We start from the raw sequence: 72,089 nt of genomic DNA, 5'->3' as shown, positions 1-72,089 counted from the left end.
CACACCCTGTTGAATAAAGGTCAGTAAAGTTACTTGGTAGTCTACATGGGTGATACGGAACAAAACGCCGTAGTTACCAATCAACCATCAACACCGGGCCGAAGTATTTCTCCTGCTCCATCGCCAGCCCAAATGGCAAGTCCATCTTCAGAACGCTGGGGACGCATAGATGCATTTAGAAACTTGGTCAGCTTGGTCAGCTTATGCCAGGAGGCTCACACTACTTCAATGCCAATGAGGTACCATAAGACAAGAAAGTCCGACAGTGTATGGTGCATTAGAAAATTTGATATTTCTAGCATTGCCAACATCTAGCGATTTGAGGAAATTGTTGACATTCTTGAAAATCACTATGGACAGAAGCCATTGTTGGTGCATGAAAGAACTGTTGCTGATGAATGGGACATTTCGTCGGAAACTGCGATGAAACTCTGATGCTCCAGCTTGTCTTGTCCTCTGAAATACACCCACAATCGGATGAAGTGGAACACCTACTTGGTTCCAGTATGCACTTTGGACCTCATCAACTGCCTTGCAGGAGTAATTTTCTGCAAAGTCCATATGGACAATGACGTCATGCTGTCTTTCATCATTTGAGAAACAGATGCGGCATATTTGACATAACATCTCAATATCTACCATAAAACTTCCTAAAAATTGTCACGGTCGCGACGTGGCCGAAATCAGCTTTAAGCGCGATGCCTTCAACGACAATATTATGTTTTTTACGTGTATTTATGCTATCAAAACAGTAGAGGTCTAGTAACAACTTATAACACACAACGTTGTTGTTGCAGTGACGGGCGTTGTCAAACAGTATTATGGTTTATGCTGCAATATAACATCGATGCGACCAATATCTAATTAAAAGTAAACTATGGGAAGCTTGCTCTGTAAATATTAAAATTTGAACACTGCATTACAGAGTTCAATAAACTTAATGTAAAGGTACAGGATTAATCTGCAAGTGTTGTATGTTGTAGCACACTACACAGAGACTCTTTCTGGCTAGCTCGTTAGTTTAAGTTGACGGTTTGAAGGAAAAAGACTCAGAGGGCCAAGGGTTGCAGCACTTCCCTTCATCGTGTTTTTCACCTTAACGTTTGCACATGCATTTTTTTCAAAAAAAAACCCCCGGAAACATGGGTTGTTACTGAGACTTAGGCAGAACACGTACAAGAAGTTATTTATAAGTGCACTTGTAAAGAAGCAACATGTAGGTCTAGCTGAAACACAATCGGAAATCGTCGAGCGAAAAATAAATGCACCTGTTTTTGCATCTGTGTGAAAAATTGTGTGGTGCAATCTACTAACAAGAAAGAAAATATTTAACATTGACGGGAAAAATTGCCAGATAATACCCATCTTCTCTACCACCTCGGAAATAAAAAAGGTACTTTCCTAAATATTTTAATGGATCTTCATTCCTAGATTAAATGCTGCTCAGTGGAATTTCTGAGGAATTTAAAGAAAAACAGTACAGAGAATAAACCGACAAGGGCAACATGTGTTTGTTTATTTTCTGCTTTCTCTACTAGGATATTGTTACGAAATGTCTGCATCAGTTAGCGACCTAAGGGGCCCTATTTGGCCCAATCATACAACCTATTCGGCTGAGATATTAGGCAAATCCCTAATTTCCAAACGGGCTATCCCGTTCAGGACGGTTGCTTTTTGCCGAGCGGCTGCAATCGGATCACATGATGCATGGATTGCCAAAGTGAACGGGTTCTTCTCTTGGCTCCTACGTCCTGGTCAAGTAATGTTATCATTTTATCATTGTTTCTACTTTTCCCTGTGTTTGAATACTTCCTATATAAAGATTCAGTCCCCTGTCAGAATCTGTGAGGTAGCATTTTTAGCTTGGTTGCTTTATGATGGTATCGCGGGTTCCTTTGAATCGTATACATGGTCTCAGTCTATGATGTTTTTTGCTTGTTGTTGTTTATTTGTTTTTAACACAAACATGTAGTAAATAACAACAAAGCTGAAGTATGAAGATGTTTTTGAAATAGAGCAATAAAAATGAAAAATGTAAAATGAAAGTCAGAACAGCACGTACACTCTGCTTGATCTGAACGCTCTTCCTGGACAAAATACAGTAATTTTATATCGAGTTCCGTGATTGCTTCATTTGAAAATAATCTCAAGGTATTCCAGGAAAACGTACCCCACTTGAATTTTGGTTTAAAACTATGTAAGACAAGTCAAAAATCGCCGTTTTCCGGCGAAGTTGACGGGTGATAGGTAAATTAGGGCTCATAATCCATGACTGTATTTAATGATATCACAGTTCACAAGATATCAATTATTTTCTAGTCATTGATAAGCTTAGTCAACAGTGCGTTGTTTTCGTTGGTAGGAATTTGCGTGTTTGACCCACAAGGTAGCATAAATTGCTCCCTTTCAGAAAGTTGTAATTGAACGTATTTGTCCCGGTAGTGTGTTTGTTCGGGCGGGCTTTCATTTTTCTTTGTGTTTTATTTATTGCTTTCCAGGGCAGTACGACATATATCGCACATTCATACCATATCGGATATTTATCATCTGGTGTCGATGACAAGTGGCTTCAGTATCGTCTAGGGTTTGAAGTAGATGATATTTGCCGAATCCCGACAATGTCGCATCTCAAAATATCCGATAGTATCGGATTCTATTATCGTCTGTTATCGTCCAGGATATAGGTAATATTTCACTACAATTTTGGCTGGACCCTGACAATACATTCCGTACAATATCAGTACATTCCGGACAATATCGCAACCTATGAATATCCGACATTACCGTTTAGTATCGTGCAGGGATTAAAACCTGACCATGCTTTATCACATGTTTGGCAGGATCCCGACAATGTCGCACCTCAAAATTATCCCACAGTAACGGATACTATCGATAGTATCGGCTAGTATCGTGTAGAGTTTAAAACTAGCTAATGTTTCATCACAACTTTGAATGGATTCCGGTAATGTCGCTCTTTAAAATATCCAATAGTATCGGATATAACCGATGAAAATGTATCATCTAGCATCATCTATCATTTATAACTAGACGATAACAACCTTGGTTGGATCCCGACAATGTCGCACCTCAAGCAATCAGATATTATCGTCCAATATCGTATCACTTTCGTATTTGCAACCGACAGACAGACTGAACGAAACTATCGATAGTATCCGATACTAATTGTGTATCCTATTATTTATAGTTTCTATGCAGTCATTATTAGTCTATACAAGACAGTTATGTCGATATTTTCTGGTGTCGATACTTTATGATTTCTTGTTAGCGAGCCGTCATTATTTACGCCCTGGGGGATCGGAAAAATTTCTTCAGAAACTCCAAAATTTCGAGTAACCCCCCCTGCTAACCATGTTGAATTTAAATAAGCCCCCTTTTAACGTAGAAATTTTGACTGAACCCCAACATAGAAAAGTTAAAATATCAATACATGTATTTGTAAAATTAACAAAATAGAGTAATAGTAAAGACCTTTCAAATCCTGATGTGCCCTGCTAGATTATCATCGGTTTTCTCATGACGGTTGTAAAAGGTGAATGAATCAAAATGAAATTCAAAGTCACAACAAAAAAGCTGATGCTATAACCAGTATCCAACCATATAGTATTGTTTAATTTGTATGGGTATCATGACAGGGTTTTCACTAGGATATCTGACTGGGCAAAATTTGAAAGTACAGGGGGAAGCACACGCGAGAGGCTGAGGGGGAAGGTCTCAGAAGGGGCTGTCCCCTGTCTTCCGGTGCAGTAAGGTGCAATCCAAGAGGGGTTTTTAATTTGTTTTTTCACTTGGTAAAACTGTTAGGACACACCAAGGGGGAGAGAATGAGAGGGTGGTCCCCTCGCTTATCGAAAATTATGAGAAATTGATGTGTTTAGTCTAATAGTGCAATCTGAGGTGTTTCAATTTATTTTGCACTCGGTAAAACTGTTAAAAATGACATTGAACTCTGATATTTTATTACGTGTTTTGCATGATCAGTGTTTGAGTCACAATATGCAACGACCACAAAATGACAATACATTTTGTAAAAAACAGTTCTCAGTTTGCTAAAGATTGAAAACCAAAGAATATGCAGGAATGTGAAAATTCGTGACTTTCTTGTGTCATTTCTCCCACTGCCAGTTTCTAATTAAAAGCCTGAATACGGTGCGGTTAAATGTCAAAATGGTTATTGGTCAATTAAAATATATTATGTTTCTATGATAATAAAGGATGAATTCATAACAGTTCAGTTTTGTCCTAGATCCTGTTAAAAATTTGAGAAATTGATGTGTGCCATGGTGCACGTGCAGTGTAGTGCAATCTGAGATGTATTTTCGATTTGTCTTTTACTAGTAAGAGGGGAGAGCACGAGAGGGGTGTCCCCTCTCATATCGAAATTTTTTTAGAGAAATTGATGTGTGTAATGGTGCAATCTGAGAGGTGTTTCAATTTATTTCGAACAAAAAATTGAGCAACCCCGTTTCTTCCTCTCCACATTTTGAGCAAACCCCTTGAAGTTTTGAATTTTTGAGTGGCCCCCTCACATTCCTCCGGACCCCATGCCGAAAATAATGACTGCTACCTTATGTGCAATGTCACCTCTTCATGTTGCTTTCGGTATATTATCTATAGCATCTACAGGCCCAATGAAGGCGAGATCGGGATCGTTGTTATACTAGCGACCTCTAGCATGGCCATGTAAAACGCATGGCAGTTTGACCCATGACTTGGCGAGTTTTAAATACCAATTATTCTTACAACATGAAATTAAGTCATAATTGTCAAGATAACACACAATAACGTAACGATGCGTAACGTCTGCCTAACTGTATTTCCAACAGAAGGTTTACATGACGTGTGGGAGCGGATAACAACAACCTAAAAGACAGCGAAGTATGAATGAGACTGAGATCAAGCGGCTACGCCAGCAAAATGACGGACATAAAAGATGAACAGCCGGACTTCATGGTGATATGTCAGCGTCTGAAAGAGCATTTTCCACGATGAGTTACACCCTCTCTTAGATATGAAGCCGCTGGATCATGTTAGTGAAACGAAAACGTTGAAATGTTCTGACCCCCTTTAAATTCTTCAGATACGACAGAAAGCACATATCCCATTCCCCTACTAGAAATCTGGTACAGACTTTTCAACTTTCATATCCAACCATGCCTTAGTTATCTTTGAACTCTCATTTTAAAAGAAACCTCTTATTGACTCATAAACGACACCTCTCCTTTTTATACAATTGCCTGATTTTTCCGAATGTAGAGTTGCATGGACATTTACTGTGACCTGCCTCCATGAACTGATATTGGACCTCAACCTGCTTCCCGTTAGTGCAATTTTAAATTTCAGAATGTAGGTATTTTTATTTTGACCTTTACGTACAGTAATTAGCTCAAACTAAATGTCAAATTCCAGAGGTAATCAACAAGCATAGTGATGACGTCGACATTATTCGGCCATGGCGTTTCTTGTTATCTTCTTGAGTAGTTTGAGATTCATCATACAAATAATTTATTTGCTGGAGACAGGCTTCATTCTGAATACTAGAATCATTTGCTTCAATGTGATTAACCATTTGACAGCTGTAATTTTTCCCACCAAAATTTAATGCAATATTGTACCAATTTTTTGTGAACTTTTCTTTAACTTTTTACATAATTTTGGACCAAATGAATATCACATTTAATCGGCTACAGTTTATTATCAAAATTTTGCCAAAAATCATAAAAAAAATTACGGTAGTAGGCCTATATCATTTTATAAAGGTGACAAAAATTGTATGGATTTCCAGTGAGGATAATACTCTTTGCATGTAGATTTGATACTCTCATTGAAAAAGATTCTTTCAGACTGTGTACTCAATATATGTCCCGTGCACTGTGTGGTTGCAGAGAGTTTGTCACCTCCAGGTGCTGCATACTGAATTCTACGTCAATGTCCCGCACTTGTAAAATACATCTATTGTTTGTTCCATCCGTTGAATTTGTGGAACGCATCTATCCCATAACACTTCGGAATGTTGTTTTGCTCACAGTGATAGATTTCTTGCATTTTGAATTAACCTCCATAGTTTGTATCACTAAAGTCACTCAATGAATTCAAAGAGCATTGAGTAGAAAATATAATTTTCATCATTTACTCATGTGCCTACAATTATACGACGCGATATGCATGACGTCATCACCATCATTATGGTCATCAAAAGGATGAACACATTAGAAGTTGAGTCTGCGTTATGTACAGTTCTTAATATAAAAAATCAGTGTTCAAAGTTACATTTACTTTGAATATAAAAGCACTCAAAATACGGAAAATATCAATCTGAGGTTATAAATTTGCGGATTGACGATTGAAGAGCTGTGAATCTGTACTGAAAAAGCGAAAAGCACGAAATAGAAAATATTCTATTTTCTGGCAGTGCAAATAGAGAGAGAGAGAGAGAGAGAGAGAGAGAGAGAGAGAGAGAGAGAGAGAGAGAGAGAGAGAGTGTGTGTGTGTGTGTGTGGTGGTGGTGGTGGTGTGTGTGTGTGTGTGTGTGTGTGTGTGAGAGAGAGTTCAAAACCGATACAAAACTGGCGCCATTTTCATAACATTTTGTTTAGTGTTATACCGATCAATACTGATAAGCGGAACCATAAATTTAAACTACAAGACTGTCCTTACATGTATCTCCGTCGCATGTGAATTCCTAAATAACACTTACGGTAAAGGGCGACGAATTCGGACGCGCACACGCTTTAGAACGTTTCTGCGCAGATTTAACTCCAGCCTGCGGCAAATGGGTTATTTTGTAGCGCATGTATTTAACATCACCTGTCATTGTTGAAATTGCGCTTTTACCTAATTTTTTGACCCAGTGTCTTAGAAATAGATGTGACCTATAACCTTGTCATATTTTGACCCCCTAGGAAGCTGGTTATTATTCAATATGAGCGAAAAATTAACATTTCTCTCCCATTTATGTGGTGCAAATTACCCATTCACCTGGAGATATTGTAAAAAGTAGCGTGGTGACACCCTTTTATTAAAAGTGTAAACTAAATGGTATTATGTCAGGAGTTTATTCGCCAATTTTGGTCAAAATGACACCATTCAAAGCGACAGGAAGAAAGTTTGAAAATTATGTAGTGATATACTTTCGATATCGTCATTTTGTAATCGATACTTATGTTAAAATTTCTTCACAAACATCATGAAAACTATACATTCGATAGATATGGGGATTTATTAAAATTAACTTATTTGCTAAGCGTTTTATAATTGCTTTCTTTAGTTTAAGTGAATTAAATCATTTTTATTTATTTCTAACGACGCCATTTTAACGTCCGTTTCCATGGAAACGAGCGTGGTGACCCCCATTTTTTATTTCATTTTTGCACTTGCACAACTTCCAAGGATATTTATGCAAAGTTTCAAGAAAATGACACCACAACTTAATTTTGACGTAATTCGTAGTACTTCACCTTAACTTGATGTGTGTATGACACAATAGAATGACGTACGACTAAAAAGTGCAAGTACACTCACCAAAGTAGCGGTAACGATGTCGCCGGCTAACTGGTACTGAAAGTGGTAATATTCACTCTTGCCTTCTCTTCCTAGATGCCAACAATATTCCATCCGGTCTGATTCATCTAGATACAAAATTTCTCGTTGATCCTTTTAAAAACTCGACCATAATGATACAATAATAGAATAGCACATCTGGACTGACTTTACCGAAACATGGTCCTTGCAACAGCGTTCTGATCGCAGGGTATGTTCAACTTTGGTTCAGTCTAGTTTGTTGTTACAATACGAAGTCTGTCGCTTGCTATACAACCTCGATAAATCGTTCTTTGTTCCTTCATCATCACACGTCATCGTCGTTTCGTTGCAAGCTTTTCGACCTGGCTTTCCCCAGCTAAAAGTCGTCTGGGCCACGGGTACCAAAGATGTTTTAGGATCATACAACATTTTCCGGAGACTGATTTAAAGTGATTGTAAAGTTTTAAAGTGACTAAAAACGTCTTAACAGCACGCCTTCCACTTCGGCTTTGGCACAGTATGACTCTGTAATGTGTTGCTCAATTTACAAGATATTCTAAAAACGGGTTCTTTTTTATTCATTTTGAACCCGTTTGGATTGATTTTGGCCTTAAACTGCTTCAACCTAGGCCTTTTTGCACAGTATTCCCTGCCCCTACACTGTTTAGCCAAAGCGCCAATGACGTTTCAACACCATTGTATTACCTGGAGCACGGTCCCTCCACAATGTGGAGGAAACTGTGCCTGGAGTCTCTTTTAAAATGACCGTGACAGCTTTCTGACAGTTTGGCTCCATAATGCGTTGCTTTTGGCCGAGATATGAATAAAAATAAAGGCGGTTCCGTTTGTTGGCAATTTCGTTGTGTGCTTTGAATCGTCGCTTTGGGCCCGTTCAGGGCGGTTTGGCTTCGTTCAACTTTCGATGACACCCCGGCAGACAATCGTTCATGCTGTCCTACGATCAAAAGACTGAGATGCGATATAAAATGCCATGGTACATAGTTTTTAATATGTGAAATCGATTATCCGAAATGTCACTATTAATAATATACTAAATTAACATTATTTTCGCAGTTTAATTGATTGTACTATTTCAACTTTCACTACATATTTTCTGTGCCAGAGTATGCTAACGCTATATAGTTACAAAATAAGTAACAATATTCTGAGATATTTCCACTGTAAAAGTAAAAAAGGTAAAGCATTGTAAACGGGGTCGATAAACCTGTTAATCATCTCATACGAATTCGGTTACGGCTGGGATTAATTTGAGTCATTTTGACACTTTCAACACGAAATATTCCATGCCATATCGTTAATTACAATTACATTAAAATGAGTTCCTAACGAGTTGCTGATATGTATTAAACCAGTGAAATCATAACGATTATTTCTGTTTAAGTTGTTTTACGCACTCGTGATCAACTACAAATCAAGATTCTCCTTGGCTTTTGCTGCAGGTTCTTCACGAAGTAGCTTTCCAAGGTGGTAGCTTTTCTGCAGGGCGAAAAGCGTCAAAGAACAAGATATAAGCTTACCTCAGCATCATGTAAGGAGACCTGATACCTACAGCTCACCAATACAACCAAGTTGCACATAATGCACAGCTGCGTTGATTATCTGCAATTCAATCCACGGTATAACAAACTTTCTAAAGTTTTCCAGATTGTTATTTACGGTCATAAAACCGATTTCCGTTGTTTCCAATGTGGCTTAAAAGTTCGAGTTGACCTGGAGCCTCGCCTTTTCCAGCACATTTCGGTTGGAACCAGGTTTCTGGCCGTGATGAAGTTCTTCAAAGGAAATTAAATCATTCAAGCTCATGAAAATTTGGATAGTTTGGGAAGTCCAGTACGAATTTAAACATCAGAAAAGTTAATGTGACGAAGAATTCTTCATTGACTAAAGATGTGAGCGCTTCTCTGTCAGATTCGGCATCTGGCACAATGACTTGAAAACCATCACTTGCCCCCATCTCGGTTAACTCTCCTCTTGGTTTCATTGACTTTTAGAACGATTTGTTCTAGATGGTTTCCATATGTGTGAGCGCTCTCTATAATAAAACTATGCGACCTGGACAATTTTGGCGGGCCCGAACGTCCAGAAGTGAACAACATCATCATGTCACTGCTGGTCTCGTTCGAGAGTTTCCCGCAACTTGTATACTTCTTCCAGGGCTGTAGCGTCAATCTTCACAATCTTCATCACATCCTTATGGCAAGTCATCTTCGCCTTCAATGAAAATCACGGTTCGCCTTTGTTTTTCGCTCGTCGAGACCTACAATGCGAAAGAAAAATCGTTTTACACAGATCAAAATGAAAGCAAACCATCTTTCCAAAATACTCTGGCTTTATTCATTATAGATAGACTATTGGCGACCGTTCATTTTACTGAGTGTTGGTCTGCGTTATCAAGAACACGGTGGAGAAATTGGAATGAAATATTTTTTCCCATGGAATGTGACATCAACATTTCAAATGATTCATGGTAATGAGCAGTTTTGAAAACCTCACTGACGTAGCAATACACCCATTGCCGTGACCTTTCAGGTGCCCTCAACTGGTAAATTCGTTCAAAATCATTTTTGACCTCGATCTTAAAATTTGGACGGGAAAGCGGAGCTGTTCGTAACTGCCCTAACCCCAGCAGGCATATGTGGAATATATGCCCGATCACTGCCACTGCATTATGATGCCCTCCAGTATCTATAGGTCTGCCCACTCCCCACCATAATCCAAGCTCCCCACTACCCTCTCCCTACCACTCCCATTGCCCATCAGATATACATATTCCCACATGTACATTTCATTTGTGCAACTGTTCATCTATCACCCTGTGTACTTTTGTTCAGTGCATGGATGTAACATACCAGTACATCTGTGTTCAGTGTAAAGTTATCAAACTGTTATACTAAGGGGTGGACCATTTGATATCCTGGGGGTCTGAATTTTTTTTTTTTTTTTTGGGGGGGGGCATTATTTTTTTTTCCACATGTTCCACTGGATGTATTTTTTTCCCTTGTGAATCCTGGCAATCATTTTTGCATTATTCAAAGTATTTTTTTAATGCAGCAATGTTTCGAACTTTCAAAAACAGGGTGACCCCCTATGCGCGACAAAGGTAAAGCAAAAAGTGGAATACTGGAATACAAATTATATATATATATATATATATATATATATATATATATATATATATATATATATAAAATTTTGGGGGTATATTTTAAAACATTCAGTCATTCTGTGTTTTAATGAAATTGTTGTCATGTCAGTTGTAAGATAGGAACTTAACAGTGTCATTTCTAAAGTTTGAACACTGTATTTTGAATGAGCTGTGAATGTACACTCGTTTTATGCATAACCAAATGTCAAGAACTGTTTAAGAAAAATGTGATTGTGAAATATTAGTGCATGTTGCTTTCTAATACTGAATTCTCATAGAGGAAACAGAAAAGTATCAGTAACTTGTCATGCTTTTACTGCAGATTTTACAATGATTAGTACACTTTGCAAAACAGACTTTCAATTTACAGACATCAAGATATTTCTGACATACCGGTATATTTCTGATTATGATTAATTTAATGCCCCCAAAGGGCACACCAAAAAATATTAAACATCAAGATATCTGTGATATATATATATATATATATATATATATATATATATATATATATATATCTGATATATGAAAGTCATGCAGCTGAAGGGCATGCTGAAAAATATTGTTTTAAATTTTTAAAAATGCGCCCGAAGGGCGCGTCGTAAAATTTTAATCATACAGATATCTCAGATATATGTATGTCTGATATTGCACTGGGACGGGGCTCTGAAAAATATGTCTTATTATCATTGAAGTTACGCGCCCAAAGGTCGCGCCGAAAAATGCAACTGAATAATGAAATTTGTGGCTGGCACAATGCATTTTATGTATGTATGAGCCGTGTCGAAATTCAAAAACACACTGACCCCTCATATTTAAAGGCATTTCAAAAACATGGTGACCCCCAAAGTCAAAAACAGGGTATGAAACTGACTGATGAAATTCATGGCTAGCATGATGCATTTGATGCATTTTAGGCAAATATGAGCCCGCGTCGAAATTTAAAAACTCACTGACCCCCAATTTGGCATTTCAAAATAGGTGAACCCATCACCAAAGTATAAAAGAGGGTAACTCCATGAATCCACTGGCCTCCTAGGCTTAAGAAACTGACCAGTCCCTCATTCCCGCTAATTTTGAAAAGCATCTTGTGCAAATTATCATAACCAAGCCCTCCCCTAGTATATTTGGTCACACTGAGATAAATGTTACACCTTAATTCCAATTCGATACAGTTATTTCAGCCATAGTAATGAAAAGATACTGGGCCACGCCACTAATGAAATGGCAAAATTGGACATTTGGTATAATACTGGAAATTGAAAACACTGAAATGTGCATTGTGGGAAATATAGTTTGTCAGAGGGAAATTTGAATAGTCGCAAAGTGCCATCCTCAGTATACACACCTGTTTCCTACATTTCAATCTCAGCCCAAAGATTTTAAATTTAGAGATAGGAATAAAAGTTAATAATCAAGATGATAAAACCAATTGAAAATTGAAAATTAGTTCAATTTTGATTTTCTTTTTTGAAAATGCAAATCGGTTTATTAGTTGGCCAAAATGTGCCACAGATTATAATACTTGACGATAACAGTTTTGTTTTAAATTCTTCTGAAATGCTGTCATTTGACATGTCAGTCAATCTGTCCATGTCGCAACCATACCAGAGAACAATTATATTTATTGGTCAACACACAAGAGATGATATGCATGTATCTACAGAGTGTGTTCACTTATCTAGAATCAGTGAACAATTCTAAAAGCCAAATGTAACTGAAAATTAATTTCAAGAGGCTTTTGGAAAGTCAAAAAGGGTGCACAGAAATGAAAAAGTTACATCCCAAATGGTTCTTGCTGATACTGTGATAGATTTTTTTTTCTTCCACATTAGCTTGCCAGTCTTTTTTTTTCATAAGTCTAAGGCAGAATTTTTTTCCCTTGTATCTGCTGGGAATTTTTTTTTCGAAATCATCCAGACCCCCCAGGATATCAAACGGTCCACCCCTAATCATGTCAACCTGTGGACATTGTCCCCCCACCCCTTCTAGGTTAGGTGCTTTATCTTCCTGAATCAACTGTAGTATTCGATATTCCCTCCATCCAAAATAATACCAGCAATAAATTTCACCATATAGTTCTAGTTTTCAGCACGCCCTTTGGGCAAGTAACTTTGATATATCAGATATATATCTGGATGTTTGCAAATTGAAAGTCTGTTTTGCAAAGCACACTAATCATCTGCAGATCATACACAAGGCATGGCAAAAACCTGATCCTTTACTGTTTTCTCAATGAGAACTCTGTATGAGAAAGCAACATTCATGCACTAGCTTATTTTTGATGACCTTTTCTTTTATCACCCTGCCTCAGAGTCGAAGAATCTGACAAGTCCCTTAGCCTGACAGGTCCACTCCTGTATTGGTCACATTCAAAGATCATTCAAAATATTACTGTTTTCACTTTAAAATTATAGTAAATTTGAAATTTTTGTACTACAGGCATTTCAACAGTTTCATCAAGTAGGATGGCATAATGTTTAAAATATAACTTTCAAAACATACATTCAATACAAACACACAGTAGAAATCAAATTTCATGTCACTTTCATCAAAATTTATTTTTTATCATAAATACAAAGTTAAAAATCAACTTAATCTATGTGAAATATTTGACTTTTTTATTCCATAAATTTCAATGTGAAATTCAAGTTTGAAAAATCAAACAAAAGTGCCTCACTGAACAGAGTTCAGCTAAAATATGTTTCATTTTCATAAAATTTATTTTGATTTGTTAATATGTTTACCTTATAACAACAGAGTGTTTACATTGCAATAATGTGTTACTGATATGGGTTACACGCAAACTTCAAGTCTGATGAATTTCTCTGTGCCTCAGTTACATGTTTCCATAGCAACTATTTTTGAATGATTGATCATGTTCATGTTCATGATTGATCATATAAAGTCTTATTGATAGACTTTGCCTCTGTGAGAAAACTTTCTTCATCTGTATGAAAACTTTCCTTCAAAAGTTTGTAGACCATCAAATTCTATAAGCAATATTTTAAACAACAGTACTAGAGTTACAATATAAGAGGCTTACACACTTTATGTGAGATACACCACTTTCAAAAACTATCAAAGGCCAAGTGCATGTTTGCTGAGATTGGAGACAGCAAGATTTGAGCGCTGTAATTTTTTCCCGCCAAAATTTTAGTGCAACATTTTACCAATTTTTATGAATTTTTCTGTAATTTTTATGATAATTTTGGACCAAATGGACATTTCATTTCATTCGCTACAGTTTTTTAGTTTTTTCTCAAAATTTTGGCAAAAATCTGCAAAAAAAATTGGCTTGGGTTGATTTTTTAAAGGGGACAAAAATAGACTTTGGCGCTCAAAGAGCTAAGTTCGAAAGGCAACCTACATTTGGAATACAGCAAGACATGAGCTATCAGTATCAGTGCTATTTTTTCTTGATGAAAGGCCTTGCCAAATTGCAGTTAGTATTTTAAAGTATTAACAGTTCTAATCCGTGTGAATATTATTAGTCAAATGTAGCCAATACTGTTTAAAATGTTGTCAATATTGTGCAAAAGACTAGAGTCAAGATCTGCGTTTGCTCTTATGCCATTATGGATCCAGGGAATTATATAGGCAAAGTCATATCACACATTTGGCTAGCATAGACTGGTCTCTCAGGAAGAAATGGCATTAAATCTTCTATCTTCTGGGATCTATCTGTTGTACATGATGATCAGATGTTGTCTCTTTGTTGTGGATATATCATGTAGTTGACAGTATGCCTGAGGTACGCCACATATAATTGAGTTGACTGCCTGAAAGAAAATGAAATTAACAATTTCAATTGAAGGATTCATTTTCATTTATAATCATAAGAACAACTGATACTTGGACATATCAATTTGGCATTCTTTAGATATTTGGTGATAAGCTTGTGTACACAAATTAAAAGCAGTTCTATTATTTCTATCATATGTTTTCAAAAACTATGATGAAAAAGATGAGATACTTGCTATAAAATGTTTACAGTGAGCACATGTACCGGTAGTGTACTTGCACATGACTGATCAATAAAGTTGTAGGAATTTACAAGAGACAATAAGTAATCAAAGGCAAGATGCGCTGACATGTAGAGTATCAAATACATACTACTTACTGTTTGGTCTCTACTCCCAGTCTACATCCCAGCAAAGCAACTTGACTTCACAGCTTACACCGTTTTGCTGCCTGCAGGTCCTGATGTCACGGAATTGATGGATTCCAGTTAAAGTCTGAATACTTTGATATTAACACTTCTCTCCATTCAGAGATATCATTTTCCCCTGACAAGATAGTTGCATTACCATACAAAACAGCTATATCCAGCAGATCCGGCATGGTAAATATATCACTGACTCTCGGTAAGTATTGGCAATACCGGCACATACTCAGTCTGATATAAATTTGGTGTGACCTGTATCATGAAAGACGCCCCAGGCACTGAATCTTCACGTCATATATCTCCTGTAAGGTATTTATTTGTTTTTGTTGATGGCTGCATTGTCCATGAAAACTTGGATTTCTTTCACCCAGTCTGGTACATCGGCATTGATGTGTCTGGTAAGCAGTGACAGAGTGTGGTCTGCACTATTTTGGACCAAGTTTTTCATCGAAGAGGAAAATGTTGGCTTGTCCCGTACCATGATTGACGATACAACAAATGTCAACATTTAATTTCATTTTGTAGTACATGTAGGTGCTTACTGGTTGAGCTGATCTGCCCCAATATGGTATCTGTTTTGTCATGTGGTAATCAAGGGAGAGTACAGCTACAAAGTTCAGCCTTGGAACAGTTCTTTCACATCCGTACCGTGTTTGCATGATTGCTTGGCCTTCCAGCAAGTCCATGTTATGGTGTCTCTGCAACAACTTGGAATTCCTCAGAGTCATCCAATGTGGACCACCGCACTGATGGAAAGTGTTATGGAGCTGAAACTCTCCTTGGCACTATTCAGCACAGGACTAAATTGACTACATGGATATCTTTGAGTTTTGTCATTACTGTCAAGTTCTTGTAAGTGTTCGGAAAGCCGTGGTTTTAAAACATATGCCACTCTTGCAAAATCTTCGAGATAGTTTTCCAATTCTGTGTTTCTTCTTATTTCTATTGCAGATGGAGAGAAGTCTGAATCCTGTGAGCTTCATAGCTGGAGCACTGGGATTCTTCTTGAGACATACTCCGAGAATGAAGTTATATTTATCACATTACTTGGACATGTCAGGTTGAATAAAGTCACACTTACTGAGTGACAGTCAAACATGGCTCTCTGGCATGCAATTTTATTGACGATAATAACAGAGAAGGTCTTTTTTGTGCTAATGAAATAGAATTGAAATTACAGCTGTAAAACATTTTCATATACCCACAGGACATAACATCAATGAATTTTTGTAGGTTCGGTTAAGTTTTTGAGGCTTATTTTGATGTTAATTTCGCAATCAGACAGGTGAACACAGGACGTGTTATCAATACCCTGAACATTACAACTAATAGTAAGGTACGGTGTATATATTTGTTTTATGTACAAGAGACACTATCCGTTAAGACAATTTATTAATTCCATTGTGCACGTTACCTCTTCAGACAGTTGCCAGAGTAACCTTTGTCAATGGAAAAGCCCTGTCAAAAATCAGAAACAACCTTGATAGTGTATTTTCATGATTACAATACATGTAACTGTTTCTTAGTAATATACTGCAAAGCCTAACATTCATTTCAGTATGCAATTTGACCAGGATGAATTTCCCTGATCAATAGTTGCTCAAACTGGCTTAAAATTTAAGCATTCGGCTAATTCAGAGGCTAACAATTTTCTTCCCAAAAGTGAGCCCTGAAATGACTGTGATACCAGAGAATGTTCACAAAAATTTCAAATATTCTAAAGTCTACACATATTTAGATTTTATTGTCATTGGAATGAAGCTGAGTTTAGGTAACCCTAAGAATCCTTCTTCTAAATATCAGAAAAATTGGAGGATACTGAAATAGTGACACAGGATGAGTAATACAGTCAAATACCAATCTAATAAGTTCAGCACTGCATCATTGAGAATGAAACTGATAAAAATATTGATACTTACTTGAGGTGTAGCTATGACAGAATCTTCTGTATAAATATGGTTCACTGAATTTCACTAATAACAGCACAGCTATCAGAAGATATAGTCATACGGTTGGCAGGCTTTGCCTGAAATACAAAGGAAGGAAAAATTGTTAAATCAGTCTGAAAGTTGCGAAATAGTGCACAATTACAAACCATGCTGTAATATGCCTTTGATGGATAATTCTTTCTTCATCAAAATAACTTTCCTAGACTTTCAAACAAGTATGGAAAATGTCGTATGAAAGCAACAATTTATGAGATCTGATAAAGGTTTACATGCACTCACTGGCAGTTAAGGTAAAGGGCGACGAATTCGGACGCGCACACGCTTTAGAACGTTTCTGCGCAAATTTAACTCCAGCCTGTCGCAAATGGGTTACTTTGTAGCGCATGTATTTAACATCACCTGTCATTGTTGAAATTGCGCTTTTACCTAATTTTTTGACCCAGTCTCTTAGAAATACATGTGACCTATAACCTTGTCATATTTTGACCCCCTAGGAAGCTGGTTTTTATTCAATATGAGCGAAGAATTAACATTTCTCTCCCATTTACATGGCGCATATTACCCATTCACCTGGAGATATTGTAAAAAGTAGCGTGGTGACACCCTTTTATTAAAAGTGTAAACTAAATGGTATTACGTCAGGAGTTTATTCGCCAAGTTTGGTCAAAATGACACCATTCAAAGCAACAGGAAGAAAGTTCGAAAATTATGTAGTGATATAATTTCGATATCGTCATTTTGTAATCGATACTTATGTAAAAATTTCTTTACTAACATCATGAAAACTATACATTCGATAGATATGGATCTTAAAACTTGGTATTTATTAAAATTAACTCATTTGCTAAGCTTTTTATAATTGCTTTCTTTAGTTTAAGTGAATTATATCATTTTTATTTATTTCTAACGACGCCATTTTAACGTCCATTTCCATGGAAAGGAGCATGGTGACCCCCATTTTTTATTTTATTTTTGCACTTACACAACTTCCAAGAATATTTGTGCAAAGTTTCAAGAAAATGACATCACAACTTAATTTTGACATAATTCGTAGTACTTCACCTTAAACAATCTGTTGAAAAGAGTACAATGACGTCTTTACTTATGTGGTATTTTCTTGCTGTCACCTCTCAGCGGCCACAGCAGAGGTTTACATCTGATTTTAATCAGATTGGCAGTTAAACTGCTTTTTAATGAGTACGAATGTTTTACCTTTAGGCTTGAAAAAATTTCAAAAAAGGAATTAAGACAATCAACAGGTGTACCACAAAATTAAAATTCTCTAAAAGTAAAACTTTTATAGAAGAGGTGTTTTGGGTACTCTGTTCCAATATGATAATGATTTGTACATTTAAAGTGGGATCCATGCAAGCATTATCTGATATTCAAACAAAATTTCATAGCAAGTCGACAAGTTTCACAGAAATATACTTTTGACAAAAATGACTGTAACTGCCCCAGTGTAACCTTTTTTCACTATAAGGGGTGGTCAGCTTATAAGGGGCAAGATGGTGGTGACACTCAAATGCAAGATGCCTCTGAACAAGGGATATGGTGATAGGGCTCCAGAAAATCTTAGATTTTGGGGATTGTTTTGATAAAAAGATCACAAACACAAATGTTGTCATCTTTGTGAATACATGAACCCTCAATTATAGAATGATAGTTTTGAAATCTGCAAGGCTTTATACCTTTTTGTTGATGTAGTTTGAAAAGTTAGACATTGGTGCATTGAGCATCACTGTCAATCAAATGCTTAAGTAAACCACAGTGTGAATCTCCATCCTAAACCATGTTGGTTCTGTAAACAAATCCAAACAATGCATGGATCTTTTCTACTTACACCAAGATGTCGACTATAGTAGTAACTGTTACGGCTATGCTATGACCAAATTATGCAGAATCACAGAAAATATAATATACAAAAAGAATATTTGGTGTATTGTTTATGCCATAAAAATGGCTATATTCTTTCTGATCCAATACCATGATCATGAGATTCACAACCTCCTAATGGTACAAATCAACGCTATCATTTGGACTGCTAAAGTGTGGCAGAAAATAAAAAAACTACAGCGTTTTTGCTTTTTCTGGTTTCAATACTGTTCATATCACTGGATCTTTATCAATATTTTACTTTGAAAAGATACTTTTAGGTTAAATGATACAGACTTTCAGTGTGATAAACTAAGCTGAGTGCAATTCCAGTCATACAACAAGTCATCGCTGATGACACAGTCCCCACTTGCACCATTAATTGACATGCACATGCACACTACAATACAATGTCTGTGTGCCAAGTTTGAGCGAAATCTCTTCAGGATAGTTGAGTTGTGGTTCAGAAACACGAAAAAAATCACAAAAAAATAGCCGCCTGGTGGCTGTATTGGATTGTATCGCAAAATAAATTGACATGCATATATCTGCCATAGTACATTATCTGTGTACCAGCATTGAACACAATCGGTTCAGGGATACTTGAGCCACATGATTTCCCGGAAGTACTGAAAAGGGTGCTCGATAGTTACAATGTAGCTTGAATTGGTTGGTCATGTGTCTTGCAACTGCCAAACTCAAGGAGACCCTATATAAGGAATGCGGTCTATTTTTAGACTTGTTTATCCTATACTGCTCATGGGCAATTGATCTGGACGTGTTTTAGTGTTGGGGAGAAGTAAACAGCGAAAACGGCTTCAAATTTGACAAATTAGAAGGTAAATTACGATAATTCCAAAATTTTGATTTCAAAATTTGAATTTTTAGATATCATTTTACCAGTCAAAGTTGAATCCAGCTTGTTCCTTGTCAGATATTTTCCACATTGGCAAGCTTATTTTTCAATGGATGTAGAGGTCATCCACTGATATTTACAAGTGCTCCCAGCTGTGTACGCTGGCTAACCGTGCTGTATGCCATAGTCCCGTTAATCCAATATTATGTTTCTCGACTCCTCACTTTTGACAGGGATCCAGGGACCCATGCTGTTTACATGGAAGGTTCTCAAGTCTTACGCAAATACAATATTTTTCAATTTTTCCATGTGCTTGGGAATTGCTTTGAGTGATTGTGACGGTAGTGCCATCCCTGGATAGGCTATGTATGTAAAATTTGGAAACCCCATAGCATTGGTCACAATAGGATAACACATAGAAATTTACCAGACATGAGAGTAAATCGTACAGCAATCAGATAACATGCATCCTAGTTGTGTTTTCTTCGGTATTCCTTCAGTATACTTTTCTCTTCTCTAGATAAAGCTCTGAGATGTCTGATATTCACCTTTTAGTGTTGGCAAGACTGTGCCGCATCTGTGGTAAATTTGTTGGCGACAGGCACAGTCTTGTTAAAGACTACATAGAAGAATTTAAAGACCTGTACTGTTATAATGCTGGTGATGATGATTTACTGGTCAATCCCAAAAAACACTGCCACTCATGCATGAGTTGCCGTATGCGATGTGATCACAGTAAAACTGCTAAACTCAGTGGAAGACAGTTTAATCCCCAAATACTACATATTGTGGAATACTCAGTCCATACTGAAGAGGGAAGTGATATTTGTAATAAGAAACCAACACATGGAAGACAAAGAAAGTTCAACCTAGCTGTCAAGCCATCAGAAAACTCAGAACTTGTTGATCGATCACTTTCAGGCTTACAGTCAAGAGACTTTCATCAGAGTACTGAGCACACTCAAGGCAGGCCATCTACATCATCAGGACCACCACAAAATCCTGACACTGACATTTTTTCACACAAGAGGAAACTTTTTCAGGAAGGGGAATCATCTGAGGCCACATCCCTTTGTACAGATATTGAAAGCCATTCTACTGAACTTGATCAATTTCCAATTGAAGCTTTAGCTCAAAATATCATTTGTAATGTTTGCTAGTGTGTACCATTAGAGCCAAATGTATATACATGTAATAAGTGATTGTCAACACTTATTAAAGGTAATAATATGAAAAAAGCTTGGAAGGGTTTGAAACTCATGAGCAATTATACGAATAAAACTGCGAACAATCAATCCAGCTCTAGCAATACTGTACATATATGAAAATGAGCTAAATGATTTTTATACAAGATTTGATCAACACGATTTCAGTCATGAACATTTTTTGATTCACGCCCCTCTTACTGACTTGATCAGGGACAATGATGATAGAATATCATCAACGAGGATGAAGTCTGTCTGATTTTGTGTAAATTGAACTCAACCAAAGCTGTTGGACCTGATAAGTGTCCCCTAGAGTTTTGAAAACTTGTTCAGGTCAATTAGCCAATATTTAGTTCCAGAGACCAGCTCTGGAACTGTTAGTTTTTGCTCACTTTCCTTCTTTCTTTCTTTCTTTCTTTCTTTCTTTCTTTCTCTATTTCCGGTTTTACAACCATAGACGTGCTATACACAAATTTCCCATTAATTACCCAGAATGCATTGCGACACGCTTATGACGTCATCGCTCAGCTCGGACGGGTTTTACGGGCATTTCTTGTTTGTTTATTTATTTATTTTTTATTTGGCATTGCTCAACTATCATATTGCGTTCAGTTATTAATAATTCTAGCTTTCTTTCGCTTTGTTTTTTGTTGCTTTTTGATTTTATTTTTCTCTAAATACTCGCCGTACGTGGCGCTATACTGTTTCGCCCGAATGCTCATGGGTTGAATGGCACATATGGCGGTGTATCGATCGCTTCGCTCACAGATAGAGAGAAAAGTAGCCTTTCCCTAAGTTTACAAGCGCGGCTGGGCACATCGTGTACCTAGGCGAGGTGGGTGTGCTCGAAAACGATGATCAATGCAAAATTTGGACTCAAAATCGGTTGTTTTGGCGGAGAAACTGCCCGCCGCATTTCTGAGGAGCCACCAGCGGTTTTTCCTATATCAGTCTGCGGGGCTGTGGTGGGAGGCCGTTTAACGCCGGTAACACACAGCCCTGCCATGCAGAGCTAGGCATTCATAGTGAACGTACTGTCTGTCATGCACCGGCATGCGTTGGCTGCACGTAAAAGCAACTCAACTTTCCAAGATCAAATCGGTCAGTATCTTGTGAAAACAGCGACATATATAGCAATGAAAATTGTTTTAGTCTGTGCTTTTAGTCAAATGAAAATGCATGTGGCTCAATTCCAACGGCCTAGGTCCGATGTTTCCTCTCGTCTGATCATCGTCGTAAATCACATGCCTCTTTACGGCAACAACTCAGCGCTACCCGTCAAGCGATTGATTTTTGCATAGGTCAGCGGAGCGAAAATTATTGCTCTGGCTCGCGAGAATGTCGTCTGATAAACATTTCCGTGCGTTGTCGCCCCCGTATGTATCTGTTGCGTTTTTACCGTAGGCTAAATGTAGGCATTTGTGATCTGTGTACTGTAATTCCCCGGACTGCCTTGCTTTTAGTTGTATTATGGTGTTTACTGCTATCAGCCCTGAACATTAAAATCCAAAGCACTCTTTCATTCTGCACCTATCTTTGTCACACATTCTCTTGTTTCTTCCGCTGCTCTGGTCTCTGGAACTTCGCTTTTGCTTGCAAATGCTTTCTAGTTTTAGCTTTATTTTTAACCTTGTATCAAATTACATCATGAGCCACGTAACTGGAAAATGTCATGCATTATTCCGGTCCCTAAAAAGCCGTCCGCATCCACTTTGAATGATTTCAGACCAGCTGCCCTTACGTCAGCGGTGATGAAGGTCTGCGAGAGGATTGTTTTAAATCATTTACAAGGACAAGTTTCTTTTTGATTCAATTCAGGTAAGTTGTAGTTTTAATCAAAGAGGTTGTACTGCATCATTGACCTTGAAAACATTGAGAGACCATGAAAAAAGTTCCAAATTTCAAGATGGTAGAACGAAACAAAAATCACATGTGCAAAAAATGCCCTTATACAAAGTCAGCAGAAAATATGTCAAGCAACACAGGTTAAAGCCATTAATGGAAAGTGTTAATGAGTTTTGTCAACACAGAAATGAATCAAAGAATGATGTCCTTTTTTTTCCTTTTGAGGTCTCATCTTCACGACACAGGGCGATTTTGCTAAGTCACGTCAAGTTGAGAGTCTGTGGTTAAATGAAATGAACCATTGACAGTCGATGAATGCCTTGCTATGTGAGTGGATCACCTTCAGACTAAAAATAAATACAGAGATACATACAACTTTTGCAAGCAATGAGGTTATGATATTTTCAAACCACCCTCTCAACTAGATCGCTCTGAAAAGCAATATATGCCACCATCATGTCAATATAGTATCATTGGTGATGAGCATGTAGACCATATTTACCACACTCCTGCCAAGTTACTTCATCTTTTAATCATTTAAATGATGAAACTTTTGAACCAATCCCACTGATAGTATATTTCAGTAGTACATTTGAAGAGGTCCAACTACCACTTGTAATTGGAATGTGTTTTACATATAATGATAGCCTAGCGAAAACATTGTAAGAGATTGGAGAGTTCATTGAAGAGAGTTTGGGTAAACATAACATTGATTCAAATGATCCTAGCACATTGTTTAAAACAGTTGTTAAGGATGTAGCTGATGGTCTTGGTGATACATATGTATTTCAGTCCACAGAGAGAGTACTGATGATGCATCTGACCATGCATTTAGAGCATCAATTGCTATGATTATTGTCTACAGTTATTTACTCCTGACTCAGAATTTACTGTGTTTGAAGAGTCTGGCCCAAACTCTGTTTGATGTACTCGCCCTCTGGTAGTACAACGGATGAAAATGTTAATTCTGGCACTCATCTTGCAATGCTGTCCCTTGAGCAGGTGAGGGAAGTTATGAAGAACAAAATTTTGTAAGTTCAGGTTGGTGAAAAGTGGCGTAGACATACACTGCAGTTTGTTTCATCTATGATGGATGAAAGACTTGACAGAGCTGAGGGGGGACTTGCATCAACAGGGTCATCATTTAAACCGGTATGTACACAGTGTACAGCAAACAAATCTGAAGCCAGGGAGAATGTTGGAACCTTTTTAAGAAATAAAAATTATGCTGAAACTGTCAGACTTGCCGAATACAGTTATCTTAACTTTTCAGATTTAAACCAGGAAGCGCTAGATAAAAAATGCTTGGGTGTTCAAAGAATGCCTTTTTGCAATCTGACCATTGGGAGCGCATCTATAATGCCACTCATGCTGATATTAACATGGGATCCTTTTTCAAAAAATAAAAGTTTGGGAGATTGCCTGTGTCAGTCCGTGATATGAAACTTAGATGTTATTTGACTTATAAAAGATGCTGAAGATCAATTAGATAAATTCTACAAAGTAGCGCTTGGTTTGAATCCACAGAGAATGATATTGCCTGGTAATTATGCCAGTGAAATGTTTAAAGATGCAAACAGGAGTAAAATCCTTCATTTTATCCAAGATGACAACAGGAAAGATGGTTTTTCTAAAATTTTAGATAAATTTTGTTTCATAAGGAAAATTTACAGAATGAGAAATCCAATGTTGAATTGTCCAAGTGATGTAAAAATGTGCAAAACTGTGGCAGTGGAAATGGTAAAATTACTGGAAGATCACTTTTCTCATGTGCGTTGGCCTAATTACTTACATCAAATTGTAGAGCATACTCAGGAAATAATTGAAGATCAATGATTACCTGGAGAAATTGGTGCCTTATCGGGAGAGCGTAATGAGGCCTGGAACAAAATTTTCAGGATTTTTAGGAAGGGTCATGTGAGAAAAGGAAATGTGTTAGCAGGGTTCATGACATGATTTGGTGATACTGGTTGTAAGCACGCTTAAAATTTTGCAAGTTTGCAACTATTTCTGCACAAGAGTTAAATATGGCATCTGTACAAGAATGATATATTAGGTTAACATGTCCTAAAACTGTATACTGGTCATGAGACTTATGTGTTTATGTAATAAAAGAGGCATTAAGTGGATATACAATTGCAGATTTATTATCTAAAAGGACAAAGTCGGCCATTTTTTGTTTGATACGAGATACTTAATATTGTTTGACATGTTGATTTTCCCTATGTTTTGTCTCAATGCTTCAGAATATCTGATTCAAGCTCGCTGGAATGCAAGCCGTCACAACGCTCTTCCAAAGTGTGTTTCAGATTTTTTATCCTGCGTAAATTTTTGGAGCACAATTTTAAAGAAATGAACTACAGTTAAATTCACTATACTGGACGTTTTTTCTGACATAAAAATTGTTTGAGAAGGTTTATAACAATTTTGAGACATGCTTTGGAAGATCCTTAGGACAACTTGCACTCACACAAATTTCAGCCAAGTATCTCAAAGCATTGAAGCGATTCCTTTGTGAGACAAATTAATTCAAATTATTAAAGGATACAGTCATCATGTAAACACATTCTTACCAATTTTTTGAAAAAATGGCGGAAAATCAAAATGACTGTTAAAGGGAAACAGTCATCAGAACTGCGCCTGAGCAAGTTTCTTGTTTACAGACAATGTACTTTGTGCACGATATCTAGATGCACCTCATCATCATAGCTGCAATGTTTAAATTATACAGTGTAGATTATGACAGACATGTTGAAACTTTCAACAGTCACCGTTGTACCTTGGATGTAGTGTTGCCATTACAAGCTAGTGGGGCTTCAATATTGTCACAGTACAAGGGTAACAACAGTCACTCAGTTATAAATTGTGTACTACATCTTCAAATTTTACAGTTTTTCTTCAATGGATCTGCAGAAGTCCCAGATGCATATATTCTCCACAGAAATCGATTTGAATGGAACCGTTCTGACCTCAGCCAAAAGTTAAGAGAGCATTCCAGTGTACATCAATTTGTTCAGTTCTATAAAGACATACATGTATGTGGTGACAAAAGCATTAACTCAAGTGGGCAGTCAAAGTAACGACAATAGTTTAACAGATGATTCTCACAGTGGGCTAGCAACGGTTGATCATTCATCAGATCACGATGTAGGGGATATTCGAGAATTGGTGCAAGATGACAATCAAATCAGGTTTGTTGGTATATTTTTTCTAACGAATTTTCTGCATTGAATCATAGACCCTTGAGTTTTTCTCGAGGGTCCATGATTGAATATGATTGGCGTCTGCTAACCATAGAAATAATTAGAAAGTCTGGTTCCATGTTTGACATCTTGGCATGTAATTCCAGAACTTTGCAGAAGCTTGATTAATCACAGATACCCATCTCTTTATAATTGTTTACAATTAAGTCTTAGCAAGTTAATGTTTTTGTTTCGCAAATTTAGTCCTCAAAACATGTTACAATTTCGGAGAGAAGGTCGTTCAAAAACTAATAAATCACATGCATAAAGCTAATGATTGCTTGTTGAAACTTTGTTTTTGAATACTTTCAATAATGAATGCGGATATTGCTTTTTTGTTCATAGCATACCCTTGAAGCCATGAAAGGGAAAGAAAAGACGCATTGCTGATACGAAAGTAAAGTATTTCGCTGAAGAAGAAATGTGAATCATCTGCTACACTTCAGGATAAGATGGCAAAAGAAGTCCAGGAAGCTTATTGTGGTAAATTTTTGAAAGCTTGCCGCATGGAGTGTTACATGATTTATTTTTTGGAATCGTACAAGTGGACATCTACAAAGGTGCTATCGTGTTTGTTTTCATTTAACATTTACTGACATCAAGCAAAGGGCAGATTTCTATCTGTAAGTTGGAAAACTGATGTGAAAATCAAGAAACAGCAGTCTACAGAACCTGTCACATGTGATTCTCAAGTTCCAAGAAACATGAAAGTATTTTGTACAAAGTAACATGTATTTTAGTTTTGAAGTTGTTTAGGAAGTAGTTTGCAGTTTTTCTTCTACAGTTTGTTGGGGTGCTTGTACATGCAGTGCTTGGCTAATGTGTTCGTTGCTCCTTTAACTTCCAAGCTTATTATTAGCTGTCTCCCAGAACATGTAATCCAACAAGGTGTATATAGACTATTACCTGAGTGTCCATGCTGTGACAAAAATGTTGAGAACATTCAATATAAAATCAAGGTGTTTGATGTTAACCTTTGATGCAACGTATGATACTGAGTCTAAACAAATATTTTCACCTATGCTTTGCTGTAAGAATTGCATCATACGTAATGTCAATCATGCACTTGAAATATGCACCTTGTGTTGACAGACAAAAACAGTCCACTTAAAATCTACATTTGCCAAGTTAGTTACATTTATTAGCAGTGCTGTCAGTAAAGAGAAGCTAATAGGTGGATGTGTGGCAGTGTCTGTCGTCCATCAACTTTTTATATTCAAAGCTGCTCCAAAACGGCCAGTCCTACTCTTTTAATGTTTAGAGTACAGGTCCTTTGGGATGACCAAACTCAGATTTCTTTAAATTGTAACTTAATATGCAAATGTGTATTTTTGATGCCGATGTTGCTCTATTGAACATTACATTACATTGCTTGTATTTAACACGCCATGTATGTAAGTTTGTTCTATATGACTTTTTCCATGGTGTTTTCAGAATAGGAACATACTGGTACAAGATCAATATCGACGTGTTGCGAGTACGAGATATTCACGAGTGTGATTCCTTGTTTGTAAAGAATCTGAAGAAACAGATGGAGGAATTTGTTGATGAAGCTTATCAACCTTTGTGTTTAATGGTTGAAGATGTGGAATGTTGTGTGGACTTTGATAGTAAAAGGGTATTACATAAAATGGATCATACCGGTATTTAAGCCATAAAGCACACCAAGCGATGGTATATACCACAAGATTTTGACCAGTTCACGACATATAGGCATGAGCGATAGCAAGTGCATATATGAAGTGAACTGGTCAAAATTGAGTGGTATAATTACCATCGCTGGGTGTGATATATTGCTATTAAATCATAACAGTATATCCAAATTCTGGCGTTGAACATGGAATGTCATTAACTGATTTTTGCTCAAGCTAAGAGCTCACGCGTATGCCAGCAGTGGTATATCGCCAATATACCACGGTTCTTTTCGCATCTTGACCAATCAGATCACTGTATTTGCACCATCAATATATTGGTATGATATAATTAAGCAAGAAAGCACACCCAGCGATGGTATACCACGAGATTTTGACCAGTTCAAGACATATATGCACGAGCGATAGCGAGTGCTTATATGGAGTGAACTGGTCAAAATCGAGTGGTCTACTATCGCTGGGTGTGATTTATTAGTCCCAACGGACACTGTCCGGGGGGACTTATAGGTTTGGTCATGTGCGTGCCTGTGCGCGTGCGTCCGTGTGTGCGTCCATGTGTGCGTGCGTTTGTTCACGCAGATATCTCAGAGATGCCTAGAGCGATTTCATTCAAACTTGGTACAAGGATTACTTCTTATGTCATACAGATGCACGTTGATTTGTTTTGTGATACAATCCAATATGGCTGCCAGGCGGCCATTTTATTACGATTTTTTCATGCATAGAGCCATTACTCAGGCATATGTTTCAACCGATTTTATTCAAAGTTGGTACAAGGACATTGACCAATGACATAGAGGCGTGCCACGTCAATTTGTTTTGTGATACGATCCAATATGGCTGCCGTGCGGTCATTTTGTTACAATTTTTTCATGTACAAAGCCATAACTCAGGCATATCTCAACCGATTTTATTCAAACTGGGTACAAGGACATTGACCTATGTCTTACATATGCATTTCAATTTCTTTTGTGATGTGATCCAATATGGTGCAGCCATTTTATTACGATTTTTACATGTACAGAGCCATAACTCAGGCATGTTTCAAACAGTTTTATTCAAAGTTGGTACAAGGACATTGACCAATGACATAGAGAAGCACATCAATTTGTTTTGTGATACAATCCAATATGGCTGCCGTGCGGCCATTTTGTTACAATTGTTTCATGTACAGAGCCTTAACTCAGACATGTATCAACTGATTGTGTTCAAACTGGGTACAAGGACATTGACCTATGTCATACATATGCATATCAATTTGTTTTGTGATACAATCCAATATGGCCGCCAGTCAGCCATTTTATTACGATTTTTTCATGTACAGAGCCATAACTCAAGTATGTTTCAACCGATTTTATTCAAAGTTGGTACAAGGACATTGATGTATGTCATAGCTATGCATATCAATTTGGTTTGTGATACGGTCAAATATGGCCGCTGTGCAGCCATTTTATTACGATTTTTTCATGTACAGAGCCATAACTCAGGCATATCTCAACCGATTTCATTCAAAGTTGGTACAAGGACATGACCTATGTCATACACATGCACATTGATTTGTGTTGTGATACGGTCCAATATGGCCGCCATGTGGCCATTTTGTTATGTTTTTTTCATGTCCGGAACCATAACTCAGACATGTATCAAGTGAATTTATTCAAAAGTATTTTTATAACAGACCTAACGAAGAGGACTCTATTCTCTCTGAGGACCTGTTATCAAAGAACCCATTAACAAGTGGGGACTGTGTCATCAACGATGACTTGTTGCTATTATATCATAACAGTATATTGAAATTCTGGCTTGGAAAGTCAAAAAAGGGATTTTCGCTCAAACTGAGAGCACACGCGTATGCCAGCCGTGGTATCTCGCCAATATACCACAGTTCTTTTTGCGTCTCGACCAATCAGATTGCTGTATTTGCGCCATCAATATACTGGTATGATATAAGGGACTGGTCAGTTTCTTCGGCCTGGGGGGAGGGCGGAGGATTATTTTTTGCTGACGTCAAAAAGTGGCTGACCCCCCTATTCCAAATTTTGAAAACAGGGTGACCCCCCTATTCCAAATTTCGAAAACAGGGTGACACCCCCCCCCCCCCGCATGCGTCAACTGTAAAACAAAAGATGGGCACAAATTTTATATATATATATATATATATATATATATATATATATATATATATATATATCTTTACATACATTTATATTTCAACAGTCATTCTGTATTTTAAAGAAATTGTTGACATGACAGTTGTAAGATAGAAATTTCAAAATGTCAATCTTAAAATTTCAATACAGTACATTTTGAATGAGCTGTGAATGTATTTCCCACTTTCTATGCTTAACCAGATGTCCTGAAGAGAACCATTTAAGGGTTGTTATGTTATGCTACATATACTTTGATAAAGAGGGGTGCAGTGAACACATACCCAACATTTACTATAATGTAGTACGTAAACCAGTTGATCAATGTTACGTTCCAAATATTCCTCATTACTCTTTGATATTTCCCTTTTACCCAATAAGATTTCATCTTCTAAAGGGGTATTTGACTCTTTCTAAACACATAGGAATGGGACCAGAAGGAAGTGAAGGCATTTGTGGTTACTATCAAGAATCTTAATGTCAGTGTCAACCTTCCCCAGTACACGATACTTGTGATGTGCGAAATGCATAAAATAAGTATGGTTAAGGAGACCCTAAAGCCTGCAGGCTACTGCAAGGTAGACCTAGGGTTTTATCATGTTGAAGATGCTGTGCCAGGTAAAGTATTAGAATTTATGTGTTAATTACTAGCATTGAGAAGGAGTGTGGCCATGATATGTTTACAATATTATTGATAAAGGGCTTAACAGTGGTGTTTGTTCTTTTTTTTCTTAAGCGGCCAATTTATAATTTGAAGATGATCTTAAGGTAGTATGCACCTCGAAAGTGAAAGACTTAAACTTTTGCTGAAACTTTCCTCAGTGAAACTTTCAACCATTCTCTTACCAAAGCAAGAATAAAAATCGGGGGTCACCATGCAAACTTTGGTACCAGAGAGACAAATAACTTGCGATTTCTCGATATTTGAAATTCAAAATGGCCGCAATCCATGTGTTAACTCTATGGAAAAAAATAAAATTTTCGATTTTCAGAAAACTAAGACCATGAAAACTTTTCTTTTGCCGAGAGCTTCAAAATGAGCCCCCACACGTGGCAGGTCAGGAGAAAATTGATAAAATTTGAAGGCCCGAATTTCTGTCCCCGAGGTGCTTTCTACCTTAAAGACATTATTGTAAGAGTAATAACTTAACATAAAAATCAATGAAAATTTACTTAAAGCAAAGTATCTTTTGCTGTGGTCATCTCAACAGAATGGCACCACTGTTGACAGGCTGTACTGCTGATTGGCAGATTAGTGAATGGAAACTCTTACTGGTTACATGGATCAAATATCTAGCACTAACAACTGTGGATAATGTTCATTTATATTACACTCTGTCATATAAATGCTATTGGAAGAGTGTATTTTCAGCAAAATCAAAAACATTCCTGGGACCAATAACTGAATAATTAAACCTGCATACAGCCCATTGCATAAAAATCTAACCATGAATCTCTTTTCCTAGATTGTGTTACATTTATATACCACTGCTGTTCATCCTATTGTCATTGGTTACTGTAATCAAGACAGACAACTTCAGCTACAACATATCAACACAGGGGGATAAATCAGGGAAAAAACACAACCTGTGGCAGTCCAAGTCCCCTACATTGCACAAGGATGAAGAGGGAACAGTCGTTAACACAACTCAAAAATCTCAAAAACTGATGACAATGCTGATCAAGTTATTCTCCTTCAAAAAACAATGGGAACTTGATGCTTGCTGTGGCACAGGTTAGAAAGATTTTCTGTGGCTCAAAACCTTACGTTCAGTAAGAAAATACAATCAATTTTGCATACTTGTATTGTTAATGAATTATTATCTAGATGAATAATGTAGAAATCAATTTGCAAGCGAACATTGTTTGGTTAGAAAGTAAGTGCAATTTGTAAAGCTTTGATTTATATTGATGCTCCGAAGAAGAACATTATATTTACCTTGACATAAAATTTGTACATACCATATTTGTATTACAAGATGCCTTCTGACATGGACAGCCTCAGTGTTGTCAAATTTAATTCAGAACTCTTCCGATCTTCCCATTTGCAGTGTATATTAGATCTTTAAGTCATCTCAAATTTAACCCTTTTCCTGCCACACAGTGTCACTTCCCCATCTTGCAAGTCAGTAAAAAGTAGTATTAAGCCAAAACCATATGCAATTTCACCCACTTGGCTTGGTCTGTTATAGCATCTTTAGTCCATAAAAATCAAGTGTACAATACTTATGTTTTCAACAGCCTTCAAATGTTCAAAAAATACACCATATGGAATATGTTGTGCTTCATTAGTTTTAACATTCTTGACCTGATGGTGAAATATGGACTTGGCAGGAAAAGGGTTAAAAGTTATCAAACAATAGTTACTTTTACAGAAAAAAAATTTTGCTGGAGTAAGTCTGAATGATGTTTTATTCTCTTCTTTGTTTCAGGTTCTGCTGTTGCTGCAGCAATGCAGTGTTCCAGAAACTGCATCGAGGTGGACATTGACCATTGTCAGTGCTGCAGCAATGCAGTGTTGCCGAAACTGCATCGGGGTGGACATTGACCAACATCAGGCTAAACATGCAGGACTTATTTGCAAGTCAGCTGCCTATGCAGCAGTAGAAGACATGAGTTTTGGAAGTGATGACGGTAGGGATAACTCAGTATGAAAGTTCTTTTAGATTTAGACTGTTGGTTGCTATTGGTAACCATTGTAAGGTTTGTTCAAATCATGCAGGGAATTTGCATATTTGTTTAACCAAATCTCATTGTTTTTGGTAAGCAACACAACTTTCTGAAAGCGCTTATTAGATTGCTGTGAATTTTCATGTCTAAAAAGCCAGTCTAACACCTTTATTTTATGGAGAATAGGTTTCAAAGGATGACCATAAGGTAAAATACGCCTCTCAGACAGATACTTGGACTCTAAAAATTTTTCAATTCTTTTCTGATCTACCATTTTGTTAGGCTTCATTTTTTAGCTCTTAAAGCAGGGTTCTCAAAAATTTTTGAAGTAGCCGGAAAATTTAGAAAAGTAGGCGGTTAGCTTCTGTATGCAACCAAATTCCCTGGGCGGGCGGGCGGGGGGGGGGGGGGGGGGGTATTAAGTATTTTTTTTAATTTGAAGACATTTCTGGGCAATTTTAGGCATTCTTAAACAGTGTGTGAGAAGCTTTTCCTACACACACAGGGGAGGGTTTCAGGGAGGGGGTCCCCCTCCCTGTGTGCAAGGAATTTTTAAAATTTGAAGACATCTTAGATTAATTGCATGCATTGTTGTACTGTATGAAAGAATATTTCAGCATAAGAGTGTTAAGGTGATAAGGATTTTTTTTTAATTTGAAGACATTCCTGAGTAATTTATGTATTCTTATGCAGTGTATAAAAGGCTATTTCAACATACACACATGTGAAGGCTTTCAGGGAGGGGGTGTGCAAGAAATTTTTAAATTTTAAGACATTTTGGAGTAATTTCATGCATTCTTGTACAGTATGAAAAACCATTTCAGCATACAGAATAATTATTATCTCAATCAATTTACAAACTGTTTTCGTGGGATAGTTCAGTTCAGAAAAATTAATTTGATATCACTCAGGCCTGTCATTAGGATAACTGCATTCAGTTGGCAATGATACTAGCAAAATTTCACCAGATTGCTGTGTAGAATTATATTTAGCTCATGACTTGAACAAACATTTTGAAATACATCTTAGATAGGGGTTTTCACAACCCAGAAAACTATCCGCTAGAATCCTGACCAGTCTGGCTGTACAAAGTTTTTTACTGATTTAAATAAACTTGACTGAAGATACAGTAAAATAAAACAGTTTATTCATGCAATTCAATGAATTATAGGAACACAATTTTCAGTGATTTCAATTCACTGTACTATTAAATTTCACAATAAAACGAATCCGCGAGCTGATTATTGATTTTTTGGTGATGTTGAATATAATTAAAAGAAAGAGAGCTAAATTTCAGTGTTCATGTTTGATAAAATCCGAAACTATACGAACACCAACCTGTACTACACCCACCGTCCGGAGGGACGGTGCTACACCGTATGTGTGCAAAGCACCGGCAGTCGATTGTAATACAGTACACACAACGCGATATCGGTCGACCTGAAATTTGACACTGTGATAGACGTAGCGTTTCAAAGGTACGGAAAGGGAGACCAAGTAATTTTTTGTTTATTTAGATTTGATCTAAAACCTCGCAAAACCTACTCTTACACAGAAATCAAAGTTTTCAAACGTCGACTTTCTCTTCCGCGAAGCACACAACCACGGCCCCTCAACAAAACGCGATGTCGATCGACTTGAGTTGAATATTGACATTGTGATCGACCATGGATGGATTGACATGGCGTTTCAAAAGTATGAAAAATGAGACTCAGTAACTTTTGGTCGCTTTAGATTTGATCAAAAACCTACCAAACCCATCAGACAATACCCTACTCTTACGCAGTAAACCAAAGCTCTCAAGCGTCGACTTTCTCTTCCGCGTTTGAGCGAAACAACGTCGGCTTCATTCGGAAATGGTCGGCTATTCGCGGGCATTACGTACTTGTATGTTTGTCCAATGTTCGGCTATACCCGATGTGAACGTCGGAATAATTCGGGCTGTGATCGGGAAAGCAGGGTTGACCTCGAGAGCAGTTCCCGAGAGCATTCCCAGTATAGTACAACACGTTCGTTGATCGCGGTACTACAGTGATAGCAACAAGTTCACCGCGTATATAGCCACATCGGCTCTTCTGAAATATTATTTCCGGCTTGCACGACCACCAAAAAATCAAAATATTGTTATCAAACCAGAATTTTGGGGCTAGAGCGAAACAGTGCTGAAAAGTAGCCGGCCAAAATACGAAAGTAGCCGGTCAATTTGGCCGGCATCCGGCTAAAAATGAACACGCTGTAAAGTAAGAAAAACTTTCACCTTCTCAGTTTTTGAAAGTCGAAAAATTTTCGTCATTGAAAGTCAAGAAATTTTAGATTTTGAAAGGCAAAATATTTTATTTTTCTCTATAGAGTCAACACATGGCTGGTAGCCATTCTGAATTTCAAACATTGGTAAATCTTTGATTATGTCTCCCTAGTACCAAGATTTGCACAATGACCCCCCAATTTTTATTCTTGATTTTGAATGTCAATGGTACAAAGATTCCTTGAGGAAAATTTGAGTGACAGTTTAAGTGTTTTACTTTCAAGATGTACACTACCTAAATCAGATTTTGTCCACATTGTAATGTAGTATGCTAATAATTAGTTGTAAGGCTAATTTTGCTGATTCTAGTAGTTTTGATATTTGGTATGGAGGTTTGTTTGGATGATCTGAATTCAACAGATTGAAATGAGCGGATGAAAAAACAAGACTCTGTTCCAAAATAGAGTTTATTTCTAAAACTTCGACGTTTCGATTCCACACAGGGAATCTTCATCAGGAATCTAAAAAATAGCGTCAATGACACTGTAGCTCCCATCCTGGACTATTTAGTGTTTGTTCTCTGGTCATATATTTGAACATGTGTGAAAGGGATAAAGTGCATGAAGTGAAAATACTTAAATGAAATGTACAGTGAAATATGTTTAATGTAATTATTCAGAATATAAAATGGAAAAAATACAGAATTAGATATATCGAATACTGTGATACAACCATTAACTCAACAAGTCATTTACAATGACATAGTCCCCACTTGTAATAGGAGTATTAGTCTTGATGGGGCAGGAAAATGTGGTCATTAAGAAGTATCACTGGAGTGTATATGTTGAGATCTATGGGCACATAGGTCAATGTCGTTGTTCCCAATTTGAAACACATGAGGCATGTCTAAGTTATGGTTCTAAATCGGGAAAAAAGATCAGACCTCTAGCAGTATTGGCCAGCCAAGAAATACATATGCGCATTATAAATGAGGTACAAGATGTGACATCTTAAGGTCTAATATCCTATCAAAATTGGAGGGTATAGAACTTGTGGTTACTGAAATATGCATATATATGTATAATCAAGGTCAAAGGTCATCGAGGTCACATGACATTTTGAAAAAAAAATTATATTGCTAATTAATCCCTATATGCCAAAAAATCAGATCTCTACCTCTATTTGCTTGCCCAGAATTAGATGTGTACATAATTAATGAGGTAAAGCGTGTGTTGTCATAAGGTCTCCCATCCTACTAAATACAAAGGACATAGCACTTGTGGTTACTTATTTATTGACATAAACATATATTTTAGGTAAAAGGTCATCGAGGTCACATGACATTTGGTCAAAAAATTTCTCTTCTATAGTTATCCCTATATACCAAAAATCAGACATCCAGCTCTATTGGCTCGTTCAGAATGATATGCGCATAATTATTGAGGTACAGTATGTGGCGTCATAAGGTGTCCAATCATACCAAACATGAAGGGTGTAGCACTTGTGGTTACCGAGTTATGGAAAAATATGTATATTTGAGGTCAAAGGTCACCGAGGTTACGTGACATTTTGTCAAAAAAATTGTTTTGCTAATGCATGCATGCATGCATGCATGCATGCATGCATCCCTATATATCAAAAATCAGACCTCTAGCTCTATTGGCTCGCTCAAAATTAGATATGTGCATAATTAATGAGGTACAATATGTGGCGTCATAAGCTGTCCCATCATACCATACATGAAGGCTGTAGCACTTGTGGTTATTGAGTTGTGGACAAATATGTATATTTGAGGTCAAAGGTCACCGAGGTCACGTGACATTTTGTCAAAAAAATTGTATTGCTAAGTTATCCCTATATACCAAAAATCAGACCTCTAGCTCTATTGGCTCGCTCAAAATTAGATATGCGCATAATTAATGAGGTACAATATGTGGCGTCATAAGCTGTCCCATCATACCATACATGAAGGCTGTAGCACTTGTGGTTATTGAGTTGTGGACAAATATGTATATTTGAGGTCAAAGGTCACCGAGGTCATGTGACATTTTGTCAAAAAAATTGTTTTGCTAAGTTATCCCTATATACCAAAAATCAGACCTCTAGCTCCATTGGCTCGCTCAAAATTAGATATGTGCATAATTAATGAGGTACAATATGTGGCGTCATAAGGTGTCCCATCATACCATATATGAAGGGTGGTAGCACTTGTGGTTACTGAGTTATGGACAAATATGTATATTTGAGATCAAAGGTCATCAAGGTCACATGACATTTTGTCAAAATATCCGAGATATCTGCGTGAACGGATGGACTCACGGATGGACGAACAGACGGACATGACCCAATCTATAAGCTCACTGGACTTCATCCGTGGGGACTAAAAATTGTGTCACTGCATCCTTTTTGCAATATGAATACGATGAGAAACTAAATTTTTATTTTTCGTGGCCTTTTACATGGGAGTCTATGGAGATCTGCCTTATACATGGGAGTCTATGGACGTGTAAACTAAAAAATGCAAATTTCACCTCGATTTGCCCAAATTTGGGAAAGGTCACTCCTATGCACTTCCATACCAAGTTTCAAATCAATCGGACTTGTGGTTTCAGAGCAGGAGATTTTTTGACCAAAAATGGGAGAAAATTACAAAAATTCATGAAAAATAGCAAGTCCAAGATACTGACCCAAGATGTGCACAATCATTTCATGTCAGCCCAAAGTACTTACATGCTAATTTTTCATGTAATCTGCTCAGTGGTTATTGAGTTTTATCAATTTTGACTGTTTTTACATTTTTTCACTTAATTTGCATATTTTTGGCAATGACAACTTCATTTGAACAAAATCTCATCTACAGCCCATCATCCATGTACACACCAAATATCAAGATGAAATGTACAGCGGTTTTGGAGTTTTTGATGTTGACGGACAGACATACAGACATACAGACATACAGACACACAGACATACAGACATACATACATACAGACATTTCCCTAGCCTATAAGAATAGCTTCCATTGCCATATATACATATGGCTATGGGAGCTAAAAACAACAAAATTGCACTAAATATTGGACTAGTAAAAACGAAAAAGTGCAACATTGGCGTAAAACCATTTAAAATTATTCGAAAAACTGAGTTGTTGGTTTATAAAAGGAACTATAGCTAAAAATCAATCTGTACAGACGAGAAGAAAAACGTTTTGAACAAGACCACGTTTCATTGCCACCTAGTACCTCAGCCTACTGTAGTTGGACTGACACCAGTTCTAAAAACAAACTCAGATTGAAATAATGGTGAACTTGCAATTTTGTATTTTTATTCAAAACATTTTATTTCTCGATAGCGTTGATATTAGGTAGATGTTACCAGGGTTGATCTGGTACGTTCATTATGAAATCTTTGATAATAAAATTTTGACGCTATTTTTGCCATACCTAGGCTAGACTTGTGTTTTCCAACAGCTGGGGTTAATTATTGAATCCTGATCAATAACTCAAAACTTGTATTATTGTTGGAGGTCCCAATGCAGTGGACGAGCGGGGCGCAGAGCTCTGCCCAGGAGATGCATCGGCGCCCCCGCCAGGCTACGTTGCCCTGGCCACTGGCATTGGGGAGAGGCATGACTCAAAACTTGTATTATTGTCGGGGGTCCCAATGCAGTGAGCAGGCGGGGCACACAGAAAGACACACAAGAACTGATAAGAAATTTCGATCCAAGGTAATTCCACAAGTCATGATCCCACCACAGTGGAAGTCATTTTACCATCTGTAACTGACTTAGGTGGTGTTTACGTTCAAATGACAGCACTGATAGCTGTTAAAAATATCACAATGAGAACTCACCTACTTTACATTTCCCCACTCCCCCACCTTTATTATTGTCAAGCCTTCTCTGGCTGATTTTTTTATTGACATTTGCTAATGTATGTAGGATCTGCGTGTCCCATAGCTGCAGAAGTTGATATGCATGTTTCTAAGGTTTATCTTTAGTACCTATGTTACAGACCTTATTTGCATTTGTCATTCTTGTTTTTCTAGTTGCACTGTAGAAATCATTGTAATAACATCAAGGCAGAATTTTGCTGCACTGAACAGATAGAAACAAAATTCATTGTTGATCTTTGGTACCAATACTAGTATGTACCAATTCCGAGCGAATATTAGCCACACGGTAGCATCAGTGGTATTTTAAATTTATTTAAATGTGGATACAATGATATGGATATTTTACATTTTCTCACCTAAATTTACACTTGTTACTTTAATCGTATGGTTTGTTAAAAAAGGCAATAAATCAGCTTGAAATGAAAGGATTGTCTCTGTGGTTGAGATTTTAAATGAATGATTTAATTTTAACACAAGTGTTGACAAAACAACAAAACTTGAACTTTAAAGAGTTTTGAGTGCAAATGTACAATTTTTGTCGAACTTGAACTTTAAGGTGAAAATGTGTTGAGAGAGCTAAGGTTCAACTTTTGTCAAACTTGAACTTCAAAGTCGATATGTGTTGAGAGTGCTGACGTTCAACTTTTGTCGAACTTGAACTTCAAAGTCGATATGTGTTCAGAGTGCTGACGTTCAACTTTTGTCGAACTTGAACTTCAAAGTCGATATGTGTTGAGAGTGCTGACGTTCAACTTTTGTCGAACTTGAACTTCAAAGTCGATATGTGTTCAGAGTGCTGACGTTCAACTTTTGTCGAACTTGAACTTCAAAGTTGATATGTGTTGAGAGTGCTGACGTTCAACTTTTGTCGAACTTGAACTTCAAAGTCGATATGTGTTGAGAGTGCTGACGTTCAACTTTTGTCGAACTTGAACTTCAAAGTTGATATGTGTTGAGAGTGCTGACGTTCAACTTTTGTCGAACTTGAACGTCAAAGTCGATATGTGTTGAGAGTACTGACATTCAACTTTTGTCACAGGCAGCCCAGACAATATAAATATGCTTCTTATCGAGTTTTTCTCAGTTTTCTCTATCAGTTCGTCTCCTTTTCACCATGCTCTGCCTGATCGTAGTAAATAAAATAAATGACTATATAGCCTAACCTTGCCTCTTGACTCTTTATTTATTTTACACCCATTACAAGGACGTTTATCTCTCATATACACACATCTTGTAATTGATTAGTAAACACAACTCCATGGACTTATCAGGGATTTTATGGGTTGGACAACATCACGAAAGATAGGAAAGGTTACTAAAACAGGAAGGTAAGAAGCTCTCCTGAAATGTGTCCAGATATTACCAAATTGCGGCCAGTCATGACCATTTATCCAAAATTTACTGCAGCCAATGTATTTCGATGGCCGAGGAGAGCCAGCTATTCTAATTTCAAACGTTTAAATGGTCACGAACAGTGCAAACCCTGCCAGTGCCTTATGTGCACTTCATGGCATGAGGACGTCTGTAAAGCAGGAAGTCGGAAGTTGAAACCTTGACCTTTACGTTGTTTATATGTTGGCAAACTTGTAAACATATTTCCCAGGGACAAGTCTGATTTTGACTTAGGTCAAAGTTCGTGTGGTTAAGCGTGGTTCTCTCAATGGAGTGGTGTTGCTACGGTTTTGTCTTCCTTTCAGTTTATCTGTGCGTTCTCGATAATTCCCTGGACTGCCTTGCTTTTAGTTTTATTCTGTTGTTACTGCTTTGTATCGTCGCGTACTTAGCTGCAATGATTGTAGTGAGAGGTCGCTCGCTGAATTTTACGTTGAACGAGAACCCTACCCAAAGCAGACAATCGCACTGTTGATCCCTGGTTTTGTGACGAAACCAAATAATTTGGGAAAATTGATTGACCAATCGCCCATGGAATAGGGCCTAGTAGCAGCGTAGGGTTCGCGTTCAACGTAAAATTCAGCGAGCGACCTCTCGCTACACAATCATTGCAGCTACGTTGTACTGTAATTGAGTCCTCGATTGATCCTAGATTGCCTAATTTCTTACAGACCTTTAGAACTGTTCATATTATTGCTGTTTAACGTGTTGTCGTCTCGTATCAGTTCCGCGACTGATCCCAAGCACTCTTTCATTCTGCACCAATCTTCGTCACACATTCTCTTTTCTTCCGCTGCTCTGGTCTCCGGAACTTCGCTTTTGCTTGCAAATGCTTTCTAGTACATTCTGTGATTTGTTCGTTTACATCCCCGACATGTATCGGCTGCTCTGATTGGTTAAAATTTTTAACGCAGTCACTTGCCAGTAGCCTTTCACAAAGGCATTGTGAAGTTCATACCGTCGTCGAACCAGCTTTTACAAGGGATAATTACCGGCACTAAATGAGTATTTTTGGTTTGAAAATGCAATCGAAGCACAGAGAAGTACATTTGGTTGTTTTATCTCGTCTCTAGTCTTGAATTTGCACCTAAACATGGTATGTTCCGGTATAGGAGAGCAGACAAGTCGATACTGACCGTGTCTATTCTATTCTTATGCATGTGTGCATCGTATACATTGCCAATACAGAATCATTACTGATACGTCGTGACAGTCGACCTTCATTGACCGTAGATTTCGTTTAACAAAGCAGACGGCGATTGCAGTGCAGACGGCGATTGCAGTATTCTTCTGGTCGAGCAATTCTCCAACAGACATAGCGTTTGCAGGAGAGTCTGCTGGTGAGGAAAGGACGGCTAGCATGGGTTGCCCCGTGGATGTACTTACTTTATTAACATGTTTTGTTGGCAGATATGGGGCAGAGATAAGGGATAGCGTGGTGACCGCTATTTGATGTAAATAAACAGCGTTGTGACGTCAGAGTGTGCCAACCACCCTTATGAAAATTTTAGCCTTCCCGACAAGATTTTCGGGAGCTCTCCAGAAAAGGTCCCGCAGTGGTCCAGGAGCTCTCCAGGACCATCTTTCCGGGAGAGCGTGGCATTGCTATTCAAATTAGGTTTGCTGGATCCCTCCCGGAAAGATTAATGTCTCTCTGCAGGACAGGTTAGCTGCCGCTCTGCCGGGCTGGTTAGGTGTCGCTCTGCCGGGCGGGTTAGCTGTCGCTCTGCCGGGCAGGTTAGCTGCCGCTCTGCCGGGCAGATTAGCTGCTGCTCTGCCAGGCAGGCTAGCTACTGCTCTGCCAGGCAGGCTAGCTGCTGCTCTGCCACACAAAAATCAACCTACCTTCTGCAATCTGACTAACATTTACTCCAACAACCTGAAACTTATCACTGCTGCTGAAAATCAGCCATTACCAAGCCATCATCTCACAACCTACACCACTCTGCTGCCCCCCCCCCCCCCAAAGAATGCAAGGGCTAAAAATTTGGTAGGAATAAAATTTAATCCACCATATTTTTAAAGCCAATCAACATGACCGATATAAAAAATGTTCAAGTGTCCGTAAAGTCCTTAACTTCATATTGTCACAACGACGGATTATTCTGAAAGACTTGTACTTGTCTGTTACAGCTTTGGTTATTGCTTGACTTGTCATCTTGAAGTTGTCCTATGTGTAAGCTGGAAAAAATTATAAAAAAGTTCAAGTCAGATACAAAGTTTATCAAACTTATGACAAAATTATGTATGCAAGTTAGAATCCTCGTTGGAGTTGAAAATTTTGACTCGTTCAACAGCCATCAAACATTGAAGACTGTGAAATTTGCATGTATTCATAAAATAAAGAAAATGTTCCCTCAACTTGTGAATGACAAAATGTGATTTATAGCAGTAGTCTAGTATCAATCTGTTCAACTTGCAATTTGCTTCAAACTAGGGAAGTAGTAGAATCATTGGCATAAAAAAAAATTTAATTTGCAGATGATTTATCCCTGCAGTTATTCTGTTAAGATTGTAGACTTCACCATGCAAAACTCGCTTGGTTTGAGTACGCTTCATTGCATACCTACATGAACTTTCTAAAGCCAAATTGAAACATAGTTAGAAAAAAGGTAGGTCTTTGTACTGAGCTTATATCTAAGTTGCTTATCAAAAGGTTGCAGCATTAAATGCAATAGAATATTGTATGCATATTTTGTGATGTAAGAGTTCATGTAGAACTTCAATGAAATATTGTTATGAAATATTGTAAATTAATTACTGATTCCCCTTACAATATGCCAGCAAAATATCTACAGGTTACATATAAACAAATGTCAAAATACGTTAATAAAAATTTTAAAATAAACTTCAATTTTAAGGACACACGTTCAGGATGATCTTATAAGCAGACAGATGTATATTGATGTCATAGAGAAGTACGTTTTGGAATACAAGTAGCAGGTACCAGACTTGGTCAAGAGTTTGAGAACTTAATTCGTATCCAACAATTCCTACATGTATTGTTCTTTCTTTGTTTTATATCTGTCCTTTTATATCGTACATTGAGGGAAATTTGTATACATGAGCAAAAGTTTTACCTTTGCCAATGCAAGAGAGAAGTATATTATTGTAGATAATAGCACAGGCTCTAGAGTCAATGCAGGCGAACCGCTAGCCGGCACTGATACAATAAAAATCAAAAGGTGAGTAACAGCGGCAGCCATGCACGGAGCCCGAGTAAATTTCAACAGACGGTTTCGCCCTCTTTTTTCCAAAATACAACTTGCTTATTGGGGTCGATCGATGCTCCAGTTCATCAACTTCATGAAAGTCACACCAATATCCAAAATCTCTCTGTTAAGTCCATGAAAAAGCTGTGTTTTCAGAGGAATGTCAGCTAGGAAACGCTGTTATCATACATGACCCACATTGACCTATCATGAAATGTTCTGATTGGTTGTTACTTTTCAGGGATACGTCATCCGTTTCAGGGGGTGCTGCACTCGAGAGATTTAGTTACACGTAATTACGTTCGATCAGTATCCGTAACGTCTTTGTCATGCAGTGTGCGAAACTCATGCAAAATCTCTACTGGCCCAGCGGACCAGTAACTTTAAAAAATCACTGGCCCTGAAGGAAATCAACTGGTCCGATCATCAGGTCAAATCCAAATATAGTGGAGATTTTTACCTGCGCTCAGTCTAGGGGCCAAGAATATGGGATTGAAAAATAAATAAAGACACCACTTCAAATTCTAACATCAAACTGTTTTTTTTATGCCTTTTAATTCTTTTATACTTTTTTAATTCTTCAAATGAAGATGACTATCAAAACCGAAAGTTGGGGCAACTGATCTCAGTGTTGAAAAACATGAAATCAGTAAAAGTATAAGCACTAACACATAAACGTTTTCTTTTCCTAAAATAGCCTTTCACAACAAATATTTCTAACATTGAGAAAAAGAGCACAAGCGTGGGCTTGAAACACGTCCCAACACAGAAATGCTAAGCATCCAGAACTCCGATCAGGGATGGGTAAGTTTTGGCAGCACAAACGCCGGATCGGCCCACACAAATGGAGTCAATACAACACTTGACTCTTCAAATAACGATTCTGACTTCTCCCTTTTGAGGGACTCATCATTAAAGTCAATGAAGGGAATACAAAAAATTAGGGCAACCGATAAAGAGAAATTATACTGAAATGTACAAACCCACGTCAAAAGACAAATCACAAATTTAAAATGTAAGCGTAATCTTTACAGTGACCAACTTGAGGCAAATGGCCATCAAGGTCAATGAAGACGGTACTATTCACAATGTTTAAATATCGGACATTTACTTTTTAGTATCGAAGTTTGACGTCCGACATGTATCCGTCATCGTAACGATCTATATATCTGGTCTAAAATCGATACTAGACAATACAAGAATGACTTGCCTCTTGTCGCTGCACGACGGGTTTGAGAAATTGCCTATATTTTACCCCAGGCTGATACATATCGGCGATTTTAGGACTCTTTATAGTAAACGATACTAGGCAATTCTGGAATGACTGTGAAATCAAAGATATTTACTCGATATTTATCGGCGATTGGGACCCCAATATCGTCACCAGAATGACTCATCTCGTGTCTCGGGCACGTGTGGTCTATTTAAAATCACCGATGTTTATCGGCGATTTCGGGACAAACGTCCGATATATATGTCGGAGATTTGCATTGCCACATCATTGCGGCTCCAACTTCGATACTATACTTGTCAAATCGGGGTTAAATAATCGATGTATATCTGGGAGATCACAACCTTACAGATTTGGCCCCGCGGTCTAGCCAAGCCCGACTTCGATAGTCCGACTTTAATTATACGATACTAGACTTGTCTAAAAGGTGGGTAAATATCCAATTTATATGGAGGTTTCACCATCTTACAAATCTGACCTTAGTTTTAGTCAAGGGTCTATGATCTGACCAAACAATTGTAATTTCGATACGGTGTTACCCAGTAGCTGCAAATATCCGATATCATATAATGTTGAAGTGTCATCGAAATCCAGTTTACCTCGACACATGCAACTCGATCGATACGCTAAACTATTATTCTTTTATGATCACGACGAGATCTCCATCCTAACACATGTAACGTCTTTCGCTTTGATGCAGTACCGTATCTTTGAATAATTTTGTCAGGTATTTAGCTTAGCAAAACATTCTGGTAAACTTCTGCACAATAGGAAAAGCTACTGGCCCGTCTTTAGGAACAGCAGGACATATTTCAAGAGTTACTGGTACGTCCGGCATGGAAACTGCTGGTCTCCGACCATCGGGTTAGCGTGAATTCCGCACGCTGTTGTCATGTGATAACCGGACGTTGCGTGCGTGTGGAGCAGTAGTTTGTAACGTCGAATGACACTTTTACACGTAGTCATAATTTCTAAGAGTATTTTATAGATTTTCTAATGATTCCCGCCAATTTTGACAAGCAACCTCGTAGAGTATCACTGTAAATTGGCAATTATCTTTGAGGCCAAAAAAAAAGAAAATAAATTGTGCTGTTCTGTTCAGATTACATGGTTTTCAAAAATAAGGTAGGTAGGTCGGCAGGATTTTTTTTTCTTTTTACAAAATATTTTTATTTTTAAATATGCATTTTTCAGGGGTTCAGGGCGCTCAAACACTGGTCATAACATTTCCAGATCAAAATGTACCATATAGGTATATAAAGGAAAAAACATAAGACACCCTCTTTCAAGCAAAAATCAAATGCCAAGTATCGAACGTGTGATTTTACGGATTTTTCTTTGTTTTCTTTTTAGTTCCTTGTTTACGTAGCTCCAAAAAATTAGGGTCGGCAGATAAAAAATAGAGTAGGTTGGGTTATCGGAACAGCACAATATTTTTTGTTTGACCAAAGAATACTTCGTATTTGCAACAGTACAAGAAGTTCTTGCTATGAGTTCCTGATACGAACGAAATGTAGTATTCCACATTATATCTGACGCCGTCACAAAGATTTCTGTAAACCATGTAAATAATTTTATTTAATAAGAGAATCGGCAAGTTTAATTCGAGGGTACAACGAACTAAAGTAGTCCTCGCGTAGAGAAAATAATGTTTCTTAGAGCTTGCACGAATTTCGCTTGTTTCACATTGTACTACACATGATCAAAACGAAAACAAAATACTATAGCAGTAGCCTGTACAATATATGCTTCCACTCCCACTTGCACTAGGTGCAAACCCCCTGTTAGGTATGGCAACAAGTCAGGAATGTTGTAGAAAATTTCATTCAAAGTAAGATAAGAAGTGAAAACATTAATGAGGAAAACTGTAAATCTTACTTACCAGTATGAATACGCTGCCATAGCGAAGCTTGTGGGGCGGACAAGTGAAAGTTAACCGATATTTTGAAATTACGTTCGTAAAACCGTCATCCAATCACAAGCTTCCCCTTGTGGGTCATGACCATTGACCCCAGTCAATGTGGGTCATGTATGATAATAGCGTTTCATAGGTGACACTGCTCCGAAAACACAGCTTTTTCATGGACTTAACAGAGAGATTTTGGATATTGGTGTGATTTTTCATGAAGTTGATGAACTGGAGCATCGATCGACCCCAATAAGCAAGTTGTATTTGAGATATAAGAGGGCGAAACCGTCTGTTGAAATTTACTCGGGCTCCGTGCATGGCTGCCGCTGTTACTCACCTTTTGATTTTTATTGTATCAGTGGCGGCTAGCGGTTCGCCTGCATTGACTCTAGAGCCTGTGGATAATAGTATCGGCATGTACTCCATTTTTTGTGTACACTGTACCATGGTCCCTCTATCGTTGTACACTCTACGTTCAACCTCACGAGTTATACCAATTTATTAGAATTCATACAATTGAACAGTATTACTCGAGAATTGCGCCGAACAAAAACAGTAAAAAACTACGTCTTCACGTCGCAGAGAAGGCAAATCGAAAATGTACTTACCGAAGTTTAAACGATCGCCTAGATCCACGGGGATGTTATGGTGATCATTGTTCAAATCGACGAGCCGATCGATCTCCACAAGCTGATCATGACGACGATGACTTTTTTACGCGTCGTAAACATTGCCTATAGGTTTTACATACATAGTTAGCGTGTATGAAGTCGTCACGACGATGTCAAACAGCAAATTTACGCGAAATTTTGTCAAACTTGTAGAGAAAAATCAGCGACAATTTACTCAGTAATTCAAAGGTCGTAACTGTCCAAAAATTGCCGCTGAGATTTGACCTTTGATTGTTTTACCAATCTGACCAATCATAACGAAGTCTTCACATGATCTATGATGTCATCATGCGTGATACTATTACTTCCGGTACAAAGTCCTCGCGATCGCTGCAGTGTAACTAGCATGAAGTACAGCGGACTTCAAAAGCGTTTAAAAAGTACACTGACGGAAAGTTCATTGAAAAAACCTAGAGCGTTCGATCGACTATCCAAGCAACAGTACATTGAGAGCTCCTGTGGCCATGACTAAGTCGCGACACGATGTCAGAATATAGCAGGAATATAGTGGCTAAACCCTACGTATAGCATCATATGCTACAAGTTACAACTGTGTATCGTACAAAGGTACTACTACCGTAAATCTATAGTGTGCCTTTTCGCCCTTTCGGTTTTATGGGACCCAAGTTTCAATGAAAATTGTATTCTTTGCGACAGAGTGAGATACGAAAACCAACGCATCAGTTCAACTGTGTAAACTTGTGTTCGCGTGTGTTTCTCTGGAGAGTTGAGGTTACACGTATTACGTGCATGGACATGCATCCATGGGTTGAGAACACAATAACAATAATGAAAATGGATTTACAAGATTTATTCCCTTGTCTTAAAAACTTCAAAAGTCGGAGATTTAGTAACTGCACTGATCAAAGTAAAAATGATGTTTTTGGAAATAATTGTCGATGAGATAATTTGTAAGGTCAAATATTATCACAGACGTGATGTAAATCCTATAATAAAAGCAAGCAATGAAATGTTATTGTTATCAATTATATTTCCTTCGTGGACTACGGCCGATTTTCTAGAGATTTTCGTTGCTGCCATGAATTTAATTTTGAATTTTCTTACGGATTAATTTATCATTGGCTCAAAAAGTAACCTGATGGGCAAAGAAAACATTTTCATAGGAATCTTTTGTGGCTGCCTATAGTGTGTACTCATGAAACAGCATTGTTAATCATCAGAATACCCTTTTTAGCAGTTTGTAGCTCGATCGCCTCAATCACATCATAGCAGCTTTTACTGTCTATTAATTATCACACTGTGAATGAACTATTAGCACTGCAAACCCACGCTCACGTTCATACATCGCTTGGGCTTATGTCTACCATCTGCAAACTTCATTTATTTTTATTTTATTTTTTTATATTTGTGATAGACAATACCGCAGCAAATATTAAGCTTTGATCGCCTCTGTGCAACTATGAACACATGTAAGTCGATCTGTCCTCTGCTACCTCCATGGTCTGATAGTCAAAATACATTAAGTGCAGAGATGCTGCTCCACTCCTATCATTTTCTGTCGCTCTACAGGACAGATTTGTTGTTAGATATATCTGATCAGCCACAATTATTAGGCCACTAATGTTCCTGCAGAGATGCTGCACCATTCAAGTAATTTGCTGCCGCTCTGCCGGACAGATTTGTAACAAAGTGATCTGCCCAGCTAGCGGGGCAGATTCTGCGGGCCAGAAATCTGCCCTGGAACTCTGCAGCTTTAGTCCCAGAACAGTCCTGTCGCTCTCCTGCAGCTTTCCTGCCGCTCTCCTGCCAGGACCTCATTTTTGTAAGGGCACGGCCAAAGTGTGGGCGTGGCCTAAGTTTAGCGAATTGACCCCGAATTGACCCCGCACATAGAAATATGAAAAATTAGCACTCGCGCACACTTTTATGTAGAAATTCTGTTGCGAGTGTAACAATATTGCTACCCAGAAGCTGTAGCTCAGCAGTACAGGTTGATTTCTCCAGACTTTTAAATAACTATAAAAATGAATTTTCATTGGCCATCATTTCCCGAGCCTGTCATCCAAGTACATCAGTTCAGATAATGATATTTTATTGAAAGTTTGTCGCAACAAATTCAATTGCACCGTCGCCATTTAATTTGCATAAGTGTCAGAACCTGTCATTAACATGTCTGTGAGTTGATTAAAGGTCATTAGTTATTGCATGATCTAGGTTATAAAAAGTACATGCAGGTATTTTGCAATGCATAGAATACTTCAAGGGTGAAGTGGGGAAGATTTATCTTGTGGGGAATAAATGTTGAGCAAGGCTTAGAATTCAAATGCTAGTTACAGTTATTTAGATGGTTGAATTCAGACGAGGCATGTTGTGCTCAGTACAGTTTAATTAAGCAATAAAGCACACCCAGCAATGGTATACCACGAGATTTTGATCAGTAACGCCCGTACATATATGAAGTGAATTAACTGGTCAAAATCGAGTGGTATACCGTGGCTGGGTCACAGTACGTGGTTTATCCCATGATGCAACTCGATTCGTACACACAGAGATCACCATTCTACCACCGAGGGCGCCATTACAATTCTGACTAAAGCTGTCCAAAAATAGCCCCCAGCTTGAAATTGAGGTCGAATGCGTACGCATGACTTTTATCCTCGTTCGCAGTTACGTCAATGTGATAGCCCGAAAGATGTACATTTTTCAGTTTTTTTCCGGATCTTTATAGCATTTTTCTATCCAAAGATCCATATCATTGAAAATTGTCGTTAAGTTTTCATTTTTTTGCCCTTTTGGGGATATTTTTAGCTATCTCTTCTCTGGTTTTTTATCAATGATGCCTGAAAGAGTGCATACGCCATTGCCATGCTTGCTCCGAGTAAAATTATGTTCCCAGATTTTTATTTGACCGTCATTTGGAAATTTCAGCGCAATTATTTAGAAAAAAATGAGATTTTTAACGGAATTTTGGCTATTTTCGATTACAAACGTGGATTTTGAGAAATGGTCAACATTAGATTGTCGTGCAACTAAATACGATTCAACGATATACTGCTTGCCTATGTTGACCCCAAATCGAGGGAGGAGATAGAGTTTGAAAACAGACAGTCACATCGGAATGGAAAATGTACTTTGCCATGTTATAATTTTGCTTTTGTATGCACATGCACTGTACTCAGGCTTACGCTCGCTTGTGCCGGGATTAAAATCGTACGAGACACGGCGCTGAAACAAATACAAATGACATGGCTCATTGGCTGTATCTGTGTATTATGTACCGGTAATAATCATGTAATTTCTCGATCGCACGAAATATGAATCAATGTTCATTTTTGCACGGTCCTTGAACTGTAAAGACTAGAACAGATAGGAACGTGGCTTTGCATTGCCAACTGTTGACAAACCTCTTTGTTACGATGCGTTTTAGGGTTGCGTTGCCGTCTTCTCCCGGGGACCGGCTGATAAACAACACTGGCCGAACGTTAAACTACAAAGGCGCTACGCAGTACGCTGTTTCTCCACGATCACAGGATACTGAAGTGTTTACAGAACTTTCACGATCGCTTGTTGAAAACTGCGGTCCATTAAATCCTCACACCCGGCGTCAACAGCTTTGCTGGTTTGGAAGGGGTGTCGATTCAGTGCAGCTTGCGTTCGCCGAAATGTGTTTCTGTCAGTGTCACCGCGTAGCCATAGCTGACATGACATTCAGTAACTCGGTAATGCATGCTATCAATGTATCAGACATCGCAGCATTTGTGCTAAAAGTTCAATCCTTATATCTGGCCGATGATAAATACATATACGTGAATACAAGAAAAACTTCCACTGTCAGTCTAAATATTTTCGAGGCGATCGCAACGCGCTGATGACTGTATCTGCATGTACTCAACTATTGTATCGTGTTTCTATGGGTGCATACGCGCAATGGGGATAACGGGCAGGCCGATCTCCGTGTGTACAAATCGCATTGCATCATGGGTACTTTCACGTACCGTGTGGGTGTGATTTATTGCTATTATATCATAACAGTATATTGAAATTCTGACATGAAATGTCAAAAGAGGACTTGCTCTTGCCGAGAGCTTGCACATGTGCCAGCCATGGTATATCGCAAATATACCATGGTACTTTTCATGTCTTGACCAATCAGATTGCTGTATTTGTGCCATCAATATACTTGTATGATATAATAGCTGATATCTCAACTCTTAAATTGTGGTAGTTACTACATGTATACCATACAAATGTACATGTCTGTATGCTCAACATATCAAGATATATACCCTAGATGATGTGGGTGGTCAAGTTGATATATAAGCCCCCTAAGGTGATACAGGCCACAACTGCACTCTGAATGCTGTTCAAATATAACATGCATATTTCTGTATATTTGTCCACTATGATCAATGATGATGTATGATTAAGGATGAATGCGCCTCGGGAACAGATATTCAGACTCTCAAACTTTCAAAATTCTCTTCGGATCTACCACTCGTGGGAGGTTAACTTTAAAGTCTTGGAGAAAGAAAACTTTTCAGTCTTAGTTTTTGGAAATTGAAAATTTTTATTTTTCTCAATTGAGTTAACACAAGGATGGTGGCCCTTTTTAATTTGAAATATTGGTACATTTTAGGTTATATCTTCTCTAGTAGAAATGTTTGCATGGTCACACCTTATTTTTGTTTTTGATTCGTTGAGAGAAAGGGTGTATGTGTCATCGATGAAAGTTTGAGAAAAAGTTTATGCTTTTAACTTTTGAGGCGCATGCTACTTTAAAGCAACAATACCTGGTTACAGTGACAAATCGTTTTTCCGAAGTCGTGAGGCAATGTAATCAGAATTATTACATGCCTCGCATATCGAACGTCGCACGCTCCATAGGATTCAATGGTAACTCTTCGATGACGTCGCGGGCCGCAAAGTCATCATTGGACTGAAAGTAAACTGGAACTATTTTCAACTTGACAACTTTTTGATGTAAAAATGTTGAAATTTCATGTTTTGCAAAGGAAATCCGGTTTTTGGAAAATTTTGCAGAAAAAATTGATAAACTGCATAACAGTAGTTCAAATATATCAATGCACCATTCGATGATTAAAATCGTTCCATTTTTAAAGGTTTTCCTTCTAAAATGGAATAAAGCATCTGATTATTATTTGCCTAAAAATGTAAATATTTTGAGTGAAAACTGTGTAAGAGAGGCATGTATTAAAAATATTATAGTCCAAACAAGGGACTATGTACCCTCGGGGCAGGAGACAGTTTGCCCTCCTTACGTCGGGCAAATGGTCACCTACCCTCGGCACATAGTCCCATGTTTGGGCTATAATATATAATATTCACTTGACAAATATTTGTGAAATTAGAATTCTGCACCAGGTAGGTCTTGGCTAATGATCAAAGAGATTGTGTTGAAAAAGTGAAATCCCTGGAAAATTTGATAGAATGGGAGGGAGGGAGAGAGGGAGAGAGAGAGAGAGAGAGAGAGAGAGATGAATGTATGGACACACAGGCTGTAAGACACTCACTGTACACACTCACATACCATGTTTCCTTTATGGATTTTTCCATATCTCATGATAACAATCTTATCCTTAGCGGCATCATCACTAGCAATTGTCTTCAGTTTTTCAAAGTCCTCTTTTCTTCCATAGTTCACATAAACAGGTTGGTTCTGGTATGAAAAAAATGAGACAAAAACATACATGACTGGACATTCATGCATATGAAAACATTAAAGATTTTGTTAAACTGCTATTAATATGGAAGTTTCACCAAAACCTTTCCTTGAAAGCTACAACATTTTATTTTCTCACAGTCAAACTATACAATTTGCAATAATTTGACAAAATCTGATTTATCCTATTTCTTGTCAACATGAAATGGTGTACACAAAGTGAAATTGGTCCTTATTTTCCATAAATGTAACACACAATTTTATAAATAAATACATTATACATAAAATAATTTTGCAGAAACTTTTTTACCATAAGAAAACTTATTGTTGGACACCCACTTCAAAGTAATATTGATGATACTATCATTTTCCCTGGTAATTTGGTTTTAAATTTCTTTTTTATTCATGGCTCTCATCATAATCTGTGATACTGTGCATGAAGTATAAATGGTCACTGTTTTATGTGGCTTTTATGTTCTTCATATGTAAATTGCTATAGCGATATTTACTCTGATTTCTCATCATGAAAATGTGTTTACATACTTCTTGTATGCACGGGTCAGAGCCACTGGGGTACATACTGTACCGGTAGGTGACAAATGGCTGATCAACATCTGTGGCTGATCCATCCTTTGGTACGATGGTTATCACCTCTGCTCTTTTATCATTCATCACAGCAACTTTGTTTTGCGCCTCTCTGCAACAAAACAAAACTATAGCTTGAGGTTTGTTTTACTGGGCGATTCTAATACAGTTAAACCCCCACTATCCTGCCAAGTTCAAGTCTATATCACCACCAGTGGAAGGGGCATCGTAGGATGTCCACAGTCTGATGTCCACATGTTGTACATAGACTTGAACATTTGAAGGCCCAAGAAAACCCAGATACTGTTTACAACATTTTTCCTGCGTAAAAGTCTTTATAACATATACCACACTACGTAGGTGGACATACATGTAGGTTTGGCTCAATACTGCTTTTTACTGACTTGACAGATTGGGAAATGATACACGTAGGCCTGGTAGGAAAAGGGCTAGCTGATTCCTCTTTCACTATCAAACTTTGCTCAATCCCAATTGTTTTGTGTTGAATGGATGGATCTACACACAGGGAAATGGGGGCGTCAGAGTTGAAGGGCCAACAGTTGCTATCGTTTCACATGATTTCCCTCCTTACCATGTGTACTATAAGTCTGATAGTAAAATATGTATCAGGTGGCTAGCTTTCAAATCTCTATGCAGATTTTGTAGACAGTCATGAAACACAAATACTGCAATGATCCAGTGTCTTTCATATACCTACCTCTGTAACATGTCTAGTTTTGCATTGTGGTAAATTTCTACATCAGTAAAACATTAAATCTATAACCCTACCGGTACATCTTTGTGGAGGAAATTTAAGTGTGTTTGCTCTGATATTATAAAAGGAAAATTATTTTTCAAAAAAATATTTTCAAATTTCAAGAAAATGTATGCTAAATTTCATCACTTTATACATTTAAAAAAATATATATGAATTTCCACAATTCTTTCCTTTGATCATGGGCAAATTCCTGTGTAATGATATGTGATGCTCCAAACAATTTCATATTATGTCATTGTTTAAAACTTTCATAATGCAATTACTTACAAAGGTTACTGTGTTTCCTTAATCATAGGTGGCCATACTATACAGAGTACAACACTCTCAAACAATTCTTGGGATGCAGAGTATCAAAGAAATACATTCCTGAAAATTTCAAGCGATATGTGTCAATGATGACACAGCCAGATAAAGCAGAAAAATACCAAAACATGGTTCAAGTTGGCCAACATCACAAGATAGCATTTATTGAAATAAAAAATGTTGAGACGACCGAGTATGGGGCTGACCTGGCCAGCAGCATTATGGATATGAAGGGGCTGTCGCTAATAATCCTGAACTGGATACAAACTTCTACAGTAAGTTAATTATCACTACACATGTGTTTGTGTTAAAGGGGTAAGTTTGACAAGGCAGATATTTTCAAGTATGTCTCCTTACACCGGGGGTACTTGTGATTGATTGGGAAAAATCAGTATGGCAATCATAAATTGTGTGATTTTTTGGCAACCATTAACTGTGTGATTTCACTATAAAAACAGGCATTAAAAATATTTCTATCTATCTATCTACTTGCTTGTCTGTCTGTCTGTCTGTCTTATCTTCATTTGGCCTTTACAGTACAGTGCAGTTGGTCAACTTTCCTAGCTATTAACAGCGATAATTTGCAAGTAACGAAAGCATATTTTCCTTTTGTTAACAGTGTGATTTTCCTGATGCTATCCATCGTATGATCAGAGATGCCAATATTAGAGCCCTTCTAAATAAGTTTTGCGTGATTCAGTTAATTAACCCGAAACACCTCCACACTGTATGCTCATTTAGTTGGTAAGTAAATTCCTGGAACCAACAAAAAAAAGATGGTTTTAAAATTTAATTCCTATTCCTTCAACTCCAGCATTAACAATTGCGTATACTCTCAAGTTTGTGAGTTTATGAACTGAATTGATAAAAACATTTTTTGGAGACCAATCTTGACTATGAAAATTTACAAACCCTGTATTGTTGATAGAACATGTAGTAAGTCGGTTTTCCTTCAATGTACAGTACCGGTACCCTGAGTGTGGTTACAGAAATTTCAATTACCAAACAAGGGCTGAAATTTTTTTTAACAACTTTTGTACACAAAATAGGAAGGACAATACTGTTAACTCTAGTAATGCTGAAAAAAAACTATTATTACCAATCTGATTGAAATCACATGTAGAGTACGTAAATGTCTATACTTGCACAGTATTCTGGTGCTGTCATGTGAGCCTGGCAACAGCACCACAATGCCACTCAAGTATAGACATTGCTCATACTCTACATTTGATTTTAATCAGATTGGGCAATCACTTGATAATCACACAGCTACACAAGAGGCTCTTGTCGGAATTAAACATCACTTCACAGAAACAAAGCATGTTATAGGCCTACATATTGAGTTCTTTGGTGGAGCTGAGACCAATCCAGGAAGTGAGTTTTATATGGCAAATACATGGGCCAGTTTGTACAATTAGATAATCAACAATTTTTCTCCACCATCTGGAGCAGTCATGATTCTCAGTATTGAAGATTGTAAGTGTTGGTTAAGTCACAGTTGTTTTTCCTGTTGTTTTATTCCAGTCCTAAATCCATGCATAAATTACATTATAATGCTATACAGAAAGCTACTGTTGAGTGATGATTGATATGGTTAAACTTTATCTGAATCATGATCATAATACCTATTGACTGCCTATATAAATAGCAAAAGAAATTAATGTCAGGGGTGAACAAATTTTTTCAGATCTACTAGCCCCTGGGCTAGTCGCTAAAACAGATCACTAAGCCCAACCCGAGTTTCAAATAGCCCATCAGTTCAACATCAGCTTAAAAGCCTAGCAATTTGCTAGTCTGCCTGGCTAGTCTGAGGTAAAATCTACTAGCTCAGTCATAAAAAGCACTAGCCCATGAGCTTGAGCTAGTGGATTTGATGATCCCTGCATGTGCAATAATGTGATTTTTTTGCAGACAGCTAATGTATGTGTGTTTTCATCACAGGTGCAGCTCCTGCTTCTGCAATAGCAGCAGCCAAAAGAAACGGAATCATAATGTCACCGATCGAGTTGCAACGGTCTCTACTCACAATCAAAAACAAGTTTGCTGATGTAGCTTTATCATGTGAGAGTTCTGAATCAGATTCAGAAGTGAAAGTCGCCAGTAAAGCAAAGTACTGAACAGCAAAACAGAGACTGAAGTTCATGAATGAAAGGGAAAGCTACCCTTTCAATGTCTTGGAGACAGTTTTTGTGTCAACATCAAATCTAAAATGATTTGGTTTTCAAAGATTGAAAAATTAAGCATGTTTATATGTATTTTTGCATATCTTACAAAACAAGCAATATGATTTTGCTTTCCAACATAAAAAATACCGTCAAGGACAGTGTACTCACATTCGGTTTGAATTGGTAAATTCAAGAAATATTTAAACCAGAAAAACAAGAATGACAAAAGCAAATAAGGTCTGCAACTTAGGTACATGTACTGGAGGTCATCTTTAGGAACATGCATATCAACTTCTATAGCAATGAGAAAAGCAGATCCTACATACATAAGCAAATGTCAACAAAAAATTAGCCAGAGAAGCTTGACAAAAAGAAAAGGTGGGAGAATGGGGAAAAAATAAAGAGTGGGAAAAAATCTACAAGGGATCTGGTAAAAAGTAACGCTACCTCATCAATCTTCTATCCCCTACCCCCTCCTGAATATCAAATGTTCCACCCCTTACATAAGACCAGCTGGCATGGCATGAAATGTATTTACAACCTTGGGGATGTTTTAATTAATGCTATGAGTGCTATCATTCGAATGTAAACAGCACTTAAATCAGTTACACATAGTGAAATGCCTTTCACTGTGGGGGGAGGGGGGGATTACGACATCTGGAATTATCCTGGATCCAAATTTCTCATCAGTTCTTGTGTGTCTTACATGCAAAAGTTGCAAAAATTGGTTAGCAATGAAAAGATTTACCTCAGCTTTGTTCTCTGGATCAAATTTTACTACAAATTGATATTAAATATGACAAAATTATGTTCACAGCCTTCAAAACTCTCTCACAACATATACTGGGTTGGTGTAGGTCATTTAAGGTCACAAAAGAAAATTACCTTAAATATAAAAATTTGGGGTTATCTCATAACATCCCTCGTGACTTTTGTACCAAATTACAAAGCTATCAGACAAGTAATTTTGAGAACAAGTTTTCTTGACCAAAAGTGACAAAATTCTGTTAAAAATACAAATTTGTATATTTCAGGACAATTTCCACATATCTAACTATTGTCATCTCTGGACATCTGTACACCAAGTATAAAAGCTGTCTGTCCAGGGGCTTTAAAAAGAATATATCTTTTAAGATTTTTTGACCAAAAATGATAAAAATTGCCCGAAAACAGTAATATTTCCAATTTTGTCGTAATTTCAACAATTAGAAGGGTAACACCCTTGCAAACATCCAATCCAAATTTGAGAGCAATTGGGCTAGCGGTTTCAGAGAATAAGAAATTTTACTTAAAATGAGAAAAGTAACCAAAACATTCAGCAAAAATACAAAATTCAAGATATCTTCACGATATTCATTAAACTGATTTTGATTAACCTCAGAAACCTGTATACCAAACATCAAAGCTATCAGATTAGTAATTTTTCAATAAAAAAAGTTTTGACCAAAAATTTGGAAAATTGCCCAAAAATTACAAGTATTAAAATTTCAATTCAATTTGTATACACTTGACTGATGTCATCCTGAGGAACATGTATACCAACTTTCAAAGCAATCAGATGAATGGTTTCAGAGTTAAACATTTTTTTACTAAAAACTGAAAAAATTACCCTAAAAATAGAAACATGCAATTTCATCCCAAATTTTAAACACCTACTTTAGAATGCCTAAAGGAACCTGCACACCAAGTTTCAACCAAATCTGACCAACGGTTACAGAGCAACTTGCAGGGTTTTTCCTTTTTTTCCCCTCATTTGCATATTTTTGGCACTGACATGTTCATTTGAACAAATTCACATCTCCACCCCTAAGTGCACCTGTAAACCTAATACTAAGACAGTAGGTGCTGCGGTTTAGCCGTTTTTGACGTGGACGGACGGACATACATACATACATACATACATACATACATACATACATACATACGTACGTACGTACATACATACAGACATGCAAATGGCATGCAAATGAACTGATTCAGCTTACCGGTATACAATTACCTCACATTGGTATACCAAATGTGAGCTAAAAATGTTTGCATTTTAGATGTTTCTTGTTCATATCCACACGTGAAAAACATTGTATTTGGACCTGTCTTGGCTTTGAAGTTGAAAAAACTATACCAAGCAGGTATCATATTTTTTCCCTTGGAAAATAAATAAACTTAGTTTTGAGCAAAAGATTTTCTGTTGTTATTTTTGAAAGGTCAGGTGTACTGGTAACCTGCGTGGCAAATTTCATCTAGACTACTATGCACGTTTCAAATGAAGTGACCATTAACCCCTTGACTACCACCAACAATGTAATGCTATATACCACAGCCTAAGTCTATATTACGTCTTAAATGTTCAATAATTCATATAATAATTATTTTTTGATAATTTAATAAAATTCTTTATGCTAATTAATAAAGTAGTTAAAATAAATTGATTAAAATTTGTATAAAATGTCAATATGTACAGCTTTGATTTTTACATAAGTTATGAAAATAACATTGATACTGAATCATGCCGGAATTTTCTGGCACTCAAGATGTATGGCAATTCCTTATGGCGTCGGAAATATCCAGCATTTAAGGTAACTAAGGGGTTAATACCAAATTGATACCAAGTTTGAACAAAATTGCTTCAGTCACATCTGTAGGTAATGCCTGGATTGACAGACGGAGCCTAATCGAGCAGTTCAAGTTTACTTGGTTCCATAATGTCCAGGTGAAATTGTTAAGCATTTTCTTTAACCCTTTGAGCGCCAAAGTCAATTTCTGCCACCTTTATCAAATATACCCAAGTGATTTTTTTTAAGATTTTTGCCAAAATTTCATTAAAAAATGTTGCCAATTTAAAGTGATGTCCATTCAGTCTAAAATCATCAAAAAAAATATAACAGAGAAATTCATAAAAAATGTAAAATGTTGCACTCAAATTTTGGTTGGAAAATTACCGCACTCAAAGGGTTAATGAAACTACTGCCTTAAAAAACAATGCACACTGTAAACAAGGGGGTTTTGAAAATTAAGACCGCTTGTAGGGTCTTTACCTTGGTTAGTACCTAGTTCAGCTATCATCTACTGATATTCTAAGAAAATACCAAGTGTAAATCTGTTTCAAACTTTATCATGGTAATTCAAGTGATCATTTACCACCGCACTGAACTGAACTGTACAATTTCAAACTTTTCAGCTATTTTTCTTGATTTTTTTATTCTACATTAGAACCCCAACAAGCCCATTTCAAACTTGAAGTCCATTTTGATACACGATGCATATTCGTTAGTTACAAATAATTTGACATAGTGAAATTATACTCATTCTCGTGAGCCAGAGCATATTTCCGCTCTGCTGACCTATGCAAAAATCAGTGTTGGTAGATTATGCCAGGAAACTGTGGAAGTGTGAATGGGGTTAATTAATTATTCATGAGAATATGTCATCAGAGTTAGCCAATCACGAATCTGTTTTAGAAATCATGTCAGGCTGTATACCACTGACAAGGTCCTTATTGTCTGTGTTTTCTCGATCGAACTTTGACAGTTTTTCAGTCATGATCGAGAGCAGCGGCGACACCATGTGAATACTATGGTTTCAGTATGAACACAAGAGACCACAGCCTGCAATGAACCCAGCCCGGTTGCACTTCAACATCATCCCCGTACGCGTATACCTGTACGCACCCGGCTGAACTGCAAACCCATGGAACAAACTAAACTTCTTGGTTTGAATTCATTGTTAGCGTAACTTTTGTGATGAATTAATGAAACTACAAATGCTGTCTGTGGCCTACTCAACATGCAGGCTGAACTACTGTACCAAGTATAATGTGTTGCCTTTCAACAGTCAAAATGCCACATAAGTATCTAAAACGGTAATAAAATCCTCACCCTGTTCCTTTTATCTGCTAAATTCGTCTATCTTTCCGCTCCTCCTCATCATTAACTACATGCAACATTACATTTTGCACTACGAATGATCACAATCTCAAAATGGCCATTGAGTGCTGTGCATATAAGCAAGCTTCAGACTCAGAATTGAGTCATATGTCACTCTGAAGCCGTCGCTGGCAGTGCACAATCACAGTACAGGTGGAAGAATTATGCAAAAATGACACTGAATGTGAATCTGGTGTTAGCTTTAGGCGCGTTTGCCTATGGTTGTCGTTGGGAGGTCTCAATTCATCGCCGATGTTGCAATCATACGTCCAAAGTGAAAGTTAGGCTCACAATAAATATTTTTACTATTTAACTGTTAAAATTCAATCACCATTTGTATATAAGACGGCCTGCATTGCGTCACACACAACCATCGTCTGCCGTTACACAACTATCGTCGTATTAAAACATTAGCATCGATGTAAAATGATGAAAATCGATATACCAGTACCTCCTTGGAATACTTCCAGAAATACACTTCAAGTCACAACACTAGCTGAAGTAACAATATTAATTCTCGCACCAACCAAACAGAAATCACTACGAATGGGAGTCCAAAATGGCAGTAATCGCCTCAGACTAAACCCTAATGCTTATGCTCATGCGCAGTACAAATAGTTATAATAATTATAATATTTACCAGATTTGATTCTGATCTGAATTCAGCCGTTTCTGAGATAACAGGCCCACAGGCAGACAGACATCACTGCGATTTTAGCTCATACCGTATGTGTGAACATGTGAGCTACAAATCCCAAGAAGACAACCCTAGGATCACGATTATAAAGTTTCAAAGCAACCTTACAAAAATACGGCTAGTTTCAATGGGGTTGGAACTCAAAACAAAATACAGCATCCAGTTGCCTAGCGGAAAGGCAACATTCAGAACTGCTCGGCCAAATCCCCACTCTCAAAAAAGCGTGGTTCAATAACCAGGCTAAGTTGTTACATTTTTCTGACTTTGACTGCTCCACACATTGTAAAGTTCATGAAGCACTCATGCTCGTACAGTCACTATCATACATTGCACACAAACTTTATCGAAGCAAATAATACATCACTTAAACTGGGCCAAAAACAGCCTTGGGGACAATTCTGTCCACCAGGAGAGAACTTTGGGAAAAATGATTTTTAGACTAAAATGAGAAAAATTGACTCCAAAATACAAATATGAAAATTTCACCACAATTTAAACAAAACTGACAGAGACCTACCTAGGATCATGCATACCAAATGTCAAGGCAATGGGAAGAGCACTTTCATAGAAGATTTTGTGAACAAAAACGGGAGAAATGGCCCCAAAACTACAAATATGAAAATTGCACCACAAATTGAACAAAATCTGATAGAGGCCAACCCTAGGATAATGGATACCAAGTTTCAAAGCAAAGGGACGAGTGCTTTCAAAGAAGATTTTTTGACCAAAAATGGGAAAAATTATCCCCAAAATACAAATATCAAAATTTCACCACAATTTGAACATATGTCACTAAAGTCACCGTAAAGAACCTGTATACCAAGTTTCAACCAAATCTGGCCTGTGGTTACAGAGTTTAAGCAATTTGCAGGACTTCCCTTTTTTTACCTCGTTTGCATATTTTTGACAGTGACATGCATTTGAACAAATGCACATTTCCACCCTTTGGTGCATCTGTACACCTAATACTGAGACGGTACGTGCTGCAGTTTGAGAGTTTTTGAGGTGGACATACATCTGCACATACAAACATGCATACATACATAAACGAGTCAGATGAGTCATTTTTAAAAAAAAAAAATTTGACCAAAACATGGCAAAATTTGCCCTAAAAACACAAAATTGTAGTTTTCATCATAATTTGATTATGTCACATTTTGATCATCCCTGTGAACCATGTACCAAATATTGAAGCTATCAGATTATTCGTTTTATGAAAAAAAATTAAAAACATTCCTCTAATCATACACATTTGCACATTTCTGCAAAATTGGAGCAAATTTGAAATAGGTTGTATCTAGGGACCTATATCACAAATGTCACAGCTGTCTGAGTGACAGTTTTGAAGAAGATTTTAAAAGATTTTTTGACCAAAAATGATACAAATTGCATTACAAATACAAATTTGCATATTTTGTCACAATTTGAACAACCTAATATAAGGTCATCCCTAGGGAACTGTATGACAAATATACAAACCGTCACATAAGCTGTTACTGAGAAGAAGGTTTAGTGCCAAAATATAGTAAACTTTAAATAGCTTCAAAAATACAAGTTTGCATATTTCATCACAACTTGAACAAATCTCATTAAGATCACTTCTGGAGACCTATTAAAGAAATTGGATGGGCAGTTTAGAAGAAGCTCTGAATCAATGTAAAAGTTGCAAGCGAAGGATGACAGACCCCAGACATATGGTCATATGATTCAAGATTTCCCACTGTCATGATGTAAGATAAGAGAATGCTTAGAACCATATCTGGTCCTGTGTTGTATGTGGATTGACATCTGATGAAAACCAGAATGTTGATGGTCCACAATTGGAAATTTAAAAAATACCGTCAAGGACACTATGTGCAAATTTGGGAGTTTCCCAACACTTTGAGCAGTAAATTTATCTAATAACATCCCTTGGGACTTTTATTACAAATTACAAAGCTATCAGACAAGTAATTTTGAGAACAAGTTTTCTTGACCAAAAATGACAAAATTGTCTTAAAAATACAAATTTGTATATTTCAGGACAATTTCCACATATCTAACTGTTGTCATCTCAGGATATCTGTATACCAAATATAAAAGTTGTCTGTCCAGGGGCGTTAAAAAGAAAATACTGTTTAAGATTTTTTGACCAAAAATGACAAAAATTGCCCCAAAATAGTAATTTTCCCAATATTGTCATAATTTCAACAATTTAGAAGAGTAACATCCTTGCAAACATCCAACCCTAATTTGAGAGTGATTGGGCCGGCGATCCAACCCTAATTTGAGAGTGATTGGGCCGGCGGTTTCAGAGAAGAATAATTTTTACTTAAAATGAGATAAATCACCAAAAAATTCAGCAAAAATACAAAATTAAAGATATCCTCACGATATTTATAAAACTGTATGAGGTTCACCTAAGGTACTTGCACACAAATTTTCAAAGCAATCAAAACAGCGGTTCTTGAGTTATTAATTCTTGACCATTTTCACATTTTTAAAGCTCATTTGCATAATTTTGGCTATGCAGACTTCATTTGAACAAAATCCCATCTATAGCCTAGGATGCATCATCGCACCAAATACCAAGCTGAAAAGTGCAGCGGTTTGCAAGTTTTTGATGTTGATGGACATACTGTACATACGTACATACATACATACATATATATACACACATACATACAGACACAATTGACTTCAGCTTATACGATAACCTCACATTGGTATACCAAATGTGAGCTAATGGTCTGTTGATAATATCCACACACTAAATTGATTAGTGGTTTAGCCAGCCACCCAAAGGATGTTGAGCATTAATTTTTTTGCAATTTTATCTTTTTTGCCTCTTTTTGATACTATATAAATTCACTTAAACAAAAATAAACATAGGGCCAATGTCCCTGAAGCAATTATAGACATGAATACAAAATTAAGTATTTCCTGACTGTTTTTTAATAAGTTAATGAATGTCTGAGTTATGGTTCCATGACGTGAAAAATCGCAAAAAATGTGGCTGCCTCACGGCCATATTCGATCGTTTCGCAAAATAACTTGACGTGCATATCAAGGTCATAGTGCTTTGCCTTTGTGCCAAGTTTGAACAAAATCAGTACATGGATGTTTGAGTTATGGTTCAAAGACAGGAAAAATCACCAAAAAAATGGCCGCCTCGCGGCCATATTCGATCATATCACTAAATAAATTGACATGCACATGTAGATCATAGTGCTTTCCTTTTGTCTCAAGTTTGAACAAAATCAATTCACAGATGTTTGAGTTAATATTCAAAGACATGAAAAATCGCAAAAATATGGCCACCTTGAGGCCATATTGAATCGTATCACAAAATAAATCGATGTGCATCTGTATGTCATAGTGCTATGCCTTTGTGCCAAGTTTGAACAAAATTGGTTCAGCAGTGTCTGAGAAACTGTTGATAACGACGGACGGACGCATGGACGGACGGGACCAAATCTATAAGTCCCCGCCGGATTCGTTTGCGGGGACTAAAAGGTTATCGTTGTGTCGAGAGGACGGCATATCTTCAACTCCACAATGGCGCAAACTAGTTATATGCACATGCACGTGACCTCGCTCTGGACCCAGCTCCATAATGCATGTACTACGGGCCAGTGGATTGCCTTGCTCAGTAGAAATTACAGGTTTGCCGGCAACGAAATCAATATTCGCCGGTACCGGGTGAGTACCCCATACGGAAGCCATAATTCTTCAGTCGATCGAACCAGCCTTTCGCGCGAAAAAATACACGACAGCGACAAAAGTACCATCACAGTGTCAACTTCATATCTATGAGACATCATCAAATACATGCTAAAAAGTTTAAATCATAAAAAATCGCACCAGACTGAGAAACAAAATGGCGTCCTTTCTGTATCCATCGTCCTTGCAAACCAAGGCTAACTTGTTATACCGGTATGTGCATGCGCATACTAATCGTAGCCTAACCTACTACAGGCCAGTGATTGCCTTCCTCAGTAAGACTGATACAACTGCTGCCAGATTCGCCGGTACCCGTTGATTATCGCCCACGGGGGCCATCACTGTTCAGTTGATCGAAGGCACCTTTCGAACTAAAAAATACATGACGTCCGCAAAAGTACCATCACTGTCAACTATACATTTCTGAAACATATTCCAATACACACTGAAACGTTTACAACGCAAGAAATCAAACTAGTCCGAGAAATAAGATGGCGTCTATTTTGATTCTTCAACTCTCATTTTTGTCTTTCAACTGTGCACATGCACAGACGGTATCTGTAGCAAAATCCACTGAAAATCAAATGATTATAAAGTAAAAATGGATAAAAGTATTATTTAAAAATACCGCAATTATACGGTGTCGCTCACATACCGGTATGATCAGAATTGGTACATACCAGTATAGGTACCAAAGATCAACAATTAATGTTGTTCTATCTGTTCAGTGCAGGAAAATTCTATGTTGATGTTATGACAATCATTAGGGGACGTTTCCATCTAAAAAACAATGCATATTCAATGCACATTCACCCCTTGAAATAGGGGTGTCAAGGGGCATGGAGCTCCTAATTAAAGTTATTTGTCATCTCGTAAGCTGTTTGCAATATGTGATTAGAGATAGCGATTAAGTGGGTGTACAGGGAAGACATCTCTGCCTTACACACTTCACTCATACAGATAATTGTTCGCCTTGAACTTCTTTGAACATTGTACCCTAATTTTCACAGAATAGGACCTATAAATATACTACAAGCCATATGTTAGTTCAAATTAATAAAAGTAGGAACAAATCCCGTTGTCCTGAAATGATAATACTGTTGTTAAGGTTTACACGAGACTGAGTTTGTGCTGCTTCACTGTACAATACCTTGGCATAAAGTAGTACCGGCCAAGCTATTGGTATCTGAAGTTGTTGACTAAGCGTTATGTAATGTCTGATTATTTCTGATATTGCATATTATCAGTGCAGAAAGAGCCCAAAAAAGTGCAGTTTTTTAGATGCAAGCGTCCCATCATGATGATTTCTGCACAGTACAACCAGAAAAAATACAAGAAATATTTAAACCACAAAAACAAGTTGACAAAAGTTGGACACGCTGCTACAGAGACATAGATGTTTTGACCAAAAAAGGGCAAAAATTGTCCTAAAAACACAAATATTGAAATTTCACCACATTTTTGCAAACAGCTTCTGAGCTTGTCAAAAGATGACCTGCAACATTTCACGAAATCTATCAGCAATATAAATCACTGGACCATATGTATGTTGTAATTACAGCACACAATCTTATTTGCGCTAGTGATATGGATGTACATTGTATCCTCAGACAGCGTCGAACTAAATTAAATTATAAATCTGAAAATTTACTAAGAAAAAAAAATTAGCACAGCTTTTCCTATTTGGAAAAATTTTTTTTTAGAAATTTACAATTGTAAAAAAATGTTCACAATTTCATTGTGACCACCCCCTCCCAAGATCTAATGGTCCATCCCTTAGTTTGAGCAGGTTTGTTAATATGTAACAGTTCATAAACAATGACAGGAAATGACTCAAGCTCAGTGGAGTAGCATGCTGGCATGCCATCACTCCTGAACATTTGCAGAATTTCCCTTTTTCTTACCTCATTTGCACATTTTTGACACTATGTGTTCATTTGAACAAATTCGCATCTCAACCCCTACATCTACCTGTACACCAAATACTGAGACGGTAGCTTTGGCGGTATGGGAGCCTTTGTGTGTGACGGACATACATCCGCACATACATACCCACAAATATACAGACATACAGACGCCACTCAGACTCATCAAATAAGCTCTTTTTGGTATTTATATATAAAACCAAATATGAGCTAAAATAATATAAGGTTATTCACAAAATACCAGGATTTATGTCCGAGTACATCTTGCAGCAGAGGTATTGTCCGAGACGGAAAATACCATAGCGTACGATGTACGAGGATATAAATCCAGGTATTTTGTGAATAACCTTATTATTATACACCTTTTTAGTTCAACTTTACTTGAAACAAGTCATGGTTGATGACACAGTCCCCACTTGTTAATGGGTACTTCGATTACAGGTTCTCAGAGAGGATAGAGTCCTCTTCATTAGGTCTGTGATAAAAACACTTTTGAATAAATTAGCTTGATACATGTCTGAGTTGTAGTCCAGGACATGAAATAATCGTAATAAAATGGCCACACGGTGGCCATATTGGATCGTATCACAAAACAAATAAATGTGCATATGTATATGACATAGGTCAATGTCCTTGTAGCAAATTTGATTAAAATCGGTTGAGATATGCCTGAGTTATGGCTTGTACATGAAAAAATCATAACAAAATGGCCGCACAGCAGCCATATTGGATGGTATCACAAAACAAATTAATGTGCATATGTATGACATTGGTCAATCTCCTTGTACCAACTTTGAATAAATTCGCTTGATACATGTCTGAGTTATGGTTCTGGACATGAAAAAACGTAATAAAATGGCCACACGGCGGCCATATTGGATCGTATCACAAAACAAATCAATGTGAATGTGCATGACATAGGTCAATGTCCTTGTACCAAGTTTGAATAAAATCGGTTGAGATATGCCTGAGGTACGGCTCTGTACATGAAAAAATCGCAACAAAATGGCCGCGCGGCCATATTGGATCGTATCACAAAACAAATTGACGTGCATATCTATGACATTAGTCAATGTCCTTGTACCAACTTTGAATAAAATCAGTTGAAACATGCCTGAGTTATAGCTCTGTACATGAAAAAATCGTAATAAAATGGCCGCCTGGCAGCCATATTGGATTGTATCACAAAACAAATCGACGTGCATCTGTATGACATATGAAGTAATCCTTGTACCAAGTTTGAATGAAATCGCTCCAGGAATCTCTGAGATATCTGCGTGAACGGACGCACGTACGCACGCACGGAGGGACGCACGCACGCACACACGCACGCACACATGCACGGACATGACCAAACCTGCAAGTCCCCCCGGACGATGTCCGTGGGGACTAAAAAGACAAAATTTAGGCGCTTTTGGATGCTTCTGCACTTAGCGATCGCGAGCAGACTTGGAACGCATTCAGCGCGTCCGCTAAGCGCACAGAATAAAATTTCAACTCACGCTGTGCAGTGCGCGCTGTAGAAATTTCACGTCAGCAGCATAATTTCACTCAAATTGACCGGTTTTGGACTGACCATGATTTGCTTTGTGAAATACTGATAGTTAAGAAGTATATATTGTTGTAAAAATTTAAAATATTCTCTTTTTTTTCCTCGAGTTGACGTAAAGGTGTTTTGAGGTCAAAGGTCAAATAGCGTCCAATAATACCTAAAGTTATTGTACTCCGCGTCAAAGTTATTTGACTCCGCGTCCTCTGATACTGAAACTTTCTGTACGACGAAACTCCATAGGCTACAGACGTAGGTATATAATTATACAAGGTATACATCACCACAATTTGAACATTTCTGACCATTTAATTTATCTGTAGGAACCTTTTTCCCAAATATCAAAGCTGTCAGACGAGCAGTTTTGAAGAAATAAATTTTTGAACAAAGCTGACAAAAAAATTCCTTAAAAATACAGATTTGCACATTTCATCGCAATTTGAACAAATCCAAGTTGGGTTATCCCAAGGGACCAGTATACCCAATATCAAAGCTCTCTGACCAGTGGTTATGAAGCAGATTTTTTACCAAAAATGCCCTTTTTGGCACTAATTTGCATATTTTCAACAATATCAAAAAATTAAACAAAATAGTTTCTCAAAATCATATTTTTCATCTACACAACAAATATCAAATCAGTAAGTACTGCGGTTCTCAAGATATTTGAGTGGACGGATACCTCACAAACGGACATACACATACATACATACATACATACATACATACAGACTGACACGGATGCCAGACGGATACCCATCCCAATAGCTTCTATAGACTATAGTCTACAGTAGCTAAAAAACCCAAGCATCAAACACCATGTTGTTAAGCTGACGGTTTTGCAAGGACGCAAATAAATAAACAAACAAACAAGTAAGACTTGACTGTCAGTGCTCAATACCATACATCATTATGAATACAGGCAATGGAAGTTGTAAATAAACTGTATATCCCTTTTTGAACTTCAGATGTTCAAATACTGTTTGTGTGGCCTATAAGTTTTATCTCTAAAAAATAAATTTCATGACCACTGAAAAAGAACCTCAGTGGTACATTAATTTCTGGTTTCATCTGAAATCACAGTGATCTACAAACATAAAGCAGAACAGTGCAGATTTCCAATGCATACCTTGGTTGTGGAAGGTTGTAGCTACAATTACAGTTGTCTGTGTCTCATTGGCAATAATTGAGAACTGGATGTAATGAGATCCATCTGTGACAAGGCAATAGGGTGTAGCTGCAATAAAAATACAGCAGCAATATTATACATCTATCACAGTAAACTAGCATTCAATAACAGTCCATATTTGCACAGTTACAAAGAGTTCAAATATGAGTAGGGTGTGTTTGACCCCTGACCTTCTGATATGTCCATTCAGTGTTTTTGCTAAGGTTTGGGAATATTGGTAAATGATTTGGGAACCCCGGTAAATATTGGTGCTGTCCCCCTATTTTATTACATTGATATAACACGGAGAACCCAGTAAAATGACTGGGGAACCACGGTAACATTTACCTGCTTACCGCCCTTAACAAAAACACTGCCATTGCTGACAAAGAAATTTATAATGTATCATAGAAGTTGCAGTGACTTTTCAAAGGACTACTCATAGCATATTCATAAAGGTAGAATGTGCCTCGATTGGGGACAGATATCAGGACTCACAAATTTTTACAGCAAATGTTAGATAATTTTTCTCATTTGTACCAGTTGAATGATGACCCCTGAGATTTTTATTCTTGATTTCAAAAGAAAATTGTTTCGGCTTTCATTGAGGAAAGTCTTGGTACATACTACTGTAACATTTTACTATGTCATAGATGAATGTATACTTTCAAAACTGAGATATAGCATCAACGACACTTTGCTGGAAAGCCAGATTAAGTGTGTGCATGATATTTTAATAGCTTCTATAAACCTTAGCATGTGATTCATATTCAATGCAAGTGCATTTGAACAAATTTTGATGCACCATCCATTGAAGTACGATATGGTTGGTAACTGTTGTGACCATTGATCACACACACTGTAAACACATTGCAAACTATTACATCATAATTAAGTGATAGTGTACTATACCAAAGTAAAGACGTCGTCTTGTAATATTGTATTGCATGGAATATTAAATGTAGACAATATTTGGTCCCTCCACGGTCTATGGTTACACAATTGAAGACTAAGGTAACTTGTCAAAATGGGTATGCTATAGGGCTGTACTGTTAACAATGCTGCCATACCTCCATCATAATGGTATATCCCAAACTGCCAACCTGTTACACAAGCATTGCAGTATTCAAATCATAGAAAATCAGAGAAAATGGGGAAACTTCCAAACAGAAACCTATATGGTATACCATGGAGCAGCAAAGCTTGCTGTCTATACAGATGACACTTTTTGTGAATATGTTAGCCAGCATCTTGTAAATGAACAAGCAACCTAACTGCAGATAGAGCTCCACTGTGTTATTTAGAGAATATCTATTTGTGACACATGTGTTGATGAAAGTGGAAATCTTTGATAGCTCATTTCAGGATGGCCTGACCAAACATAGCTGCAAAAATAGCGGCAAAAATACACAATTGCAGATTTCATCTTAATTTCAATATAACATATAAACATAATCCCTAGCAACCTGCATACCATTATACTCCATCAGTTCAAACAAAAAAATAAATATGATTTACGAAAAGACGAACTGATAGAATAAAATTCAAATTAAGAAAACCCAGCGGGTCGAACTGCTAAAATATTTTTTTGACGGCCATAAATTTGCATGGCCAGAACTGTATAATACATTCAGCATGTACCGGTACTTTAGGTGACATTTATGACAAAATTTGTCCATTAAAGGTAACACAGAATAAAATCAGTGAGTTCTTAATAGCGAGCGCAGCGAGAGCGGCAGAAGGCCGCTCGCGAAGCGAGCATCAAGACTAACATGTGTATACGAAATTTAGAATGGAATCTCTATATACCTACAGTTTGAAAAGGGAGCACTTCCATGGAGGCGGCCATTTTGAATACTTTTACACGGATTGCGTGAAATTAAAGATATCATCTACCACAAATCCTACTCGACAATATGTATATTTCCGACAAAAGAATCTCTTTGTTCCAAAGAAAATGTGAAATTTGTTTCAAAATTGCTATTTTCGATCACTTTTGAAAGCCCGTATCGGTCATCACTAGGCGCCGCCATTTTGGAACAAGCCAAATCTCGCGAGAACGAACGGTCAACTCACGCGAGAATTAAAAATTGTGTGCTGAGACTACCGACGGAAATATCAAGTACGTGTTTTACATTAGACTGCCTCTGTTCCCGCCCCTGTTACAATAAACTGATCGGAATCATATAATTTACCAGTTTTAAATAATTTTCGTTTGTGAATTTGGCATTTCCGAGTTGACAGCAATTCAACCAAGGCTCAATGGCCAAAATATGCGTCATGCATCAAACACAGAAATTAACAGCTATTGCCTGAAAACATCAATGACGATATACCGTACGCTGCGCTCGCTCTCAGGTCAGACCTGTTACATATTACCTTAGAAGGTCCAGGTTGCAGGTTTGCTCTTGATAAATACACAATGGCGACAAAAAAAACACATGTACACGAAGGACATGGCAACATAAGGAGGCCACCATGTTTACTGGAATATTCATACCATAGAGGGCGCAAGATATAAGGATATTGGAACTCCCTTGTTTGGAAGTCAGAGCTGGAACTCCAAGCAAATGGTTTCCTTTATAATTTCAGGAGAAGATGCCGATAGAGGAAGAAAGTAACAGAAAAATAAAACAAATGAATGAAAAATATAATTGTCTTTTCTGTTTCTTTACTTGTATCAAACATCTGTTGCATGAAAGTTGTGGATAGTATACCGGTAGTGGCAGGTCTATAACTATGGGTCTCCCCTGGCAAAATTTAAGCAGCATGGATCACCAAATTTAAT

The 72,089-nt window shown here is 37.4% G+C and overlaps 2 long non-coding RNA genes across 2 annotated transcripts; both read right to left on the bottom strand.

Annotated features, from left to right (window-relative positions):
- Nucleotides 1-13,351: 13,351 nt before the first annotated feature.
- Nucleotides 13,352-50,829, bottom strand: LOC139130899 (uncharacterized). Its single transcript, XR_011552012.1, has 4 exons — nucleotides 50,234-50,829; nucleotides 16,793-16,899; nucleotides 14,829-16,331; nucleotides 13,352-14,487 (listed from the first exon to the last, which is right to left on the bottom strand). It is a non-coding gene; the product is annotated as an uncharacterized lncRNA (long non-coding RNA).
- Nucleotides 41,832-47,723, bottom strand: LOC139130898 (uncharacterized). Its single transcript, XR_011552011.1, has 2 exons — nucleotides 46,806-47,723; nucleotides 41,832-42,026 (listed from the first exon to the last, which is right to left on the bottom strand). It is a non-coding gene; the product is annotated as an uncharacterized lncRNA (long non-coding RNA).
- Nucleotides 50,830-72,089: the final 21,260 nt, after the last annotated feature.

The sequence above is a fragment of the Ptychodera flava genome, chromosome 4, assembly GCF_041260155.1.
Source record: "Ptychodera flava strain L36383 chromosome 4, AS_Pfla_20210202, whole genome shotgun sequence".
In the NCBI taxonomy this organism is placed as follows: Eukaryota; Metazoa; Hemichordata; class Enteropneusta; family Ptychoderidae; genus Ptychodera; species Ptychodera flava.
The sequence above is the reverse complement of the archived record's forward strand: the minus strand, read 5'-3'. Positions and strand labels throughout refer to the sequence as shown.